Below are 72089 nucleotides of genomic sequence, written 5' to 3' on the forward strand. Positions count from 1 at the left end.
AGGTGGCAGCCCAGGGGAGAGGTCAGGCCCTGCAGCCCCTGACAGCACCCAACCGCTCTACACAGAACTGGGTAGATGACATTTTCTCTTCTCCCTCTTCAGCAGACAGGGTGGGGAGGAATGCGCCAGGCTCAAGCCTTGGCCCACCACAAAGTGACTGGGACTCTGGGCAAATCTCTTCACTTCTCCAAGATGCTGTTTGCCCACCTGTGAGATGCGGTTAAACACTTGCTGACTTCACAGGGTTGTCTGAGGCCGATCATCATAGAGGCACATAAGTTACAAGGGGCTTCTGTATGTTACTCGAGGTCGCGCTCACATAAGTGCCCTGTAAAGGTCATCAATATGCTGGCTGTGGCTCAGGTAAACAAATGTGTGAGCAAATTGTCCCATGGCTCAGAGAGAAGGTATACTGTGACCCTAGCCAGGAAAGGGGCAGGGATTGTTGCAAGCTCCTCTCCCCTAGCTCAGCCCCTGAAGCTCTGGGAAGGTGGGGGTGGGAGAGTGAGTGTGTGTGTGTGTGTGTGTGTGTGTGTGTGTGTGTGTGTGTGTGTGTGAGTGTGTGAGTGTGTGTGTGTGCGTGTGTGTGCGTGTGAGTGTGTGTGTGTGTGTGAGTGTGTGAGTGTGTGTGTGTGCGTGTGCGTGTATGTGTGTGCGTGTGAGTGTGTGTGTGTGTGTGTGTGTGTGTCCACTGGCAGCGACCCCTCGGGTGCCCTTCATTTTTCTCTATGACATACTCTGGGCTTCAGGGGTAGACTCTGAGGGGATGGCAGAGTTCTGTCCATCTGTCCATCTTAATCCTGTCGAGTGCTGTCAGCTATTTATACCTTCTCACCATTTCTCTGCCCACCCCATCCCCCAACCTCATCTCTCCCATTGTGCCCTGTCCAGACCCTCAGGGATTCCTGCCCAGATTACAACCATAGCCTCCTGGTCACCACCCTGCCCAGGCCTGAGCTGCATGTCACTGCAGAGGAATCCTGCTCCCAATTGCAACTTTCCATATCTTGCTCCACTGCTAAAGACCTACAGTCCTTCCCCATAACCAAAGGAGCCAGGTCCAGGCTCCCCCGTGATCTGCCACCCACCCACACACACACTCTGTGCCCCTGGCTCCTCTCCCTGTCCCCTGCTCTACCACCACTTAGACCCCAGGAGTTTTACCTCTTCTAGTAGACATATTTTTTAAAGGTATAAAGAAATAAGTGAATTAAATTCAATAATATTTTTATTTAACCCAATATTCCAAAGTATTACCATTTTAAAATGTAATGTCAAAATTATTAGTAAGATTATTTACATTCCTTTTTAATTTCAAATCTTTGAAATTCAGTGTATCTGCAGCACATCTCAATTCATACTAGCCATGTTTTGAGTAATCAATAACCAACATGGTTAGTGGCTACCTTATTGGCAGCACAGCTCTAGAATCTTCTGTGGCTGTTCCAACCCCTGCCAGCTTCTCCCTTCCCCCTGCACATGCTCTCTGCAGAGGGTGCTCTCTTCTGTTTCCATGTTTCTAATGTCCATGAGGGTGATTCAGCTGAGGTGCAGAATTCCACCCTGTCTGAAGACCTGGATGGGGCCTGGCAAAGTCTTTGGGGACTACATGGTAAGTTTTTTATAAAGCTACATGTATTCAATTTTAAAGATTGTTCCATATTCTGAGATTAGTTACTTTCCATTATTGGGTATGAAAATCCACAGCCCCCTTTTTTGTTTTGACATGATGGTGAGAGAGAATAGTGGTTGTTTTTTATGGGCAATATAAAAAGGTAGCAACCCTGCAAATCCAAGATGTTAAAAAAGCAAAGCAAAAACCAAATACTGGTACATGAAACCAGAAGCTGGAAACCCTTGGGCCCCACCAGCTGCCATGGGGATTTTTCTAAAATGAAAATCCAGGGCTGTTGCTCCCCAGGGGCCCCACTGTTGGCTCAGGAGAGTCCAAAGTCAAAGCGACTCAAGCCTCAAGACCTAGAGGGCCCTTATCACATACGTTATTCTCCAGTTAGAACAAACTGCCTTGCCCTCCCCAAGCTCCCTCCCCACAGCCAAGCTGCCTCCTCTGGCCTCTCTGGCAAGCCCTCCTCATCCCTGTCCCAGCTTCACTGGAATGTCGCCTGTTCCAGGGAGCTTCTCTGGCCTCTGATCAGGGCTGATCCTTCCTCAGAGTTCTGTGGTCCAAGGATAACTCTGTTTCACCCAGTCATAATTGACTGCAGCGGGCGCTGCCACCCCCAGCAGAGTGTGAGCCCCTCAAGAAGGACCCTGTCCCCAGTGCCTGCCCAGGGCTTGGCATCCAGGAACAGCTCAGTGGGGTTGGGGTGAAGGAAGCAGCAGTCCTCGGGAACCCTGCCAGGAGGGCATCTGCCGGGCAGCCCCAGCTGTCCTTGTCATCTGTGGGAGCTGTGGCCAGAGGTGCCTCTCCTGGTGGAGGTGTCTCTGGATTCATTCATTTGCACCAGAGTGAATGCCCGTGGGTGCTGGGTTTCCCCAGAAGGCACTGAAGGGACCCCCATGTGACCTTTAGGCAGGGACTGGGACCCAGCAACAGCAGAGCTGGGGGCTGCCACCCCCCTCACTGCCACCCCCGCGCCGAGATTTTCAATCAGCTATATTGAAGTATCATTCACATACATAAATAGAATTTACCTATTTAACACAGTTTGAGAAGTTATGACAAAGTGTAACCACCACCCTACAAAAATACAGAGCATTTCCATCCCAGAAAGATCCCTCAGGACCCTTTGCAGCTGATTCCTCCCTCTCCCCACTGCCGTGGTTTCTATCTTTCTGTCACTGTAGTTTTGCCTTTTCCAGAATATCATAGAAATGGAATCACACAGTATGTGGCTTTTGAGACTGGCTTCTTTCACTGAGCATAATGCTTTGAGATGCTTCGATGTCATTGCAAGTGTTGGTACTTTACTCCTTTTTATTGCCGGGCAGAATCCTATTTAAGGAATGCTGTGGTTAGTTTATCCATTGGCCAGTGGAGGGACCAGCGCTTCATTTTTAAGGAAGAATAATCGAAGGTCCTAAAGAACTGTGTGCATAATGTGGGAAAAAGAGCGTGGCAGGAGCCCCTTCCAGAGGGGACAGTCAGGACGGTCCCCCCTGAAGGCCTCTCTAACTGGGTCATTGTCTCCACTTCCCAGCTGGGCTGTGGAAATGATATTTTTCCTGGCTGCATGCCCAGGTCTGATCAGGAGCCTTCCCTACCGAAAGTCTTTTGAGCAGTGCGTCTGCTTGATTTTCCCTGTGTGGATGTTCTTTTTCTCAAAGGGCAGGTATGAGAGGTTACTAAAAAGCCACATTCACTCTTCCGAATTATGCCTGCCCCTCCTGAGCCAGGCAGAGAGAGCCGGGTGTCAACTGAGCCACCAGCCAGTTGCAGTGAGGGCTTCTGCTTGTCCGGGCAGCAGGCAGCTACAAGGGTCTCGCCTTTGCCTTGTGGGAGTTGGGTCCATGCAGATGAGACAGAGGAATGCCATGGGAGGAGCAACGAGCTCTGGCTCTGGCCAGCTGTGCCCTCAACAAGAGCCTCAGTTCCTGCGGCCTGAGAGGGGCTTTCACAGATCTTGAAGAGTTATGGGCAAAGCTGGTACCCTGAAGACCTGAGTTTAAGTCCCAGCTCTGGACTAGCTATGGGGCCCTGGCCAAATTGTTTAGCTCTTCTGGGCTCAGTTTCCTCATTTGTAAAGTGTGGAGTCACCTGGATGTCTGTGAGCAGAAAAACTGGGGAGACACCCCTGCCCTTGTCCCTTACTCCTCTTTTCTGAACATTATTAAAAGTCATGATATGCACCCCACACTCACATTGGTTGAATGTCCCCAACCCGTATCCTTCCAGGGATTAGGAAACCTGTACCCTTAAGTCAAATCTTTAGATTAATGCTTTAATAACAAGAATGCCCCCTCTACTGATTCTTCTTGCCTGCATCTCAGCTCCCCAACCCTGCACGTATGGCCTTGCACAAGCTCCTTAACCTCGCTATGCTTCAGTTTTCTCACCTGCAAAAGAGGCATGATAACAGCACCAACCCCACAGGATTGTTGTCAGGATTCAACAAGACGTACATGAAAGATGGAGAGCACTTCGGACATTGCCTAGTGCAAGGCGAGTGCTCGATGTCAGCTTGCTGCCCGGATGCGGATGAGGATGGGTTTGTCCTTCTGCAACCTGACCAGATCCGAGACAGGGCCTGCCCCATCATGCAGCCACCTGCACCTGGGCTACTGAGCGCTGCTGGGGGATGTCCACCACCCACCGGGCAACTACACCTGCCCCTGTCGCAGCCTCTGAGCGTGCCTCTTCACACAGTGCCAGGCTCTGTCTCCACCGGGAACGGTAGGACTGGATGGTGACATCAGCCCCTCCAAAAGGAAAAGAACTCCATCATGTATTCTTGAAGTTAAAAACTCAACTAACAAAACACATCCTGAATGTTTTAGTCCCTCAGTGTCTGGCTCCATTTTGTTCTGGGTCAACACTGTGACTTTCGTTCTTTTCAAATGCATATCGGAATTTCCTTTCAAATACATTTTTTTTTATTACACTGTGTTTACTGTTACTCCGCTGCTTTCAAAATATATATTCAATGTGCTTTTCAAATGTTTACATTTGTTTGCTATTGAGTAAAGTCCTCCCTCCCCTGGGGAACCCAGAACAATTTCTGGAAAGCTGCTGAGGATGGATGCTGAGCTGGATTCGTGAATAAAAGACACCCTGTTAAATCGATGAGTTGAGGACTGAGCTGGGACAGTCCCTGCACCCAGCAGATGCCTTATTTTTTCTGCATGCAGTGACACACTTGCAGGATCCATGTCTGTCCTCTCAAGATCCCCAGCTGCTGGGCAATACCTGGCAAGCAGAATACCTGGGAGGTGTGAGGAGTAACCATTTTCTCCGTGTTACCATCAATGGAGGCTCTATTTTGTCGTGAGCACCTCACACATATTACCTCTTACCCTGCAACAGCCCTGAGTCTGTTACTATCCTCATTTCACAGTCGACAGGCCCAAATCTAGAACACAAGTCACCCAGTTACACCGCTGGGAAGTGTGGACAGAGACAGGGTAAGAATTCGAGAGATCCTGGACTCCAGAATCCTCAGTCGTTAACTAGATCGTGTGGGAACCAGAGGTGGGAGTGGTCACCATATCTCCCCATCTGCCACCTGGCTTTCCATTTTATGTCTCGACCCCTTCTGCAAAATCTTATACACATTTCTCATTCTGTAAGAAATTAATAGATTTCTTAATGTGGAAACTTCTTGGATCTTTTTTGCATGCAATTTGGTGTTTTGACACGTGCATACCCTCTGTGACTCCATCACCACCATCGAGAGAGAGAACATATCCATCATCCCCAAAAGTTTCCTCCTGCCCCTGTGTAATCGCTTCCCCCGGCTCCTCTTTGAAACCCCCATCCTCTGGGCAACCACTACTCTGCTTTATGTCAGTATAGATTAGTTTGCACCGTCTAGAGTTTTATACGTGCCTTTTTTTTGTCTGGCTTCTTTCACTCTGATTTTGGTATGTGTGTGGCTGAAGCAAGCACACTGACTGGCTTCTCTTATGCAGAATAAGAGGGCATTTTGAGATTCATCCATGGTGTTGTGTGTATCAATGTTCATTTCTTGGCCTTTTCCTTAAATTCCCGTGATAAACCCTGCTTGATCATGGCCTATTATTCTTTCAATACACGGCTAGATTTGGTTTGCTAATAGTTTATACAGGACTTATGCATCTATATTCCTTAGTGAGAGTGATAAACCAAAAACTGGACCCAGAATAGGCCAACCAAATAGGAGAGAGCAGCCTAGAGAAACCTGGTGGGGGTTCCTGTTAGAGAGGGACCGGCGACTGAATCATCCTCGTGGCACAGAGTGGGCGGACTTGTGCTGAATTAACCGATTAACCCACCCGTCTCAGCTGAGGCCTTACTTAGAAGGAGAGGAAACAACCATGTTTTTTTTTTTTTTTTTTTAACTTTATTCATTCCAGAGAGTTAGAATTCAAAAGGGTGAAAAACTAAATAAAATGCTTGAAAAAAGCAGACCCAATCCATGACAAGCTGGGAAAGAAGCCATGCTGTGGTCACTGGAGCAAGGTTGAGACTCAGGATTTTCGTAGCTGAGAAACAGTCTTCCTGGTCATCAAATCTGAGAAAAAACAGTGTCCTCTGGGCAGGTACCTAAGTCAGGAGGGGGAGGAAGGAGAGGGGACAGGAGGAGAATGGGGAGGGAGAGGGGGAGAGAGGCAGACAGAGAGGCAGAAATGGGGGACAAGAGAGGAAGTAGGAGAAAAGAGAGAGAGGGAGGGAAAGGGAGCGGGGAAAGAGAAGGACGTTAGTCATCTTAAAAGCGTCAAACAAGGGGAAGCCAGTTAGCACGCTTTCTGAATGCTTAAGCAAATGATGCCTCAGCGGCTCTGAGGACAGGAGGGCAGGGGTGTGAGGAGAGGGGGTCTCCCCAAAAGAAGTCCTAATCCCCGGTACCTGTGGGCCTGACCTTATTTGGAAATAGGGTCTTTGCGAATGTAATCAAGTGAGGCCATACTGGAACAGGGTGGGCTTTATCTATTTATTTTATTTATTGAAACATAATTGATTGTACAGATCTGTGGGGTACAGTGTTGAATATCGATGCCCGTGTGCAACACGTGATGCGCAAATCAGGATAATTAGTATATTCAGCTTTACACAATGTTCGCATTTTTAGGGTGGGCCTTCTGATAAGAGGGAAGTTTAGACATAGACACACACAGAGGAAAACACTGTGGAGATACAGGCACACGGATGTGGGGAGAACACCATCTGATGACAGGGACAGAGATGGGAGTGACGCGTCCACCAGCTAACGACGCCGAGGGTTGCCAGCAACCAGCCCAAGCAGGAAGAGGTGGGAAAGGAGCGTCTCTGGCCCTGCCAGCACCTTGATTTCAGACTTCTAGCCTCCAGACCTGAGAAAATCCATTTCTGTTGCTTAAAGCCTCCTAGTTTGTGGGGATTTGTTATCGCAGCCCTATGAAACAAACACAAGGTCCCTATCAAAATAAAGATCTGCAGCCTCCCTGTTATGAGATGAATTGTGTCCTCCAAAATTTATATGTTGAAGTCCTAACTCCCAATACCTCAGAATAAGACTGTATTCAGAGATAGGGCCTTTAAAGAGATAACTTAGTTAAAATGAGGTCATCAGCGTGGGCCTTTATCCAATACGACTGGTGTCCTTGTAAAAAGAAATTTGGACACACATACACATAGAGGGGTGACCATGTGAAGACACAGGGAGAAAAGGGCCATCTACAAGCCCAAGAGAGAGGCCTCAAGGAAAACCAAACCTGCTGGTATCTTGATCTTGGACTTCTAGCTCCCAGAATTGTGAGAAAATACATTTCTGTTGTTCAAGCCACCCAGTCTTTGGGTTTTTGTTATGGCAGCCCTAGCAAACTAACATAGCCCCCAAGCACCAATGTTGTCTGGCCCCACTGGCTGGAAGGCTGAGGAAACTTTCCTATTTGCTTCAGTGGCTGCCTCGAGCTGGCACAAGGATGGGTGGAGGGAAGTCAGCAGCTCGGGCTGTGGGCCCCACCTGGCACCCGCCCAGCCCTTCCAGGAGCACAGAGTCCTCAGCCAGCACCCCATGTGACACAGCCTAGGGGACACTTCTGAATGTCCTGTTTCCCCAGGCCACCCCTGTGCCAGGCTCCCCGGCTTGGGCACTTCCTCCTGGGGCTTGGAGATTTCTATGTGTGGCTTTGCACATGCCCGGCCACCAGTACAACATGAGGACTGGAGCTGGGGCTTCCTGAAGGGCAAGGTGATAATGGCAACAAATTGGGGCTTCCACACCCAGATAAATGGTCTTTATGCTTTAATTCTGCCCTGACCCTTCATTTTCTGCCAGGTCTGGGAGTTCATCCTTCAGAGCTGCCTGCCACTGCATGGAGCTTTATCCCTGAGAAATTTGTCAGAGTAGAAAGATTCAGTCTTCTTGTGTTTTTCATTTTTGTTTTGTTTTTAACCAGTGAGGAAACTAAAGCCCAGAGAGGGTAAGAGACTTGCCCCAGGTCACACAGCTATTTGGGGGTCAAATTGAATCTAAAACACCAGGCTCCTGAACCCCGGCAAACCCTCAGCACGCTCAGCACAAGTACCTCGTGAGTTCTCACACAATTCAGTTAGGTCACTCTTTTTTCTGCCACAGTGATATTAACATTTGTGGTGGGCTACAGAGTTTTTTTAAATTTTAAAAGTGCTTCAGCATCTTATTTATTACAGCAAAATCTAGTTCACATCACTGTTAATAAAATTGTGATTTAACAAAAAGCTTTTGTTACAAAAATAAATTTCAGTAATAATTGCTCAACCAGACACTTTGCAATTAAAAATAAAACTGCGCAGTAAAGAGAAATGCAATTCACAATAAACTACGTTGTTCCCTCTCCCCGCCCTCCACCTGCCTGGCCTCCACATATTGATACTGAATTTCAAGCCATTTGCTGGCATTGGTCTGTTTAGTACTGTTCTATTCTCCAAATAATTGGACAATTTCATATTAGTAGCTCAGGATTGATTCCCCAGTAGTTGGTCACATGTTCTTTCAGTCCTTAACAATCAGATCTACCAAGAAAATAGGGAGATGGCAACACCTGCCCTCACCAGCCTGTCAAAGGCAGTAACCCCTCTGCCTACATGAGGAGTTAAGACAGAGCCCCTCCAATGTCTCTTTGCTTAATGTAATCCCAAATTTTGGTCTCGTCACTAAAGCTCAGAGTGCATGCACCCCATTGTATTACTGAGATGGGGCTATCATAAAAATATAATATAGACTGGGTGGCTTAAACAGCAGACATTTATTTTCTTATCATAAAAATATAATATAGACTGGGTGGCTTAAACAGCAGACATTATTTTCAAGAGCCTGGAAGTCCAAGATCAGGGTGCCAGCACGGCTGGATGCTGGTGAGGGCCCTCATCTTGATTGCAGACAGCCACCTTCTCACTGTGTCCTCACTGGCAAGGAGCGAGCAAGCTATCTAGTGTCTTCTTATTAGGGCACTAATCCCACCATGAGGGCCCCACCCTCATGACCTCATCTAAACCTAATCACCTCCCAAAGGCCCCATCTCCAAATACCATCACACTGGGGGTTAGGGCTTCAACATATAAATTTGGGGGGTGGGAGGGAGAGACACAGTTCAGTTGATAACAAATATCTGCCTGGTTACTTGCACGGTGCTTGTAACTTGCACTTAGGTCATATTAGTGGAAATAGTTTTTCTTCTTGCATGTCTCCCATGCAAAAACTTTTTTCCTTCCAAGCAATGTCACCTTTGGTATGCTGGTGAGGACAATTGAAACAAACAAAAAGAACTGTATTGAAATCTCATTAGTTAAAAGTAAATGGAAGGGTTAATTGCTTTTCATAGCTCTGAAACTGCTGTTTTCAGCTGCAGAGCATCTGAACTACTTCTAGCAGGAGACCCCAGGGATCTCTGATAATTTTCCCCTGATTATTGCTGTATTAATTCCTCATTTCTTTAACCTTTCTGCAGTTTGTGAGTAACATAGCTCTTAAAGAAGTGAAGAAATTAGGCAAATGCTTTCACTCATAAGTGCAGATAATACACATCCCACAGATTCCCTTTTGTGGGATTTTTCTATACATATTGACACAGCTAATCTTTGCTTCTGCAGCGTGCACATAAATATTACTCAAGATGACTGGCATATGGTACTGTTATGTGTCTTTTAAGAAAATCTCCAACCGAATCCAATATTTCCCATGTGGCACCTGATTCACTGGGGGTGTGGGATATTTATAGAGCAGTAATAATGATATTCGAAAACACTGTAATATCTAAAGGCTCCATTTCACTGCAAATTTCATCTAGAAGGCTGCATTTTGCAGACATAAGCTCTTGTCAGCCATTCATGGTGATTGCTGGGATGCTGAGCATTGTTGGGATTCACGAAATGGCTGTGTTAAACATTACTGCCTTGGAATCTTTGAGAAGGAAAGTCACCTTCTCATGTGGGTGGAGATATTTGTAGGTAAGGACTTGTGGCTAACTTGGCCTTCTAATGCTGGTCTTTTGTCCTCCCACAGAATTAGGTTTTCAATGCATTTCTCCTTAATAATCTCGGAAGAGCCTCCAGCTATATGTGGTAGTTCATGAAATTGTAAAGTCAAAGAATCTTATAATCAGAGGGTCAGTGAGCTGTGAGTGAACCTAGAAACCATTTTAACCAAACACTCTCCCTTTTCCTAAACCAGTGAGTACATTGGTTTGGTGACAGAGGCAGAACTGGGGTCTTATCCCAGTGCTCACCCCATCACCCCTGGTTTGTATCTATAGCTCATGTAATACTTCGTTTTATTAAATTCAATCCTATTGCATTTAACTTAATACGTGTTACTAAAACGCCCGCTGGGCTAAAAGTCACACTTTTAAGTGTTTGCTATGTGCAAGTCCTCTACCAGGTCCACTGCCATCACCTTTCCTTATCATGTAATAACTGCCCATTAACTTCATTAAATTTTTTTTTTAATTTTTATTTTGTCGATATACAATGTGATTGATTATTGTGGCTCATCACCGAAACCTCCCTCCCTCCTCCCTCCCCTCCCTCCCACCCAACAATGTCCTTTCTGTTTGCTTGTAGTATCAACTTCAAGTAATTGTGGTTGTTATATCTTCTTCCCCACCCCCGTTTTTTTTTTTTTTTGGTGTGTGTGTGTGTGTGTGTGTGTGTGTGTGTGTGTGAATTATATATTAATTTTTAGCTCCCACCAATAAGTGAGAACATGTGGTATTTCTCTTTCTGTGCCTGACTTGTTTCACTTAATATAATTCTCTCAAGGTCCATCCATGTTGTTGCAAATGGCAGTATTTCATTCGTTTTTATAGCTGAGTAGTATTCCATTGTGTAGATGTACCACATTTTCCGTATCCACTCATCTGATGATGGACATTTGGGCTGGTTCCACCTCTTGGCTATTGTAAAGAGTGCTGCGACGAACATTGAGGAACAGGTATACCTTCGACTTGATGATTTCCATTCCTCTGGGTATATTCCCAACAGTGGGATAGCTGGGTCATATGGTAGATCTATCTGCAATTGTTTGAGGAACTTCCACACCATTTTCCATAGAGGCTGCACCATTTTGCAGTCCCACCAACAATGTATGAGAGTTCCTTTTTCTCCGCAACCTCGCCAGCATTTATCGTTCAGAGTCTTTTGGATTTTAGCCATCCTAACTGGGGTTAGATGGTATCTCAGTGTGGTTTTGATTTGCATTTCCCGGATGCTGAGTGATGTTGAGCATTATTTCACATGTCTGTTGGCCATTTGTATCTTCCTTAGAGAAATGCCTACTTAGCTCTTTTGCCCATTTTTTAATTGGGTTGCTTGTTTTTTTCTTATAAAGTTGTTTGAGTTCCTTATATATTCTGGATATTAATCCTTTGACAGATGTATATTTTGCAAATATTTTCTCCCACTCTGTTGGTTGTCTTTTAACTCTGTTAATTGTTTCTTTTGCTGTGCAGAAGCTTTTTAGTTTGATATAATCCCATTTGTTTATTTTTCCTTTGGTTGCCCGTGCTTTGGGGGTCGTATTCATGAAGTCTGTGCCCAGTCCTATTTCCTGAAGTGTTTCTCCTATGTTTTCTTTAAGAAGTTTTATTGTTTCAGGGTGTATATTTAAATCCTTAATCCATTTTGAGTTGATTTTAGTATATGGTGAGAGGTATGGATCTAGTTTCATTCTCCTGCATATGGATAACCAGTTATCCCAGCACCATTTGCTGAAGAGGCAGTCCCTTCCCCAGTGAATAGGCTTGGTGCCTTTGTCAAAAATCAGATGGCAGTAAGTATGTGGGTTGATTTCTGGATTCTCTATTCTATTCCATTGATCAGTGTGTCTCTTTTTATGCCAGTACCATACTGTTTTTGTTATTATAGCTTTGTAGTATAGCTTAAAGTCAGGTAGTGTTATGCCTCCAGCTTTATTTTTTTTGCTCAGCATTGCTTTGGCTATGCGTGGTCTTTTATTGTTCCATATAAATGTCTGGATATTTTTTTCCATTTCTGAGAAAAATGTCAGTAGAATATTGATGGGGATTGCATTGAATTTGTATATCACTTTGGGTAGTATGGACATTTTCACTATGTTGATTCTTCCAATCCAAGAGCATGGGATATCTTTCCATCTTCTTGTATCCTCTCTAATTTCTCTCAGCAGTGGTTTGTAGTTCTCATTATAGAGATTTTTCACCTCCTTGGTTAACTCAATTCCTAAGTATTTTATTTTTTTGGTGGCTATTGTAAATGGGCAGGCTTTCTTGTTTTCTCGTTCTGCATGTTCACTATTGGAGAAAAGAAATGCTACTGATTTTTGTGTGTTGATTTTGTATCCTGCTACTGTGCTGAAGTCATTTATCAATTCCAAGAGTTTTTTTGTAGAGGTTTTAGGCTGTTCGATATATAGGATCATGTCATCTGCAAACAGGGACAGTTTGACTTCATCTTTTCCAATCTGGATGCCCTTTATTTCCTTCTCTTCTCTGATTGCTCTGGCTAGTACTTCCAACACTATGTTGAATAGGAGTGGTGAGAGTGGGCATCCTTGTCTCATTCCTGTTCTTAAAGGAAAAGCTTTCAGCTTTTGTCCAATCAGGATGATATTGGCAGTGGGTTTGGCATATATGGCTTTAATTATGTTGAGATACTTTCCCTCTATACCTAACTTATAGAGGGTCTTTGTCATGAATGAGTGCTGAACTTTATCAAATGCTTTTTCAGCATCTATAGAGATGATCATATGGTCCTTGTGTTTGACTTTATTAATATGGTGTATCACATTTATTGATTTGCGTATGTTGAACCAACCTTGCATCCCTGGGATGAATCCCACTTGATCGTGGTGAATAATTTTACATATGTGTTGCTGTATTCTGTTTGCTAGTATTTTAGTGAGGATTTCTGCATCTATATTCATCAAGGATATTGGCCTGTAGTTTTCTTTTTTGGTTATATCTTTACCTGGTTTTGGTATCAGGATGATGTTTGCTTCATAGAATGAGTTTGGGAGATTTGTGTCTGTTTCAATCTTTTGGAATAGTTTGTAAAGAATCGGTGTCAATTCCTCTTTGAATGTTTGGTAAAATTCTGCTGTGAATCCATCTGGTCCTGGGCTTTTCTTTGTTGGGAGCCTTCTGATAACAGCTTCAATCTCCTTTATTGTTATTGGTCTGTTCAAATTTTCTACGTCTTCATGGTTCAGTTTTGGGAGCCTGTGTGTGTCCAGAAATTTATCCATTTCCTCCAGATTTTCAAATTTGTTGGCGTATAGTTGTTTATAGTAGTCTCGAATGATTCCTTGTATTTCAGATGAATCAGTTGTAATATCGCCTTTTTCATTTCTAATTTTTGTTATTTGAGTCTTCTCTCTTCTTTTTTTTGTTAGCCATGCTAAATAATGGTTTGTCAATTTTATTTATCTTTTCAAAAAACCAACTTTTTGATTCATTGATCTTTTGTATTGTTTTTTGGGTTTCAATTTCTTTCAGTTCTGCTCTGATCTTAATGATTTCTTTCCATCTGCTAACTTTAGGTTTGGATTGTTCTTGTTTTTCTAGTTCTTTAAGGTGATGTGTTAGGTTGTTCACTTGCCATCTTTCCATTCTTCTGAGGTGAGCATTTAATGCAATAAATTTCCCCCTTAATACTGCTTTTGCAGTATCCCACAGGTTTTGGTATGATGTATCATTATTTTCATTAGTTTCAATAAATTTTTTGATTTCCTGCTTGATTTCTTCTTGGACCCATATGTCATTAAGTAGAATGTTGTTTAATTTCCATGTGTTTGTATAGTTTCCAGAGTTTCATTTGTTATTGATTTCTAGTTTTAATCCATTGTGGTCTGAGAAAATACATGGGATAATTCCAGTTTTTTTGAATTTGTTGAGACTTGATTTGTGACCTATTATGTGATCTATCCTGGAGAATGATCCATGTGCTGATGAGAAGAATGAATATTCTGAGGTTGTTGGATGGAATGTTCTGTAGATATCTGCCAAGTCCAATTGGTCTAGGGTATTGTTTAGATCTTGTGTTTCTCTGCTGATTCTTTGCCTAGATGATCTGTCCCATATCGACAGTGGGGTGTTCAGGTCCCCTGCTATTATGGTATTAGTGTCTATTTCCTTCTTTAAGTCTAATAGAGTTTGTTTTATAAATTTGGCTGCTCTGACATTGGGTGCATACATATTTATGATTGTTATGTCTTCTTGATGGATCAGTCCTTTTATCATTATGTAGTGTCCCTCATTGTCTCTTTTTATGGTTTTTAGTTTAAAGTCTATTTTGCCAGATATAAGAATAGGTACTCCAGCTCGTTTTTCTTTTCTGCTTGCATGGTAAATCTTTTTCCATCCTTTCACTCTTAGTCTATGTGAATCTTTATGGGTGAGGTGGGTCTCTTGAAGGCAGCATATAGTTGGGTCCTCGTTTTTAATCCAGTCAGCCAGTCTGTGTCTTTTGATTGGGGAATTTAAACCTTTTACATTAAGAGTTGTTATTGGAAGGTGTTGATTTATTTCTAGCATTTTATTGGTTGTTTGGTTGTCTTAGATGTCTTTTGTTCCTTGCTCTCTGATTTACTGTTTGTTTTTTGTGTTTGTTGGTTCCTTAGGTTGTAGATAGCGTTTTTGTTTGTTTGATTTCTCTTCATGAATGCCATTTTTAATATACTAGTGGGTTTTGATTTTTCTTGGGTTTTTATGGCAGTGCTAGTTATTTTTCGGGAAACAAACCCAGTACTCGAGAATTTCTTGTAAGGGTGGGCGTGTGGTGGTGAACTCCCGCAGTTTTTGTTTGTCTGAGAAATATACTATTTGCCCTTCATTTTGGAAGGATAGCCTTGCAGGGTAGAGTATTCTTGGCTGGCAATCTTTGTCTTTTAGTATTCTGAATATATCATCCCATTCCTTTCTAGCTTTTAGGGTTTGTGATGAAAAGTCTGATGTTAGCCTGATTGGGGCTCCCTTATAGGTGATTTGACGCTTCTCTCTTGCAGCTTTTAAGATTCTCTCTTTGTCTTTGAGTTTTGCCAATTTGACTATAACATGTCTTGGAGAAGACTTTTTTGGGTTGAATACGTTTGGTGATCGTTGAGCTTCCTGGATCTGAAGATCTGTGATTTTTCCTATACCTGGGAAGTTTTCTGCCACTATTTTGTCGAATGTGTTTTCAATGCAATCTCCTTTTTCCTCCCCTTCTGGAATACCCATGACTCGGATATTTGAGCGCTTAAGGTTGTCTGATATCTCTCTCAGATTTTCTTCAATGTCTTTGATTCTTTTTTCTTTTTTTTTTTGTCTGCTTGTGTTATTTCAAACAGCCCATCTTCAAGTTCAGAGGTTCTCTCTTCAACTTCCGTAAGCCTGCTGGTTAAACTCTCCATTGTGTTTTTTATTTCGCTGAATAACTTCTTCAGTTCAGCAAGTTCTGCTACATATTTTTTCAGGACATTGATTTCCTTGTACATTTCCTCTTTCAGGTCCTGTATACTTTTCCTCATTTCATCATGATGTCTAGCTGAGTTTTCTTGTATATCATTCAGTTTCCTTAGAATTATCACTCGAAATTCCTTGCCAGTCATATCAAGGGCTTCTTGTTCTATAGGATCTAGAGTTTGAGATTTATTAACTTTTGGTGGTGTACTTTCTTGATTTTTTGTATTTCTGGTATCTTTTTTTTGATGTTTATTCATTCTGGAAGGGGGTTTCACAGTCCACAGGTTTGACACTATTGACTGACTAAGGTGTTGCTGTGGTTGCCTATTTGGTATGGCTACCTCCGTGACAGCTCAGTTGGCCTCTAGTGTCTTGTGTGTGTGGTTGCCTCGGGTCTTGGGCCTCTCCAGGGAGCCACCTCTCTAGTCAGCTTGAACTCTGCTGGGCTGCTGGATCACGGGGCAGTACCGCAGGGTGTGTGGTCTCTGCTGAGCTTGTGCTTCTTGTGCCCAACTTCTCCCTGTTCCTTGAGCTGTGGCCCAGGCTGCTGGGATGCACCGAGGCGCCACAGAGCGTGTGGGCTCTGGAGAGCTTCCCCTTCCCCTACAGGATGTCTCCCTGCTCTGTGAGTGCTAGGCCAGGCTTGGGATGGAGCCGGGTGGCAGAAGTGAAGCCTTTCTGCTGGATCACGCCGTGGCAGCCCTATAGGGTGGGTGTTTTCTACCGAGTCTCTGCCTCCCTAGCCAGACGTCTCCCAGCTCTGTGCACACTGGGCGGGGCTGCTGCCTCATGGGCCCAGCCATTTCTCCATGGAGGCATAGAGGGGATGTTGTCTCACGGTGTTTAAAAAAATTCAAAGTCTTGAATGCTACCCCAAACCTCTGCAACTGTTCGTCTCTGCGGTACTTCCAATCAAGTTCCTTTCCTGACCAGCACTACAGGAAACTCTTAATTTAATTTTTACCAGAACCTTGGAAGGTAGACATTATCTTCCCCATTTTACACAAAGGAAAGCTTATGCTCAGAAAAGTTAAGTGTCTTGCTCAAAGGTCCATAACTAGTAAGTAGTCAAGTCAGGTTTTGAACCTGGGACTGTCTGACCTTGCAGTCCATGCTCCTGCCGTCAGAGTTGGAGAGGAGTAGAAGATGAAGTTGAAGATATGTCCTTTCACAGGAGCAGGAAACCTTATTCTACTGGCCATGCCAGAGGTGTGGACATTGGATATGCACATTCCAGCCTGAGTTTCATCACAAGTTAGCAACTGACCATCCACCATGTGCAGCTTGGGGGACCCAGAAGAAAACGAACCATGGCCCCAGCCTTGGACGAACACTCTGGCTGTGTGGGAGACAGATGTGCAAACAGATGACAGCAGCACCTTGTGATCCAGGCTAGACAGATGGACTATCAGGGGCTATAACCTTAACCCTTCAGGTTGAGGATAGTCTTGGAAGAGGTGATGCAGGAGCTGGGTCTGGGAGGATGGAGAGGAGGTGGCCAGCTGACAAGGGGGGGTGGGAGGGAGGGTGGGGCTTCCAGGCAGAGGAACCTGCATGTTTCAGGGCATGGAAGTGAGGGAGGGTCAGGAAGCCAGAGGAGCTAGAATGGGGAGGACCTCAGCTAGAGCGGTTGCAGAGACCAGATCACAGAGGGCTATGGGGGTATTGCTAAGGTCCAGGGTGGACCCTGCCCAGGAGGCTAGGGGAGTCCTGAGGGTCATGGGTGGGAAGGGACATCTGACCTTGGACAGATAACCAATTTAGAGGAAGGAATGGGGGAGGAAGTCAGGCTGGGGGCAGGGTGCCCATGGATGCTAGTGTACGACTCCAGACAAAGGTGATTGCAGCCTGAAGCAGGCTGATAGTGACTGTGGGATCAGAGAGAAGGCAGCCTATTCAGAAGAGAGAATCAGCAGCCTGTGGGGAGGGAGAAGGGGATCAAGGATGACTCCCAGGTTTCAAACCAGAACAGGAGGGTGTGGTGGGGCCAACAGCTCAGTCCAGGAACACAGAGGTGGGAAGGGCTGAGCAGTGGTTGAGATTTCCCAGGGAGAGCTGAAGCCAGGAGATGGGAGAGGATGAGGATGGGAGACAGAGCCTCCTGAGGCTGGGTCTCAACATGCCTGGGAGGGAAGGAGATAAAGGTGGTATGTGCAGTAAGCTGGGAGAGGTGTGTTGGGAGGTGGCGTGTATCCTCTGTAGTCTCTGTGAAGTCAGGGTCAAAGTCATTTGCTGAGGGGAGTGGGCGGGGGTTGGGGGAGAGGAGCGAGAGATTGAATGGAGGTTGGATGGAACAGGCAGATGACAGTTCTGAACAGCCTGGTAGTGCTGAGGACCCAGCAGCACTAAGCAGCCTGGGGAGGGATGGAAGAGGTGGAGCCATTGGCCTGTCCCTGGGCTGGGCCTGCCAGCTGAGTGAGGGGAAGGGCTGAGGCACAAGTGTGGGGTGGTCTGGGCATGATGAAGAAAGGAGGGGCGGCCAGGATGGGATTATAGGATATAAACTTTGCAGAATCTGAAGAAAGGCACAGATAAGACTCATGTCCTTTAAAAGTCCCCAGACTGTAATGGTTGGTGCCAAGATGACTCAACCTTCTGAGGGGCTCCCTGTCCAACAGGGGCCAGCCCCCAAAACAGCTGCTTCAAGCACAGGCCCTGCACAGGTTCCTTCCACGCAGGAGGCTGTGGAACAGTGGGCTCACGAGGCCATGTACCCGGACTGCGGCTGCCCACCTTCCTTCCTGAGCACAGCTGATGTGCTGCTGGAGGTAGGGGCAGCACATCTGAGCAGACGGCTTCTCTGGGACAGCCACACATGAAGACACACATGCCCAGGACAGCAGCATGGCAGAACAGCAAGAGCACTGGATCAGGAGTCCAGGGATATCACCCACAGATCTGCAGGGCCCTCGGTCACCCTATCTGCAGCCAGCTGATCACTATGGTCCATTCAGGCTTTTTGAAGTTGCTAACCATGAAAGGAGCACCCAGAAAGGAGGGAGATTTAAAGAGAAGCAGCTTTGAGGATAGGTTGCAAGCTCTCTCACAGGACAAGCTAAGTAACCCCACAAGGGAGCTTAGGCCACAGAGCCAGGGTCTAGCTGGGAGCCCTGTTGGAGAGCTCGTTGAAAAGAGAAATCCCTGTGCACTTGGGAGTCAGGGAAGGCCTCTTTTCCTGATAGATTATCTCTGTTTCTGATCTCAGTAGTCTCTTAAATGCCACATGGGTGGCCTTTTTAAAGATCGTGACAATAAAGAGATGCCAGTAAACAGGACACCTAGAGTGTGCCGGGTGCACACTAGGTGCTGACCACATGCCACTTCTGCACCACACACCAGCCTTTAAGGGAGCACTACCATCCCCACTTCACCTATGAGGAAATCGAGGCTGGGACCTCTCCAGTGGCTGTGCTAGAATCTGAACCCACAATTGTCTGGCCCTAGATCTATGTTTGTCAAACAGGGAAGCCCAGGGATCTCAGGAGACTCTCATAAGTCCTGTCCAAGCAGAAAAACATTGCTGCTGTTGGGCCACAGAGGTTTCAACAGATGCACTAAATGCTTAGCTCGGCCCTGATGTACAAGGTGCTAGGCTGGGTGGTTTTGAGGCCAGGACATGGTCACTACTCTCAAGGGACTTACAGCATGAGAAGCAACCTTAGAGAAGTTTTCAGGAAACTGCTTATAAGAGGTTTAGACCCTCAGGAGAGGTGAGTCCCCTAAAGATCCGGCACAGGGCCAGCCTTTCAGCTGCTGATGGAATGCCACCCTTGTCCAGAAACAATCCCCAGGCAGCCGCCCCATGTTGTGGCAGCATCTCTGCCATCTGACCATGCACACATCTGCCCACTTCTCTGCTGCGGACAGCGGGACGTGACAGATCCACACTGGAGTGGGGAGAGGTGGCACTGGCTGTGGGGCTGCCTCCTTTCCCCGCCGGCCCCTGCGCTGGAGTGTGCAGACTTCCATCTGTGTGGGCATCACTCCTTTCTAAGACAGCCTGGCAGGTGCTTTTGCCGAAGGGGAGAGGGATGAACATCTGGATGTGATACGGAGTCATTGTTGTGACAGGAGATTGACAAGCTGTTCCAGGGTGGCTGGATGCACTCTGGCCAGCTGCCTTCAGGAAAGAATCAAGCTGGTGGAAACTAATTCAATCACTCTGAGTTAAGAAAAGGTGTCTTGAGGCCTTTCTCTTCCTTTTTGCATCACTCCTGGAGTATTAAATCCTAAACTACTTTTCACTCAAAACAAATTTATTTCTAAAGGATTGGCCCATTGTCATTTTAAAAACTGTACTCAGAGTGGAGTTGAAGGAGTTTGCCAGGTACCTTCTAGCCACAGCTTTGGACTGCAGAGGATCTAGTGCATGGCATACTGCTGTTTTTTCATTTTTAGAAGGACAAGTTCAACGGTCAGACTTTACGTGACTGCCACGCCCACTACAATTATGGATAACTATTATTTCTTGCTGGGAAATCACAGCGGGACATAGGCTATGCAGAAGATGACAATCTGACAAACACAGTTCCCACCTGGTAGATCGAGAATCTAAATGGTAGTATTTAGATTTCACTAATGGTGTGGAACATGAAGTCTCATGCTGTGCATGTGTGTGTGTGCACGCACGTACATGGGGAGGCAGAGGGGTGTCACTAAAATTAATTCTAAAGAAAAAAGCCCTTTTCCAATGCTACAAGTGGAGGTAATCAGTAATCTAAAAGGAGGTAAGAAAAGGGGAAATAAATAAAGGAGTAAAATAAACTGAAAATGAGGCTTTGTTTGTAACATGCTCACAAAAAGAATGTCATTCTTTCAATAAATGCTGCAGTCACCAGAACGACAGGCCTCTGGTTCTCATCTTTTAACGCAGAAAATATTGATCAAGTGTCCATTATGTGCCAGATTCCAAGCATGCCAATCTTTTAAATAATTACAAACCCCTTAATGTCAAATTCTATTGCTGTACATGTTAGAATTTCTGATTGATAAGACACTTTTTTTTTTATTAGAAGCATTACATTTGTGAAGGTTAGTATGCTTTTTTAGTTAGTGATTCAGATCCTGGAACAGACCCTGATAAGGACAAGCAGTTTTTAAAATATAGTGGAAGAAATTATCACGCAGAATGAATCATGGCATTTGGCATCCTGTGCATTTCTGACATGGGCCACATACTCTGAGGACCAGGTTTAAATAAGAGAGGGGCCCTGTACAGACCGACGGGGTTAGAGGCGATGGACAGGAGCAGGCAAAGGCCTGGAATCAAACCAAAACAGGGCAGGCAAGAAGTGGAGGAGGTCAGATGTGGAAACATGATGAGCTAGCCAGAAATAAGACAGGCTCGATAAGATAATAGGCAACAGCCTGACATCTGTTCAAAACCCCACAGTGAAGCTCGACTCAGTTCTGTCGCTTCCTACCTGTGTGACCTTGGGCATGTTACTCACTTTCTCTGTGCCTCAGTTTTTCATCTGTAAAATGGAGCCCTTTCTTACAGGCTTGTTGTGAGGACTCAATGAGTTAAGCCTTTTAAAGTGCATGGCACAGCACTCAGCAAATATTAGCTATTGTTACTCAGAGGAGTGAGGTGGGTATTTTTCATCTTGTACCTACCCAACATCCAAATCTTATGCAGGTCCCTGGTGGAAGGAAGAGCTTACCCTGCACAAAGGAGGCAGAAGGTGGACCTGGGGGCAGCCTGGGATTTTAATCCTGAGGTAGGGAGTCAAAGGTGCCAGGACCATTCCTAGAGATGATTCACAGAGCTGGTGGCCAAGTGGGGAAGGGTAGCTAGGCCAGTATGTGTGTGTGTTGTGGGGGTGAGGGGGTGGGGGTGGGGCAGCCAGACTGTCCCTATGCTAACTTGGCATAACCTTGGCTGCCTAACTTCCCTGGCTCCCACCCACTGCTTTTCCAATAAATTTCTTTTCTGTCGCATTAGCCAGAGTCTATCCTGAGCTATGCAACCAAGAACTCCAAGTAGAGCCATGCTCAATGCTGTTGTCCACTGCCTCCTAGAGACCTGGAGTGTGGGAGGGGGGTACTGCCATCTGAAATCCCCTCAGACTAGGGAGAGGGGGTCAGCTCAGAAGACAGTCCTAAAATCTGCCATAGAATTGAAAATGACCTCAGAGCCGCCTAGCAAGACCCTAAGGCAGAAATCCCACATAGGGAGATCACCACAGACTACCCAGAACAGCCAGAAGCATCTGACAGATCCTTAGGAGGTCCAGACCAGGAGAAACCACCCACTATACATCTGAACTTGGAGACGATGAGGGGTGGGGGGCTGGGAGGCCAGGGCACAGGGAGATGAGCAAATATTTACCCAAAACCCTGAACCGTAGGCTTTTCGGTTTCTAATCCTCTATTACTGTTTTTCTGCCAACTGCGTTCCGTGCAGGGAGCATGAGATCTTTCTTCAAGTGGGGCAAGGATGTGTTTATCAGCTTGTTGCAAATTACATGGTAAACACTGGTCCCCCTGGTTGAGGCGATTACTGAGTCTCTTTGTTAGATTAATAAGATTACAACAATCTGGGCATACTTTCAAGTGTTTATTTTCAAAACCTTACTTCAGAGAGTGGGAATAACACAGGACCAGGCCTGAATGCATTTCGGGTATTTGGATAGAGCTCGTTTCTGTTCCAAGCATGTACTTCTCCACACTCAAGAAGAGAAAAGGTCATTAATCCTCACTCTGACAATTTATAGTCACACACCCTATAACCCATTTTCTAATCAACAAGTTCATGTTTATTTTAACACCTACTTGGTGCTGGCCTTGTCCCACAGACTTTGAACAGCTTTGGAAGGATAACCTTTGCAGTGACTCATTCCTGCACGCTTCAAAAGCATTTTGGCAGACTGTCTTTCAGTTTCAGTAACTATATGCATTTCAGCAAAATTTACTGAAAGTGAAGTTCTGTGACACAAATCCTATTTTCCTGTTGTCATGTATTATCACATTATGGATGGTGCAGCTCCTTGGCACAAACAGGTCACCTCCGCACCATGGAGGCACAGCCTGGGGTGGCAGCCGGGAGCGGCTCTCCTTGCTGATCTTTAGAACTTCCCATCACGTGTCACTGGCCTGCACTGTGGCATGAGTGCTGCGATTGCGTGGCAATAAAAACTCAAAACACCTGTGCCTTCAAAGGCTTCTGCTTGCAGCCTAGCTGGAGCCATAAAATCCTGTGCACCTCCTAAACACACAGGACTTCAGAACCTTCACTCTGGGGCTCAGTCTACCTTTCCAACCTCTGCCCAATCTCCCCATGTGCCTCCCACCCCACCACCGCAGGTGCACCACAACCCACACCCACGCTCCTTCCCTCTAACCCACAGCCTCAGACGTTTGACTCCTTGGTCTGATATTGCACGTCCCTGACACCCTCCAGCAGTCTCATGCCCCTGGCCCTTAATAACCAACCCAGTTCCCTTGACCTGTCTTACCCTTCCCTGCCTCATCACATCCTTCCAGACCCAAGGACAGGACTACTCTTCTGGAACTCATCCCCAAGCCCTGGGTCCTCCCACATTCCACAGCACCCAACTCAATCACAAGGTTCCCCACCTGGTTTTAGCCTTGACTGTCCCCATTTGATTCTCCCATGAGGCTATGAGCTCTTTGGGAGCATTTCAAATTCATCTTCATATCATCTGCGCTGATCTTAGAATGTACCAAATATTGGAAATTTAGTAAATGTTAAATGAGTGAACGGATAAATTTTTAAAAAATCAATGAATATGTTAATAGAGATACGAATAATTATTAGCTTTATCTAAAGGGCTTTTCAATTTACAAGCGTTTCATGCCTATCAGTTTATATGATCCTCATGCCAAGTTAGAAAGGTAATTACCATTGCCTGAATTTCACAAAGAGGTTAAATTTTAACAGTAATAATAGCTCTAGTGTCCAGAGATTGACTGTGCATCAGGCACTTAATAAACATGCTCTGTTAATCCTGGAACAACTGTGTGAGGTAGGCGGTCATCTTTCACAGCTGGGAAAACAGCTTTGGAAACTTTTCTAAAGCCTGAGCCAGGATTGGAACCCACATCTTGGGACTCCAAAAATCTTTGTTTAGTTCTTGACACAATGCTGGCAGCCAGGAGGATGGAGCCAGTTCCAGCCAGAAAAAGGAGGCCAGAGCTGCCTTTGAGGACTGACGTGACAATCAAGTGAGGGGCAGACAGCCTGGACAGTGAGACTGGCATGGGCAAAAGAGGGGAGGTGGATGCAGGTGGGCCAGGATGGGGGCTGGGACCTGAGGGACAGTGTGAGGTGTGGGCAGTGAGCAGGAAATGTCCCGTGCCAATGCCAGGATGTCATAGCAGGCCTCAGATGCTCTGGGGTAAGGCACTTTATTTGGTCCACAGTGGTTCCAAAGTGGGTGGGGATGAATGTTGCAGGGGCCTTTGAAGTATTTTAGATCAGTGGAGGAAGAAGCTGGAGGAAAGACCACTTACATGCTGGGGCAATAATTTGGACAAGCCATAAGGTGATCTAACATGTGTAGTGGAGTAGAAATTTAAAAAGGGAAATAGATACATGAAATGTTGAAAATATTTCCCTCTCCCCAGTCCCTGTTCTTAGGCCAAAGAAATTTCTCCACTGAAAAAACTCCCCATGCTTTGCTGGTTCAGATCTCTGTGCCGTTCAGATCTCATTTCCTCTGCCTCCAGGTCGCTTCTCCCCACTGCCCCCACCCATCTGGAAAACACCTGTTCATCCTTCAAAGCCTTGCTCAGATGCAACTCCTCCAAAAAGTCTTCCTGACTACAAGTGTGATGGAGTTAACGATCCCACCTTTGTACGTCTTTATACCTGGTGTGTACGTCTGCTGGAGTGTCAATGCCAATGTCATTTGTTTACACATCTGCCTCTCCTGGCAGAGATTGAACTCCTCAGTGGTTGGACCATTTTCATCTTTGTGTTCCTGTACCTAGGGCAACGCCTGACACAGAGTAAGCAGGATGTGGAATGAATGAATGAATGGAGTAAATGAATAAATGCGTGCATGGAGACATTCTCCTCCCTCTCTTCCAGCTATCGGTGATGTCTAATAAGAGTAGGTTACACTTGTCATTCTCTCTCAGACAATATACTTTGTTTTGAAAAATGCCTACAAATTAAACTTCGTTTTGTAAAATTAACGAGTGTCTCATTTGGCAAGTTTAAAATACCTCAAACAAGCAAAAAACGCTTGGGTGGAAGGGAAAGGAAAGAAGAGGAGAGAGAACAAGTGCAGTCCAGGGCCACTAACCTATAGGTGCTGTTTTTCTTGAGCACGATTGAGGAAAATAAAAAACCCGGGTCTGGGAGTCAAGAGGCCCTCCATGACAAGTGACCTCAGACAAAGTTTTATTTCACCTCTATCCATTAGCTCACAAATGGAGCAAATGGGAAAAGGCTTTGAAAATGGTAAGGAACACCATGAAAGAGATGTATTATTATTCTGCCTGGATGGCAAAATATTGCCTTGTGAATTAAGTCCCAGCTTCCCATGCTCATCAAAAGAAAAGAATGATTTTAATATGAAATGTATTCTTGTCACTTACTAGGACAGACATTAATTAGTGAGAAAACATTTTCCAAAATATAAAACTAAATCTCTTAATAGCACAAGTCTTTACAGAAAGTAGGAAGAACGTGGAGACTAGCAGCCTAATCTTGGATGTGAAACTATCTGCGATTTTAGAGCAAGCATTTTTACTAACTTGAGCTGGCATGCTGTTGGGAAATGCTAAATTAAATACCACTACACATTATTATGGCTTCACAAAGTATTTACAGCCTTCAATAAGCACACTTTTATCACAAGAACATACAATCTAAAGCCAAAATAGTTGAGTTTAATGTGCCAAAAATCTGCTCCCGCCATACATTGTTAGAAAGAGCAGTAGGAAAAGAAATCTAAAATTTGCTGCTATTTCATTTGATGGCAGCCAACATCTCCTATCTTCCTTGGCAAGAAGGCCATTTTTCTATGCAGTATTTTGCACACAGAAATCTGCGTGGAATGATTTGCATACCAAAAACACATTTGTAAAAGAAACTGCACAGAAGCCAGGGGGAGGTAGTGCTGCCACTGCTGGCTTCTGTACACACAACACCCCCAGGCTACTTGCTTTTTATTTTCATACATGCTGAATTTCTCACAAAGGGTTATGTACTTTATGATGCATTAAAAATTAAAGCAACAATATCCTGTAAATATCCAAGAACAATCATAACAACAATAACAACAGAGACTAAATCTTTCCATGCTAACAACCTGTCAACTTTTGATTAGGAGTCTGGTAATAATAATTAAAAGTGTTATGATATATTGACCTTTTATTTATATACCATGTGTTTTATATAAATTATGGCTTTTTTCCATAATCAGTCCTCAAGGTAGGTGTTGTGGTTCCCCATTTCCCATATGAAGAAACTGAGGTTTGGCAAGGTAAGGTAACTTGCCAAAGCTATGCAAGCCAGGAGTGGTGAAGCCAGGTTTGGAAGCCTGGTGTGACTGCTCAGCCCTTTCTTGCCACCTCCCACCCCCCATTTGCCTCTCTCTTTCTCCAGTTTTGCAGCCTACCATGGTTCCCCCTTCCCCAGGGCCAGCTCTACCAGTTTAGGGGCAGGGAGGAATCATGCTGGGAGATGTGTACCATGTTTGTTTCTCTGGCATTTTTTCTGAACAGAGCCTGGAAGCAGGACAGCCACAGTCTCAAGGCTCACTGAAAGTGCCCAATAAACCAGCTCAGTGACAGACACGGGGTGAATGGGCAATGGCCTGTGATTCAGAGGGTGTCAGAAAGAGAGAGGAACGTCACTGCACAAAGACTGTGCACGGTAGTTGAGATGCAGTGGAACCCTCGCTCGGTGCCCGTGCGCTATCACCAATTCAGTGCCAGCCCAGCTGTATTCTTGGAAACACAGAATGGTTTTGTGTGTGCTTAATTATAATGCTACTTACAGAGAATTTATCAGCAGCAAATCAGATACTTGATGCTTTTCTTAAGAAAGAAAAAATTGGTAGTGGCTCTTTGAAATGTGTTCATCTGATGAATCCTTTGGATTTTTCCAGGATACAGAATTTGAAAGAAATTGGCAATTTCTAGAAAGTCAAGGAAGGAAAAGTGCAGAATTAAAAGACTGCAGATGTCCGTAAAAAAGGATTATAAATGTTTACTTTCTCTTAAGATGTTTCTTTGTGTTTTTTCTCACCTAGTTTCCTGTTATCCATGAATTCGTCATTGTCCAAAGACTCCTGGCTTTGAGACCTCATTGTTAGTATTAGTCACTGTTAGAAAACAGTTTTTCTGACATTTTCAGTAATAAATCCCTTTTGATATGATCTACAGTAGCTCTGCCTCATAGCAAGTTTCAGGCTAAAACAAGTAACGTGACAGGAAACTGCTTTGGCAGCAGACAGATCTGGTTTGAATCTTGGTTTTGTCACTACAGTTTGACCTTACTTAATCTCTCTAAGCCTCAGTTTCCTCATCTGTAAAATAGGGAAAATAACACAAGGCAGATTCTGGTTGTCTACGTACCAGCCATTCCCTCTTCTTCCTTGTTAACATGTAAACAACGACAACAAATCCCAATTTTGCTCAGGTCATAGTGTGCTTAATCCCAGCAGATGAGTTGCATTGATCTAAGTACTCCATTCCTATATGCCAGTGATTGGCCTACAGGGTCTACAGGAAGGCATGTGACATACTTCCGCCCAATGAGACTGAAGGGGAAATCTGCTTCTAAGATTTTTCTCTCTGATAAGAGAGACACATGCCCGCTTGCTTCCCGCCCTAGATGGTGTTGCTGAGACATGATGTCTGGTGGAGTGGCAGCCTTCTTTTATGAACAAGAGGGGAAACATCACTGACACACTAATGATGGCAGAACAGAAGGACCCAGGACCTGAGTTCTTGGGGACAACATTGATCTATTGAACCAACGCTAGTCCACCTATCTCCAGATTTCCTGTTAACAATGAATGTCTTTATGGTTTAAACTATTGTGTATTGGGTTTTGTATTGCTTGCAGCCAAAAACAAAAAGAAGAAAAAAAATCCTAACTTATACAAATACCAACCTCACATGATGGTTGTAATAAATAATACATTGTATGTAAATACTTAGCACAATTCCTGGCACAGTAAATGGCTGCTATAAATATTAGCAACATTTATCAGACATAGGTAATGATTTAAAAGAAAAAAATTTCAAAACACAACACAGATAAACAAGATGAATCATACTGATTTACCATGACAAAAAAAAACTATATTCTTGGTGAAAGGGTGTGGGGAGACATTGAGATATAAAACAACGATTAGAGTGACAAAATCCTCATATCTGGTAGTAAGACATAACTACAGCCAGAACATGAACATTATTAGAGATGAAAGGACAGTGGTTCTTTGCCAGGTTTCCATCCACCCTCTCCCAAACGGACAATTGCCCTGTCAGCAGCTCCGATTCATGTCTGAAGCCTAACAATTATGTGTATGTGAATTACCAGCCTTGCAACAAGGCAGAGTTCTTTCAACCCATAGAAATCTCTTTCCAGAATACCAAATTTTACTAGTATTCTCTAAAAACATCCTTTATTTCTTTATGGCAGGACAGATAGATGCCCTGATACATAAGAATATAATTTAGAAATATAATTTCCTTAAATATAGCCTACCATTTTGGATCACTGTGGTAACTCACAGGACAACATATAATTTACACATGAAATCATCAATATTTCAAATACAGCCTACTAGAACACAAAGTAAGAACACAGCAAGATAACATGTGAAAGTACCTAGCATAAGAGGTAATACCATACAGTAGATATCAATAAATAATCTTAAAGTAAATCAGATTTTTTTCCTTCACTCTATGTTTTAGCAGAGACAAATGACAAGATTACAAACTAACACTGGGGATTAAACACATGCACATACAACCATATCCTCTTATGTCTCGGGACATCCATCCAAAAGTCCTACGCCTTCTATGAATATGGTGCTATACAATAAACATTGATTTTTATAACTTATGTCCATAAGGCTTTACAAATCCCTGAACTAGTCATCATATTCAGCATAACTATTATAAAAGAGAAGTAATCAGACATATAGACAAAAAATTCATCAACAATTGAAAGCAAAAGGGTATTTCTGGTTGCCCTGCAGTTAAATAAAACCACCAATTCCTGAACATTTTTGTTGACTGAGATTTTCTTGTATGCTAAACACACACACATACTTTTCTCCAAACCCATCTGCTCTTCTTTCCTCCTTTACAATAAAGGTCAAAATTGGTGGAAGCTCAACTCACATTGTAAAGTGATTCACCAAAATTAATGATCTCTGCATTGCTAGAGACTAAGATATCATTCATTCCTTAGAGGCAATTTCCACTCTTTACAACATGGAGAATTTTTTTCCTATTCGTTTAAATGGAACTTAGTGTGACTGTGTCACTGCCAGCAGTTTACTTTTGCAGCTGTGGTCTTAACTTGATTGAAGAAGATAGAGGTAAGGGCCGCACTTTAGGGAAAAAATAGATATTTAAGGTGTATTTTACAGTTTAATGATACTTTATAAAGTTTTTTTTTGAGATATAATTTACATATCATGAAATTCACTTTTTAAAAGTGTATGATTTAGTGGGTTTTTGTATATTCACAAAATCGTGCACCATTAATTCGAGAATATCCTCATAACCCCAAAAGAAACCCTGTGCCCATCAGCAGTCACTCCCCACTCCTCCCTCCCACCTCCACCTATCACTCCAGCCCCTGGCACTAATGTGATCTCTGTTTCTGTGGGTTTGCCTAATCCAAACATGTCATAGAAATGGAATCATACAATATGTGCCTTTGTGTTTGACTTCTTTCACTTGGCATAATGATTTCAAGGTTTATCCTTGTTGTAGAATGTATTTCATTTCTTTTTATGGCAAATTGTATTTTGTTCCTTTTTATGGTGAAAATATTTCATTGTATGGATATACAACATTTTTGTCCATTCATTAGTTGATGGACATTTGGGTTGTTTCCACTTAGGGGCTACTATGAATAGTGTCTCTTTTTTTTTTATTGAGGTGAAGTTCATATAACACAAATTAACCATTTTAAAGTGTACAATTAAGTGGCATTTAGTGTATTCACAATGCTGTTTAACCACCACATCTCTCTACTTTCAAAACTCTTTTTATCATCCTGGAAAAATACCCATATCCATTAAATAATCACTTCCCTTATCCCCCATACCCTCGTAACCATCTGCTTTCTGTCTGTATGGATTTGCCTGTTGTGGATATATAAAAGAAATCACACAATAGGTGACCTTCTGTGTCTGGCTTCTTATTGAGTATAATGTTTTTGAGGTTCATCCAAGTTGTAGCATGTATCAGTACTTCATTCCTTTTTATGGTTAAATAATATCCTATTGCATGTAAATGCCTCAATTTGTTTATCAATTCATCTGTTAATAGACGTGTGTGTTGTTTCCACCTTTTGACTTCTCATGGTATCTTAATATCTCTATTGTCACCATCCTAGTCCAGGTTACCATTCTCTTCCACCTGGGTTACAACAACGTTTTAACTGACCTCTTTCTCCTCTACTCTATTTCTCTCCATACAACAACTTGAAGATATGATTAAAGCTACTCAGGGATTTTCCGATGGCTCTAAGAATACTCTAAAAAGTTGGAATCGTTAACATGGACTACAAAGCCTGGAGTAACCCTCCTCCTGTTTGCCTGTCCTTCATTTCACATCACCCTCTCAACAACCAAATGGCTCCAGCCAAAGTGAACTTCTCTCAGTTTCTCAAATTGTCAGGCTTTCTTTTTCCTCAGGGCAGGTGCACATGCTGTGCCACAGCCACTTATCTTCTCTTTGCCAGTCTAGTTCCTTAAGCTTTAGGTCTCACATTAAACATCACTGAGATCTAGTCTTACAATTTCCACTATGGTCATGCTTAACGATGAGGATACACTCTGAGAAATGTGTCATTAGGAGATTTCATCTTTGTGCGAACATCATAAAGTGTACTTACATAAACCTAGGTGTAGCCTTCTTCACACCTAGGCTATGCGGTATAGCTTATTGCTTCCAGGCTAAAAACCTGTACAGCATGTTACTGTACTGAATATTGAGGCAGCAGTAACACAATGGTAAGTATTTGTGTATATAAACATACTTAAACATGAAAAAGGTACAGTAAAAATACAGTATGAAAGATCTTAAAATCGTATGCCAGTATAGGGTAATTACCATGAATGGAGCTTGCAGGAATGGAAGTTGCTCTGGGTGAGTCAGTGGTGAACAAATGTGAAGGCCTAGGACATTACCAATACACTACTGCAGACTTTATAAACACTGTACACTTAGGCTGCACTAAATCTGTATTTTAAAAAATTATGCTACAATGTTACGATGGCTACAATGTCAGTAGGTGATAGGAATTTTTCAGCCCCATTATAATCTTATGGGACCATGCGTCTATGGTTGACCTCAATGTTGATGATTGTACTTCTTTGCAGCATTTTTTACAACTGTAATTCATCTTTCCTACTAGACTGTAAGCTTCACATGGGCAGGTTCCATGTACTGTGTTCATCACAAAAACCCTTCTGCCTAGCTCAGTGCTTGGGACATTAGGTAGATACTGATCAGTAGAGTTATAGACTGAGGCATGGGCAGAATTACCAAAATGTCCCTAAACTTTGGATACTCTAGTTCTCAAAATGTGCTAACTAGAACAGACACACACAAACACACAAACCTAGTTATAAACACATTGTTAATACTCTCTCTCCTTACCACCCACCCACAGATGCTCCTCAACTTAGGATGGGATTACATCCCAATAAACCTATTATAAGTTGAAAATACTGTAAGTTGAAAGTATTATGTTAAAAATGTATTTAATACCTCTACCTTACCTTACCCATAACTCAGATCACTGGCATTAACCTATAGTTGGGCAGAATCACTTAACACAGTCTGTTTTATAATAAAGTGTTGAATATCTCATGTAATAAATAGCATACTGAAAGTGAAAAACAGAGTGGTTGTATGGGTACTTGCAGTAGTTTCTACTTAATGTGTATTTTTTTCACATCATAAAGTTGAAAAATCATAAGTTGAACCATTGTAAGTTGAGGACCATCTGCTGCAGAATTCAGGAAAACAAGAGAATGCCTTCTAAATGATATTGAAATTTAAATTTTCTTTCAAACATGATTTTAAAAATAATTGATCCTTAAGACCACAGAAACAAGCATACTGTAATTGAATGGCTACCTATCAAAATGTGGTCTTCTGACTTCAGTGATTATTCTTGCCTTTGAAAGGCTCAAAAGAAATACTTTCTGAAGACACACTTGTGCAACAAGGAAAAATACTCATAACATTAATACCTGATTCTTTCCAATCTTTACCATGTGGTATTACCACGTAATATGGCCTTTAAGATTTTACCTACTCTCTTTATTCACATCTTAAAGGACAGATAAATGGGTGAGACTATAGTTCTCTATCACAAAATTAATTTCATATACTTGAGAAAGCTTCTTTAATCACCAGCTGGGGGAAAAGATAAATAGCCTACATCAGTTTCCTTAGCTGCAGGAACTAAAGATTAGAGGGATGAAACAGAAAATGTGATAGAATAATGCCTTTTGTTGAAACTGCATTACCACACACACACACACACTTAAAAGCAATGTGTTTATGATCAGTCCCTTCAATTTAGGACTGAGGCACCGACCTGGTGTGGGAAATGACTTAAATATTAAACATTAGGTATTTTTCAGTTTGATTACTTCTAAGCAACTATGACATAAGTTACCCACAATTGAGACACATTATGGCAGCCAAGCTTCAGTCAATGACAGGTGGCCAACTGTTCAAACCATCTTCAAGTAAAACAAATGGCAAGCTGTAACCAATCAAGTTGTTTTTGTACCTTACTTCCGTTTTCTGTAAGCCATTTCCCTTTTTCTTTCCATAAACGTTGTCCAGCCATGTTGCAGCCTCAGAGTCCATTGAACCTGTTATGGATCTGAGGACTGCCCAATTTGCAACTCGTTCACTGCTCAATAAATGAATAAAACTCTGCTAAATTTGTCTAAAGTTTTTCTTTTAACAACAGTAAACTTTTAGAGGAAATTTAGGAAAAGGACTGTCTCTAGGGGAAGCAATTTGGGGTAAGGCGAATACCTAGTTAGTTGATAAAGCTTGTTAACATAGATTCCTGCAGTATCACCTCCATGCCTTTAACAGTCTGAAGTTGTCTTCAGTGGTTAACCTTTCTTCTCTCTCGTGGAGTGGGGGGTATACCTTTTATCTTTGCAAATCTGTGTCCTGCTTTTAGGCAAACAGGGGGAAGGCACAGATCTTTCCTGCATGTGCTGCTTAATAGTCTTCCATTCAACAATCCTTCACATATTGGGGTGGCATATTCTGGTTTCCCATATAAGCAAGGTAAAACACTAAATAGAAATTTAAATTGTTCCAAAGGAATGGTAATTAGGAAAAAACCTTAACAATTCTGAACTCATGTTATCTTTACTTAAATTACCTTTTATTCTTTACTGTCAGCTATCCAGGCCCCTATTTATTCAGACAGACATTTGTAAGCCACCGATTTTTTAAAAAGGTAAATAGAAATACAGGAACTAATATGAAAACTGCTGACCCAAACTAAGCAAACTCATCTTTTTGATCATATTCATGACAGCCAGAGTCATACACATTATGTTTAGAGAAATATTCATGACAGCCAGTCATGCCATACATGACTGTTTTATAAGTCTTAACAGTTATAAGTCTTTATGTCATAAGTCTTTTAAGACTTTCTCCTTATACAGTATTTCTCTAAACATAAAATGTATGTTACAAAATTATCTGGTGTTATCAAGAGAACAATCACGAAATACCACAGACCAGAATAAGTGGTCTCTTACTCTATTGAAATCCATAGATGTTGCAGCAATTTCCTAAATTATATTACTGAAAGTACTATAACAAATTGTTGACCAAAGAAACTTCCTACAAACATTTTACAACACTAGACAAAAATGTATTTGTTTTAAAATTCTGCAAAAATAAATTTGCACAATTAAGTTCCACTATATTTGTTTATCATTCTCTTTTACCAAGAACTTTTCTTTTCAACAAACTTGAACACTCATCTACTAAGGAAAGTGAAGTGTATTAACAATAGATAGTGATTCTTACCAATAAGCAAAACAGAAGCACTGAATATAAAAAAGTTCATTTAATCTCATTCACCAGTTCTTTTTCCTCCAAGCTCTTTATTATCCAGTCAAGACAGTTCAGACATACTTAAATCTAGAAACCTTTTAACTTGTTAGCCACTAAACAGTTTACTATTACAAATATCAACATATTCTAAGTTTGTAGTCTAATTTAATACAAGTTATTAAGGCAATCACCTAACACTTTGGTAAGTTATATCAAATATCATATTAAAGTTTATTTCCTATTCACATTGTACAAACATCTCTAATTCACAGAATTTCACTGATTTTATAATTTCCCCCAACCAGAGATGTGAAAGCTACAGAGAATCAAAATGTGCCTTACAACCAATAAGTTTTATGAAGCTGAACCATTGTAAAGATCACTGAAACATCTACCAAACTAAGTGAATAGTATTCATTACATTTAATGTTAGATTTTCCTTCCAAAGTCACCAAAACCATTCTTTAATATTCCACAAAAAAATTGTTGGAATTTGCAGGGTTTTTTTTTTTTTTTTTTTTTTAATGTCAGGATGATATAGTCCTCTTCGGATGTATGTCTGTTGAAAGCTGAGTTTTATAAAAGAAATCTCTGGACTCTTGGTTGATAGCCAAAAGAATCCTATCTTATTTGGTCTCCAGAATCCTTTGAATGGAAAGTGACCCATGAGAAATTGAACGATGAAAAAATATGAAAACCCTGGATTCTGGATATTTTGGGGGCAGAGCCTTCAGTACTGTCTTTTGTCTACCAACAAACCTGACTTCTTGTTAAAATTTGAGTAACTTATCTCCTTCAAAAAAATAATTTATTTAAATCAAAAAAAAAAAAAGAAATCTCTGGAAAACTGAGGGTTTTCTTTATATTTATTCCCAGAGCCTGCCTTTCACCTCATTTTGGCTTTCTACATTGATCCAACTGTAGCACTTCCTGTAGAGAGCTATGTTCTAGTCAGCAACATCAAGAAGAGAAGGGACAAAGTAAAATGAGAAAATGCGGATCTTCTCTTTGAAGACGGTGAATACTTTCTAAGCTATCAGGCAATATAAGTCACAATTCAACTTCTAGTAATTTTTACCTGTAATCGACATGAACAGGAAATGTGCAACGAGTCCTTCATCTATTCAATAAGTGCACAATTTCCATTGAGATGAACACCCTGTACCAGAATTTCATTTTGTTCCCCATCCCACATAGTTGTGCTGACCTTAAAACCTCATTTGTAGGCTATTCGGTAGTTATACTTTTTTTTTTTTTTTTTTGTCTTTTTTTCGTGACCGGCACTCAGCCAGTGAGTGCACCGGCCATTCCTGTATAGGATCCGAACCCGCGGCGGGAGCGTCGCTGCGCTCCCAGCGCCGCACTCTCCCGAGTGCGCCACGGGCTCGGCCCTCGGTAGTTATACTTAAGTAATCTCCACAGAAATGGTGAATCAAAGGAGATGCAATTTAGACACTAAATTACCTAACATTACTTCCTGTTAAGACTTTTCCCCTTATAATTGTTGAAACGGTATCGAGTTAAAGCAACCACGCCAATTCCCCAAAGAAAATGGTTCGGACTCCCAAATGAAACGTTTGCAGTCCTCTTGGATTGCCAAAAAGAAGGAATCAGTCATTTAAAGAGAACTCGGACTGCATATGAAGTCACCTCTCCCGAACAAGTTAGCACTTTAAACAATTCTCCACTTAATGGAAATCAGGACCCCTTGTGGCCACAGTAGTTCACGAACCCACACCTACTTCTGCCTGTTTAGAGACTTGGCTCTTGAGCGGCGGGAGGGCGAGGCAGGTTGAAGTACACCTTGACTGAGTCGTGGATGAACCACTGCAGGGCCGTCAGGGTGCCGATCATGATGATGCGAGCGAACAGGCCCTTCCACACGCCCGCAAAGCCCAGTCTTCGGAGGACGCCCAGGGCCGTGCTGCCCTTCTCCTGGTTCAACACGGAGCCCACGGAGTCGGCGGGATGGGACACGACGGCGCAGAAGCCGCCGGCGATGTGGCCGGCCACGAAGGTGACGCCCAGCTGCTCGGCCTTGGCGCGCAGACTCTTGTAGAGAGCCTCCACCGTGCGCTCGAAGCAGGCGATTTCATCATGGTGCCGGGGATCTGCCGCATCCACAGCGGCGCCACGCCCTTGTAGAAGGCCCGCAGGCCCTCCTCGCCGTACGTCCTGGGGATGGCGGCGCGCAGGGTGCGGGCGGAGCCGGGCTGCGTCTGTCCGGGGACTTTGACGGCCTCCGTGGGCGCCAGGGCCACGTCGGCGAAGAACTCGGCGCTGGCCCAGGCGGCCAGGTACAGGCCGGTTCTCCACACGCAGGCCTTCTCCTAGCCCAGGGGCTGCGCACGGCAAATCTTAAAGACCTCGGAGAGGCCGAACTTGAAGAAGCCTTGCAGGGAGTAGCCCAGGAAGGTCGGGGCCCAGCCGCGGGCCAGGCGCGCGTCGTCACGCACCGCCACGCCGAAGCCGCTCAGGATGCCCTTGTACTTGCCAGGTCCCCCTGCATGCAGCACTTGACCAGGTCCAGGGCCACGATGGCCGTGTGCGTCAGCCCGCAGCTCAGCATCCCGCCCAGGCCTCACAGCAGCAGGTACCTGGCCGAGCCATACTCGAAGCTCTCTTCCGCCGCCGTCACCCAGGGCCTGTCCCCGCGAGGGCCCGCGCGTCTCGCCTCCACGGCTCGGTAGCCGTCGGCGTCACACATGGCCACGCTGTGCAGGCACACACTGGCTCCAGGAAGGCCTCTTTCCGTCCAGGTGCATTCCTCGGGGGACACAGGCCATCGCGAGGCCGCCCAGCCAACTGTCCAAGGAGGGGAAGTCCCCACAGGGCCCTCAGGGCGCCACCCAGGAACACTCAACTCGCGCCTGCGCAGCCCGCGGGGGGGGGGGGTCCGCGCGCCAGAGTTTAAATAGGCAGCATCGCCCCGCCTCTTCCCCTGCAGACCCGCCCTCCGCTTGGTCGCACCGCCCCTCACCCCTCCTCGGCCAATGGTCAGTCGTCCAGGATCTCACCTTGGGCTGGGGGTAGGGCTTTCCCTCCCCAAGTGGCTTTTGCCCAGCTCGGCTGCCTAGTCCTCTACAGCGATGATAAAAAAGTAAATTAACAAGTACAAACACGAGTAAACGCAGGAATAGGCGAGTAAGTAGATGAGGAAGTGGGCGAAGGGATGAAGAGTCGCCATACACCACTGCCTTCCTGAGAAGCCTTTCTGGAGTCCTCACCCAACTGTGCGCGCTTAGGGTAATGGTCATCTCCATAGCAACAGTGTTCTGCTGTTGAGAACAGTATGGCAGAGAGAGCAGGAACCTGGCGTTGGAGGCCCAGTTTTTATCTGGCAGATAGGGTGACATCTTGCCCCAACACTCACACTCCACTCCTGTCTATAACAATTGTAGTGAAGGCCTAGGAAGCATGGAAGTACACACTAAATTGTGGATGGGAGGTGGGGATGCTGATTATTTTCACTCAAATGATTTATTAAGTGCCTATTGTGTGCCAGGCACATTTTGAGTTAATATATCAAAGCAGAGCTAATACCCCACATTGTCCCCAAACAGAATTTTTATAATTCCCAAAACATAATCATAAAGTGCTCAAATAAAATAGCAAACACTGAGTACCTACTCTTTGTCGGTTGATTTAAACATCTCTAACCCTACAACTGTACTAGATATTCTTCCCATTTCATAGATATGGAGTGGCAGACACTGTTGTTGTCTACTCAAAAGCAATTGCCCATTCCCCTTTGCTAACAGAACCCCTATTTGTTCAGGTATCTGGTAGATATTCTTCGATCTCTGCATCATATTGGCTCACTTCCTTCTCATGACATTTTAATTTACATGGACGGTGTTTGATTTTCAGCCATAAATACTTAGGCCCATCTATGGTTTCTCCATTCCAATTATACAAATATATATCAGTGCAAGATGTCCTTTTCCCTATGTCCGTGACTTTGCATATGCCCTTCCACTTTCCTCTTCCAATTCCTGTCATCTTACAGAATCAGGTGCAAGGCATGCCTACTAGAAACCTTTATTAGCTCACCTCCCTTGTGTTTTTCTGGTAGCTATAGTGTTTAAGTAGTTTCCCAGACATTCATTTGTATTTAATCTGGACTGGTAAATTGCCTTTTTAAAAAACTGTAGAGGTAATACTTCTGACGAGACTGTAAGAACAGTACTTACTTTGTTTATGTATCATCTCATGATACAGCGTTCTCTATCCAATACTCAGTGAGTATTGGCCAATTCACTGATCAGTGAGAATGAATTGGAGTACTTGCCTGACTTATTTTCTCAGCTTTAATATATAGGGTGAACTTAAGCAGATAACTTCATTCCCCATTGCAAATTTCTATATTCATCATAAGAGCTTGGAGAATACTGTTTTTGGTATGTTATTGTATTTTAAATTATATGAAGGACACTGAAATTAATAGATTTAAGTTCTTAGGAACTAATGAAAAGGAGAACTCAATATTTATTAAACACGACTATATGTCAGTACTATGATCTTTTCTATTCACAACACTTCTGACAGCAAACGTATGGGTTTTCTCCACACCAACAACCAATTCTCCAACTCTCCGGACCCTAACTGTGCATCCAACAATTCAATTCAATTTTGACACTGACTTCTCAGAGCCCACAGGTTAAGGGCTCAGTCCCCTAAGACTGACCCTACTTCAGACACCAATCTCAAGTCCAGAGGATTCCCATACTTCAGACCTACTGGCTATAAATTGGGGATTCCCACAATCCCCTCCTCATATTCAATAATTTGTAAGAACAGTTCACAGAACTCAGGAAAACACTTTATTTACATTTATTGGTTTGTTATAAAGGATACAACTCAGAAACAACCAAATGGAAGAGAAGCATAGGACAAAGTATGAGGTAAAGGGGAATGGAGATTCAGCCTTCTTGGGGTGCTTCGCTCTCCAGCACATCAGTGTTTACTAACTTGGAAGTTCTCAGAACTCTATAGTTTAGGGGTTTTCATGGAGGTTTTATTACTTAGATATGATCAAGTAAATCCTTGGCCATTGGTGATTAATTCAATCTCCAGCTCTTCTATCCTCCCTGGAGGTGGGAGTGGGGGCTGAAAGTTCCAACTCTCTAATCATGCCTTGGTCTTTCTGGTGACCATCCCACATCCTGAAGCTACCTAGGGGACCTGGCCAGCAGTCATCTCATCAGCATACAAAAAAGACACTTTTATCACTCCAAAGATTCCAAGAAACTGGGGAGAAGGCCAAATATTATAACAAAAGATACTATCATCCCTACCACTCAGGAAATCACAAGGGTTTTAGGGACTCTAGATATATGACTCTTATTATATCACAATATCATAGTCAGACTCTATAATATAGTGGAAAAAGTCACACAGCTCTCTGGGCAGAAATAAATTCGGAGTTCCAACTTTTTTTTCTAGCTGTGTGATGTTAGGCAAGTTGTTTAGCCTCTTTCTGAGCTTATTAATTTTTTTCTTTTTTAAATCTGCAAGTTGGATTACTTATAAGGAGAGATAATGTGCACTAATGGGTGGATAATGTGCAGAAAGTAGCTAGTTCAGTACCCTGTACATGAATAAGCATTCCGTGAATGTCAGTTCTGTTACTCACCCCCTTTTCTGGCCCTCCTTAATTCTCACAGAACTCATGTTTCTGTGATGCCACAGACTGCTCTTTCCCCTCCACTCAAGCAGATGATTCAGTTAACTAAATTCTTATAGATTTTGATGACTTGGGACAGAAACTGAAGAAATTATAACTGGCAGAGATGTGAACTCTTTTGACAATGTCCCAGATGTGTCAAGGCATAAAATAAGCAGGACAGAGATTGCTCACCTGTAGCACAGCAGCCTGGGCCACAGAGAGGGACAGGACAGACAATCGGGCAGCCTTTCTCCTTTTCTAATTGGACCCTTCCAGCCTGGTGCTTTAGTCAGTTGAATTCTGGCTACCACAACCAACTCATCCTGGTTTGCCCTAGACATTCCTGGTTTTAGCACTCAAAGTCCAATGTCCCTGAAACTCTCTCAGTCCCAGGCAAATCAGGACAGTTGGTCACCATACTTCTAGTAGTCCTCTTTACGCCCATGGCCTCCAGGCACTGGCAGTGAGGTGCAGTATAAGAAGCACAGGCTTTGGAGCCAGGCATACCTGAATCCAAATCCTGCATTATTCCACTTCTGGCTATGAAATTTGTAAAGTTTATCTACCTTTCTTAAACCGTAGTTTCTTCATCTATAAAATATATCATATTCTTTCTCAAATTTGTAATGAACTTAATATCATTAATTTAAAAGATAGCATAATGCTTGCAATGTTGTAATCCCTCAATGAATGTTAGTTCTTTCCTTCCTGACTTCCCTATACTTAAAAACTTCATTATCTCTTAGGGTACCATGTCTCTAAAAATCCCTGAAACTTTAGGGAAGTGGCCATTGGGCAACAGGGAGCACTACTGCCACTATTCCATTCTTTCCACCCACTCCTTGCAGCCCCCTATCCTTACACCAAAGAAATAAAGCTTTAGTAAGCCACTGATGAAAGATGGCCAAACTCTAAACCCACACTTGGTTTTAACTTATCTAGATGTGTCCCACATGCTCGCAATAAAGTTAAGAGTGTATTTGGACCATTTTACATCTTGTATATTTAATTTATAATCCTTCTCACTCCAGGAGGTTTAAGAGGTGCCAGAAGGTCGAATGTTTATTCTTAGAATTATTCAGCCCCAATCAACTAACTATTCTGATGAATTGTATACTTTTTCTTTTTTCTTGACCAGATTGGAAACAATGACAGGCATTCAACTGAGATTTATTTGTAAAACTCTGACAGATTGGGAATTACGGAGTTCCTTAGACTGTCTTTTAAAATAAATCTTTCTGATTTATCTGGCAAGTTAAAGAGGAAAAAGCAACAATCCTCAAACTGATTAAACTGAGTAAGTTTAACCACGTTTAAAGAAACTGTTGAGGGAGGTAACAATCTCTATATGCAAAGAAGAAAACTGTTCATAACAAATCTTCATGCCTTTTTTTTGTTTAAGAAATTATTTGTGCAAAGCAACATCAGTGCTTCTGGTGGTAGTAACTGTTTACTTGGGGTGGTTCTGGGGGAGAAGAGGGCATGAATCAAATATTTTTAAAATTATATTTCCAGAGTTCTTAACAATATTAAATGTCCAAGGGACTTCATTTATTAAGCAGCATGTACATAACTGACCCATGCCCACTGATTGGGCTCTTAGGCAAAACTGATGGATTATGTATGACAGGCATGCTGTAACTTTAGTATATAATGACACCCTTTCTCTCTTTTCTAGTATTTTACTGGTAATTTACACCTAATAAGATAAATATGAAAATATTCCTATAAAAATAAAATCAATAAATCTGAAGATTCAAAATGCAAACTGGAGTTTTATTAGACTCTTCTAGTTGACATATTCTAATAGTCAGATAAATATCTCCAATTCTAAAGCATGAGACGGTGTTTTGATTCCATTAGAAAGGCCCTAAATGGCAAAGAGTAGAGATTCATGCTAGGGAAGTTTATCTACCCAACATGACAAAGGGATGTATAAAAGTGGTGTACTCCATACAAAGCTAAAATCTGAGTTGCTGTTGAAAACCTGGTCTTTGAAAGTGGAAGGAGAACCGAGCAAATTTCTCGTGCACTGCTGCCCAAGAGAAATATGATGCAAGACATATATGTAATTTTAAATTTTCTAGTAGCCACATTAAAAAAGTAAAAAAACACATTAAAATGTTATTTAACTCAATATAGCCAAAATATTATTTCAATATGTAATCTGTTCAGATATTTTGCATTCTTTTTTTCATACTATGGCTTTGAAGTCTGGTGTATTTTTATACTTTCAGCACATCTCAATTTGGACTGGCCACACTTCAAGTGCTCAATGGCCACAAAGGCTACACAGCATTGGACAGCTTGGTTTTAGTCTATGCTTGGAAAGCCTGATGCTACCTGGAAAGGCTCTGCACCTGAATCAAATCTTGTGATTGGAGATGTCCTTGGTTAAGTCAGAGGTACTACTTCTTCCTCCTCATCTTCCTTTCCCTTGCCCTTCTTCCTGCTTACCAGATGCTGTGCTAGGCATTCCAAATACATTATGTCATCAATCCTGTGAGAATCAGAGATCTCACTTTATAATTAAAGCAACTGAAATAACTAGATGGCAATATAGCATAGTGGTTAAGAGTACAGACTTGAAGGTTATTCATACGTGCTTTTTCTTTTTGGGGCAGCTGGCCAGTATGTGGATCTGAACCCTTGACCTTGGTGTTATTACATCGTGCTCTAACCAACTGAGCCAGCCCCATATGTGCATCTGTCAATTCCTATATACGTTGGGTAAAACGTTTTTTAACTCTAAGCTTCAGTGTTACCATTTGTCAAATGGACACTGTAAAAGCACCTCCCTTATAGATGTTCTATGGTTTAAATGAGACCATGCCTACAAAGCTGTAAGTATTCATTAAATATTAATATCACTGAATGGGATAAATGTGGGACACTTTGGAATTTACAACACATCATACAAACATTACTACTACAACTGAGGCTGAGAGAAGTTAAGTGTTTTAGCCAAGGTAACACAGTTGATAACTAATAATCAGGTTCTCACCCATTTTTCCTGTCTTTAGAGTAGTATTTCTTGCCATCTGTTCTCAGTTATGACATGGACTGAATTTGTACTGACTCTGTGACATAAAATGAAAAGGTCTTTTCAAAGATAAATTCCTGATAACTGCTTTCCATTCTCATAGAAGCAGAATTCAGGGAAAAAATTTCCATTTTTTTTTTAAAGATAGATAGGAACTTACTGTTCTAAGAAACTAAACAAGGAACATACACAGAAAAAGTAAGATTAAATTTAATTTTCTTTGCTTCTTTGCTCTTTTTTTACTCTGATTTTATTAGGGAACTGTGCCCTGTATACACTAGGCACTCGATTTATGCCTGTTTTGTTAAACCAAATTTGCATTTTACCAAAGTACAGAGATATTAAAGGTTATATTACTCCCTATTAGCAATGTATTTATAGGGACATATGCCTCTCATCTTTCCAGAAAAAAAATTTCTTGATATTTATAGAAATTTGATGGTACTATCAAAAATACATACAATCAGCTATTGTTTCAGTCCTTACCTACATAGCCTCTCCCACAGCTTTCAGCCTGTTTGATTGCATCTCGCTCTTTTCTCTCACTCCTTTCTCTTCCATCACTGCTTTGTACCTCACCTCTTTAGGATTCCTAGGAGAGGTCAGATGAATCAGTCAACAGTATTCCAGGGTTAGGAGAAACAACCTTGCCTAGCATAGGGTCCATGGCTAGTTTTGAATTTGTGCCCCACCTGGAACAACCACCCCAAGGAAAACCCCACTCAACTCCATTTTAATCTTGCAATACCTATGGTGAGTCCTAATTACTCATTGTTCCACTTTCTGAAAGAATAACCAAGGTTATAGTTTGGCCTGGCCAGCCATGTCATTTCCTCTCTTTGGTCCTAGACAGTGATTCCCACGATTTCCCCCAAGGACTCCTTCCACAACCTGGCTGTTACTTACATCTCCACCTCATCTCTTGCCAGTCTCCCAATCTCGCTGTACCACAGCCGCTCCGCAGGCCTTTCAAATGTGCAGACGTACCTCTCCTGCTTTGTACCTGCCTACTCACCCTTTAGGCAGCAGCTTAGAAATCAACCCCTCAGGGAATTCTTCCTTGGTTTCTCAAGCCAGGTTAAGATCTCATATCATCTTTTCTATGGTTTGAATGTCCCCTCTAAAATTCATGTTGAAATTTAATTGTCAACTCTGTTAGTCTGTTTCTGTTGCTTATAAAAGAATACTTGAAACTGGGTAATTTATAAAGACAGGAAATTCATTTCTTATGCTTTTGGAGGCTGTGAAGTCCATGATCCAGGGGTGCAGGTGGTGAGGGCCTTCTTCTTAGTGGGGGGCTCTGTATAGGGTCCTGTGGCAACCAGGGTATCACATGGCGAGAATGGCATGAGCAAGAGATAGTGTGAAACTAATCTTCTCACTTGCCCTCCTTATAAAGCCATCAGAACCATGCCCATTACTCCATGAATAGATCAATCCATTTGCGAGGGCACAGTCCTCACAATCTAATTACCTCTTAAAGACCCCACCTTTCAAATACCATAATTGGATTTCCCACTCTCTTAGCTCTGTTACAATGGGGGTTAAGCTTCAATGAGTTTTGTGGGACACTCAATCCACAGCAGAAATGTAATGGCATTTATAGGTGGGATCTTTAAGAGGTGATGAGGTCATGAGGGTTCTGCTCTCTTGAATGGATTAATGCTGTTATCACAGGAGTGGGTTAGTTATTATGGGAGTGGGCTCCTGATAAAAGAATGAAGTTTGGCCCCATTTATCTCTCTCTGTCTTGTGTGTTCATTTGCCCTTCTGCCATGTTATGATGCAGCACAAAGGTCCTTACCAGATGCTGGCACCATGCTCTTGGACTTCCTAGCCTCCAGAACCATGATCAAAATAAAACTTCTATTGTCTGTAATTACCCAGTCTGTGGTATTCTGTTCTACCAGGAGGAAATGAACTAAGACAGCCTCTTCCCGACTTTCATCACACCGGAATTGTTCGTTTACTGTCTGGATTGCTAGCTAGAATGTATGCCTAAAAGGTAAGGATTCTGTCTTATTTACTCCTGTGTACCTTAAGCTTAGCATATAGTTGACTGTGGGTAGAGAAAAACAGCTAAGCAGGGCATAGTTTCCCCAGGTTGTTACCACCTTCACCCCCTTTTGCCCCAACTGTAATGGAGTACATAATAGGACAAACATTTCTATTCATCACCAAAGCTTTCCTGGGGAGAGCACTGTTTTGTTTAGAAGAAATATTTGGGTTAGCAAATACGTGGTTAAGAACATAGACTTTGAGGATAGATTTCTTAGTTTTGAGTCATGGCTCTGCCACCTAATGGCTGTGAAAATTTGAGTTCTTAACTTGTCTACGCCTCAATTTCTTCATATGTAAAATGGGGGTAATATTAATAGGACCTACTTACGAGGGTTGTTGTGAGGATTATGTGAACTAATATGTGTAAAGGACTTGAGAGTACCTGGCACATATAAACGCTCAGTAAGGGCTAGCTGTTATTATTACTATTAATTAAACCATTAGTGGTGTGGGGGTGACTTCAAGGAAGCAAAGTTGATCCCCTAATTCTGCTTGTCAGAAGAGTAGTCCTGATCACTATGGGCTTTCTGTTTTGGTGAGCACTTGTATGATGTTTGAGGAAAGTTGCTGAAGCCAAATTGATTTACTATGCCAATTAGGGAGGAGGTAACTTTCACACTGGCAGGAGAGGGAGGCAGGATTCATTTGTGTATTCAACATGTATTTACTGAATGTCTAAATAAGATAGCCACAGCCTTTACAGAGGCTGACAAAAAATCAAGAAAGGAGAGAGAAGCTAGAGAGCTAGACAGTCTAGGTGAAGGAGAAGGACAGACCAATTTATCTCCAGTGTGTGTGGCACAGCAGAGGTGGATATAGAGAGAACAGAAATGCTAAGGCAGGATCTTAAAGCATCTGCTCTAGGATGTGTCATGTAAATCCTTTCCTCCACCTCCTCTGTGAAATTTCCAATAAAGTTTTCATTGCTCACTGGAGAGAGCCTGAAGAAGGGGAAGACAGCAGATATCTAGGTTATAGCTGCTGGGGGACAGATGCTATACACAAAAAAGCCCTTCCTTACTATTGTGTGCTATCAGTAAGGAAACATTCTACTGCATGGAATATTTAATGATTATAAATGACATCTCTGTGCACTGCTAATGCAAGTGTCTTTAAAATGATTATGAGTTAAACAGTACCAATAACAATCACATTAACTGAAGAGAAGAGGCATTAGGGAACTTGGGACCCTTAGAGAAAAGGGGCCATATCTGAAGTTCGGAGTCAGATATGACCACCAAGCAGTCCCTTTGTATTAGTCAAAATGGTGATTCCTCAGCAACTACAACTTGTTACTTTATAAACTATTGCCTTCAATGATGCAGACTTTCTTAAACATAAATGTCCTAAGGTTTAGGTGTGGGGAAGGAAGCGGTGCTCTCTATACTTACTTTCCCCATCCTTTTACGATTTCTAATTTTTCACTTTTATATCTTGTCAGCATCTTTTAAAATAACCATTAAAGAAATGTATATGTATTTTTCAAATAGCAGCAGCCTAAGAAGTAATCAGTCGTCAACCTAAATAAAACAATCAATTTGTCTGGATTTCCAAGAGTGAAGTAAATAAAACTGTTGAAATTCACCTACACAAATTGAGACTTTGGGGGGAAAAGAGAAATAAACTAGTTTTCTTCTTTCTTCTTAGATTTGTTTACTGTATAAACTCTGGGGTTTCTGCATCTTGTAATGTGACTTCTGATTAAAAAGATATATGCTTATTACTCTTCTCAAAGCACTATGCAAATTCACATCACCTTGGGTGTATTTTGCCCCTACAGCTACAAAGTAAATATGGAAGCATTTTGTAGTTAAGGAGGTTAAAATATGTTAACTCAAATACCTTGCTCTGAATAGGATTTTCCTTTAAATTATTAATGAGAAAATGAAGACAGCTTGGGTGGTCAAGCATGAAATGTAAGTGAGAGTCGTTTTCTTTTTTAGGCCTTATTATCCTATGCCACCTGATGTTGAAATTTATATTTGATAATGTAGAAAATGACCTTACAATTTGCAGTATATGAAACAATGCAGCTTATGTCTCAGATTTTTTGGCAGCAGTATTGAAACTATGATTTTTAAGCACTATTTTCAAATGACAAGGTCAGTGAAAAAACTAGATATTTTGAATCGGGTGGAGTAAGAAAAAGAGCTTGCCTGTCCTTTATCTAAGGGACCATATTTTTAAAATAAAAAATTAAAATAGAGGGTGTTAGAGCAAAGTAGCGAAAACCTAGACCTCTTTAAATGGCTGTAAGCTACTGCTGAAGTTCTTGAAGGGCCAAATTATACAGGAAGATAATACAGGAAGCATATAATTTTCCCCTCTTATTAAAATAAGGAATTTTTTTTCAAGAGCAGAAAAAGACTTTACAAACCTCTTTTCAGCTTCTTAGTGTCTAATGGGCCTCAGAATGGCAACCATCTCCTATTGCCAGGCAGCTGGTGAGAAATGCAAAGAAGAGCTGCCATCAGAGACTCAGGAAAATCAAGGTGGACATCAGGCCCTGGCTTCTACCATTCTTCCATCAGACAGAGAAAAATTCAAAGAAATGGCAAAGAAAAATGCACACATTTTAGCCAGGTATTAACCGTACTAGCTTCTTAAATATGTCTGATCCTACAATTACAAGCTTTTCAGCTTAGGTGTTAGTGGCTCATTACTTTCTTTTTTTGGACCTGAAGGGAAAAAATAAAAGACCTTACGGTATCACAAATTTCTACAAAAACAGAATATGATTTCATTTATTGTCCTTCGGTAAAATATGAACTTTGTGCCAGCTTTTGAGGTGTCCCAAGATTTGGGATAACTAAGTTCATGGCAAAGTTAAACAATGATTCAAGCTAGTGCTTGAATATCTTAAGTCTATTTTACTTTAAAACATTCTAAGTATACTTTCCTTTAGAAGACAGCGGCAACAGCAATGCACCACCATCCAGAACTGTGCATTCTTAAACCAACAAGACTCTCACGACATGGGAATAATTCTAAGGACACACCCTTGAGCAACCATTACATGCACTGTGCTCTTGAGAATATTCTGGAAGCATTGCTATGAACAGCTGCTTCTCCGTAGTGGAGAGAAATGAAATTCAGCAGAAGCAGCAGCTTTAGGGAAGAGAAACTCGGTTTGCTTCTTACAGTGCTTTTGCTGGGATGGGTTTACTCGGACCTACATTCGTCTGGAGCTTTAAATCTGTGGAACTTTGAATATCACCCCGCCTCTTTTGAGGTTACGAAATACCTTCTGTCTATGCGGCGGCGGGAATGGGAAGTTTGTAAAATTAAATGCCTCAGACCTCAGGTAACCCAGATGACATACATGCATTATCACTACATGAAGAATTTATTCAACCCAAACCTTTGCACCTAATTACCCAGGGCACAGAAATGCTCCAAATTTTGCACCCCACAAAAGGAGGGAAAATGCAAGGGTCTTGCAGCAGTTCCTGGGATGTACAGACAGATGTTTTGTTACAAGTGTATCCAATGTCCCCAGCACCAGGGACTTGTGGGGCGCCGCTCATCCCTGCTCCACTCACTCTGCAGCTCCCAGTGGTGGCGGCTGTGCTATAATGGCAGACCCCGCCAAGCTGGCCGACAAGATGCTGCGCACCCCCAAGTGCTCGAGGTGCCGGAACCATGGCTTCCTGGTACCCGTCAAGGGCCATGCGGGTAGGTGCCGCTGGAAGCAGTGTGACTGCGAGAAGTGCTACCTGATCACCGAGCGCCAGAAGATCATGGCTGCGCAGAAGGTGCTCAAGAAGCAGGCCTCCGACGAGGAGCAGGAGGTGGCCCTGTGCGTGCCGGGGCCCGAGGTGGCCTCCGGGGCGGCCTCCGCGGCGGCCTCCGCGGCGGTAGCCAGCGCCCCAGGCTCGAGCCTCAGCGCGCTGCCTCCGCTGGCCGCTTCAGGAGTCGCCGAGCCAGGGCCTCAGGGCCGCGCGGCTGTCTGCTTTCCTGAGAGGCCCCCACCAGGCCCGAGCCCCGGGCCGAGCGCCTTCCAGCCAGTTTTGGGCGGCTGCGGCCCCCTGGGGCCGAGCCGTCGAGCAACCGGGGCGATGCCCAGTATTGTGGGGCCCCAGCTCGGGGCGGAGGCCGCAGGCAGGGGGTGCCCTGGCCATCTGGAGCCGCGCAGGCCGCTGCGGCCCGTGCCCAGCCTGCCATTCGCCGACCATGGTAAGATTATCAGGCCCTGCCGTCGGATCCCGTCCGGGCTGCAGCCTTCCTTCTCCCTAAGCTGGCGGCCCAGGCCAGCCCGGATGGGCCGCTGGGGTGGGGGGTTGGGACACGGAAAGTACTTTCCAGAGGCAACCTTGCTTTGAGAAACCCTTCTCTAAACGAGGATTTGAGTTGGGTGCCTTTCTGCAGAAAGGAAAAAAGAGAAATAGGGAGGAATGGGTGATCCAGAGGGCTTATAACATTTAGCTGCAGTCTTTGCTCTTTGGTCTTGCAAAAAGAAAATGGCCCCCAGTCGGTTTAGCAGGCACTTCTCCTCCGGGACGGCCCTACAAATCAGTCCTACTGCGCTTGCGCACCTCTTCCCGCCCTTTTCGTGGGCTGGAGGCTCCTCCCCAGAATTTCCGGGGGGGGGGGGGCTACTCGACTGTGACTGCGCCTGCGTACTCTCCCTCTTCCGCGGTATGGAGACTCCTCCCCTCAGCAGTGTCCTGGCCCAGTGCGCATGTGCACGCCTGCCCACCGTCTCCCTCAGTGTAGGTGGCGACTAGGGAGCAGTTGGTCTGTTACCGAGCTGTTACTTCCTTTTCCTCCCTCACCTTTTGCATAAATTACGTGGTTCCCTATGTCTTGCTGCTTTAAATGTTAAAGTACAATTTCAAGTCACACGAGGCTTTTGAAAAACGGCTCTTTTTGGGGGCAGACGTGTTTCCTTGGTATTTCCTCATAAAAATGCAGTGGGATAGAAAGGGCACAGGTCTGAGGCTGGGGGCTGCTCACCCTGTAAGTTTGGGCAAGCTCCTTCCTTCTGTGGCAGTCTCTTCCGTCTGTATGCTAAGGGAATTGGTCTGGATGCTCTCTGAAGGTCATTTTTGCCTTCTGGGACGTTCTAGGACAATCTAGGTTCCCAGGGAACTATCTGTGTGATGGAGAAAACAGCAATCCGAGGGGAAGGCTACCTTTCCAAGGACGTAGGGTGCCTTTCTTCGTTCCCTCTCTCAGCAGAGACTGAGCACTTACAATGTACCCGACACTGGTGTGGAGGGGGAGTCCCATGGCTTGCCCTCAAGGATCTTGTCCTTGTGGGAGGTTCAGTGCTGACCAAAGAATCACACAAATCAATGTATAGAGCTCATTGGATGATTTAGCTGGTCTGAAGGAAGAGGAGGAGCTGAGGTCTGAGGACTTAAAGAGACAAAGTGGGGTGAGGGAAGAAAGCCTTCTAAGCCAAGGGAACAGCATCTGCAAAGGCCTTAAGGTGTATGAGAAGCAAGAACTTGCTAGGTTACAGAACATGATGAGGTCGGAGTGGAGCTTCATGGGGCTTCATGGCTGGGCTAAGGACATTCTCTAAGAGCTGTGGGCCGTGTTATAATGGTTCTTTGTAAATGGATATGAGTACTTATCATCCTGCTACCCTTGGACAGTGATGTGATGCTCTTTTTCCCAGCTCTGGGTTTCTATTAACTTCCCTCATTGCTTGCCTTCTTCAGGGCTTCCTCTGAGCATCAACTCGGATTGTGTGGCACGGTCTGAGTACCTGGAGAGAGAGCCTTCCAAGCTGTACCCCAGCTGCTCCAGCATGCACTCCTACCGCCCATTCCCACTGGGCTACCAGGATGCATCCCCAACCCCGGGGATCCCTCTGCAGCAGGGCTTTCGGCATGTCTCCTGCAGCCACTACCATGGAGGAGGCTTGGTGAGTCCGATCCCTGACTGCTTTCCAGTTTCCCCTTCCTCCCAGCTGCCTTTACTGCCTTTAAGGATCCTCAGTCCCAGGAAGCAAGGTGTAATAAATGGTGTGCCCACTCTGTTCTGAGCACTGGTAGGAGGGATACAGTACGACCATGGATAGTGCGTGCCTCTGGGAATGCACAGTGTGGACAAGTCTGCACCACTTGGCCTGGCCTGTGGTATGTATTTCTCAGAGCTGTGGGCTGACAGGCTCTGGGGTCTGCCTTGACTCATGGAATGCTCATGCTAGAAGAGCCCTTCATTTTGCTGGGAACCAGAGAGGGCAGAGCCAGGACCAGATGTAGGTTCCCTGCTCACAGGTATAGCCCACTTGAGACTGCAGAGGCCTTTGAAAAGGAGGTGGCATTTGAGCTGCATCATGAAAAATGGAAATCTTGCCCCAACACCTGTCACCTTAGGAAATATTTGCTGAAATCCCTTTATAAGAGTAATGGTCAGTTATTAACTGGTGCTCTCTTTGAGCCTGGAATTTTGAATATCCAATGTGTAAAAAGTCAAGTCACCCCTGTTGTGTGGAGTACGAGGCAGGAGTGACCAAGTTTTGTGGTCTTGGTTACCAACTCCTTCCAGACAAGGATGGCTTAAAAACCCTCTCCCGTTTGGCAACCTCTGAGGGCTGTCAGGACTGCAGGACAGTGAGAGGCCAGGTGGCCAGTCCTGACTTTGGCCCCATAGGCTGGACCTGTGGGGCAGGTTGGCTCAGCTGCAGAGCAAGTTCATGGAACCTGGGACCACCGTTACCTTTACTTCCTCCCTCAGAGCTAAACGCCTAACCGTGGATTTCTACAGAGATGTTTTCTGAGGGTGGGGAGGAGTGAGGAGACAGCAGCCTTCTTTGTTCAACATGGAAAACGATTAGGAAGAAAAACGAAAGCTTCATATTTACGTAATGAAAGTCATTAGCCACAGAGTGTGGAGCCAGTCCCACGGGGCCCCAGCTGTGTCCAGGCAGTCGGGTACACAGCACACTGGGTCCTCACTCCTGTCTCAGCCCCAGCAGCGTCTCTTCTGTCTGTTTTAGATACTGTGAAGTTTTACTTACAAATCATTTTCCGTTGATTCAAGGGGAAAAAAAATTGAAAACAATTGGTCTTGATAATTTCCAGGGTGCCCACTGATCCGTATATGAATCTTCAAGGTAGGTGTTATTAACTTATAGTAGAATCAGAGACATTAAGTTTTTGTCCAAGGTCACAGAATTGGTGATTGAGCAACTGGGATTCAAACTACGCAGCTGGTTAGTGGCAGAGCCAGGACGTGCACGTCGGTTGCCCTGACTCTGGAGCCTAGGTGCTTCCTGCTGCCCCAGGTGTCTCTCTCTTGTAGAGGTAGAGCAAACGTGGTCCTTGACTGTCACATGACACCACCGCTGCCCTGCCTGAAATCTGTGGGCACTGCCTTTGGCCTCCCCGTCACAGCCCAGAGAGAGCAAGTCGTCTCCAGCCTCCACACAAAGAGAGGGGCTCTGGCCAAGTGGAGCTCGCACCGTCTGCTCACACAGAAGCCTGGAGCCTGGCGTCCAGGGCCGGGATGTGATTGACAGGCCTGCCAGACAGCCTTTGTTAAGAGTGTGATCTTAGTCGGTTTATCTGGGCCCGAGCTGCCACCACAGGCCTCAGGCAGAAGCTGTGATCCAGGGTGAGACTTGGCTGAGCAGCTTGGAACTAAAGCACTAATAATCCCCCCTTCCACCCCCTTCACGTCTGGAGAGAGGATCAGGCATTTATTTGTGAGGCTGTTTCAAACCCAAGAGTCTATGAATTACTCTTATCCTTGTCCTGCTGCCCCCTGCCCAGGCTTCGAGATACCCCAGAGACATCTTCCTTCTTCCTGTTCCTGTTCCTGCTCCACCTCTATTCTCCTTTTCACACAAGAGCACAGGCCCTGGAGTTGGACAGACCTAGGGTCCAATCCTACCTCTGTCATTTACTAGCCATATGCAGGGAGTTACCTGAGCTCTATGGACCTCACTCAGGTTCATAGTCTGAAGAAGGGTGGTAGCCCTGTCTTATAGGGCTGCTGAATAGATAAAGTAAGGTGTGATGTATGTAAAATGCCCAGCACAGGGTCTGGCACATAGCAGGTACTTAAAAGTGGGATTTCTTCCCTTCCTTGTGGTCAAATAAAGTTAGGAAGTGCTGGATTCTTCTAAGGAGATTTTCGTACACCACCCAGAGCCTTTAATATGCTATGTGACCCACCAATGTGGGGAGCGGTATGTGGGGTTTTTCAAACTCACCCAACTAAGAACACTTTTAAAAGCACATCAAAGTACCTTGGACAGTAGGGTTCCCTGAAACACAGCTTGGGAAGGGCTGCTCTGAAGTATCTGGGTAGAGAAGTAAATAATAGGAACCAAATTCAAAATTTATCACTGTTTCTTAGTATGTTCCTGTCTTTCCAGTTAAGCTCTGAGCTCTGCGCCATGCCCTCTCCCAGGTCCTTCCATTGGGCTTGTGGTGCTGTGGCGTGGGGTTAGCTTCCATCTACTGAGAAAGGAACAGAAACATAGAAGGGTTGGATGGCAGGGCCACTTGTGGGCTGTCGCCTGGCTTCCCTTGCCTCAATAATAGCTGCGCTACACTTGGTTGCTGACTTCTCCCCACAAAGGCTCCTAGCACTTGAGTTTAAATCATTAATGTGCCAGACAGTGGGGCCCTAGGAGTTGGGATGCATTCGGACCCTTCCCTGGAGCAGAGCAGTGCCGCACAGTGGTCAGCTGAGTGGGCTGTGGAGTCACACAGATGTGAGATCTAGTTCTGCCTTTCCACTTATCAACTCTGTGGCCCTGGGCCTGAGCTTCATCCCACTGAATCTGTTTTTCATCACTGCAGGGAAGTTGGTAATAGAACCTTCCTCCTAGGTTTGTAAGGATCTAAGCATAATACTTCTGGTGAATACAGAAAGGCTCAGTCCGTGTGACTGTCCGGCTGTTCCCCAGGCTTCTCTGAGATGTGCCTGTATTTCTTTCTTGTCTTCAATCATTTGTTTGGCAGGTGTTTGCTAAACACCCCCTTCTAAGTGCCTTGCACCCAGATGTTTTGGGCCACAGAGGTGAATCTACCCATAGGGAGCCCTCCACTCAGGGGAAAAAGAGACGTGTTTGATCCGCCTGTCTGGCTAACCATCTCTCCTCTGCTTCTCTGCTGTGTGTGCCATGCAGGTGTCGGAGCCAGTGGGAGACTTGCAACCCAGCTACTACCCACCGCCTCTGCCGCCGCAGCCCCAGGTCCTGCCGCCAGGCTTCCTCTCTGCGCTCCACTTCCTCCCACCGCCGCCGCCGCCGCCATCGCCACCATCTTTCTCGCTGACCGTCCTGTCTGATACGGACAAGGAGAATGCTGGTAAGTAAGCACCAAACCTCCAGCTTCTGGAAGAGCCAGGAAGACTTTCTAGAGGAAGAGGGGCCTAATCCGAAGTGAGTGTGGAGAGACGGGACTTGGAGCACAGAATGTAAAATGTGCTGGGTCCTAGGATAAGCTCTTACACCCCTCCCCCAAATTCCATAAGCAAGCATCTAAGGGAGGTGGCAATGGGATACTCAGGTGAGGAAACTGAGGCCCTGAGAAGTTCTTGTAGGTGTAAATGGAAGAGCTGAGATTTGAACAGAGTTCTCTGGCACCAAGTCCATTGCTAATTTCTGTACCTTATCAGAGCCATGGGCAAAGGTGTGGAGGGTGGCATGCATGTGGTGTGTTCAGAAGATGAGAGGTGGCAGGCCTCTCTGCTTAGGGAATCAGCAGAGGCTGAGCATAGAGCAGCATCTCCAGGAGACAGTTTGGGGCTCATGGGGCTGGTGTGGCTGCTTTCTCTGCCCCAAGCCACTCTGGGAGAGACAACCAGACCAGAAACCAGAGAACCTGTCCTTTACAGCTCTGCCACTGGTACACTGAGTGTTCTTGGGCACTCATGCCTCAGTCTTCTCATCTGTAACATGGGCCTCCTCATAGGGTTACTGGTAGGGTCGACTGGATGTGAATTTTGGACGTAAAAATGCTTTTGGGTTTTCTTTCAAGGGCTCTTGCAGCTTTAAAGGTTCTGGAATTTTTTTTGCTTTCAGTCCTCCCCTGAGGCTCCTGTGATTTGGAAAGGGCTGGCAAACTCAACAAGGTCTTTAAGATGACTGTCAGAACAATCTTATGAGCTAGCTAAATGTGGTGATACCATCTCCATTGTACTGAAGCAGAAATTGAGGCCGCTTGCACATTTGCTGTGTATGCGATGCCTAGACCCATTAGCTGGACAGGTGGTATAGTGTGACAAGCACACTGGCCCTTGTGCTGAGTGGCCTGGGAATGAGTCCTGGCCCAGCACTTACCAGCAGTGTAACCTTGGGCAAGCTGATCCACTCCTTGGTACCTCAGTTTCAACGTCTGCAAAACCGACTAATAATGGATTAATAATGATCCCTACCTCAAGAGGTTATTGTCAGGATGAAACAGAACCTGAAGAAGGCATTAGTGAGAGTTGGCTGTCACGTGTTGTTTTGCCTAGTCCCTGCACTGCCATTGCAAGGTAGGTGTCATCTCATTTTACAGAAGGGGAAGCTGAGGTTCTGAGCTGTGGAGTATCTTCCTTAATGGCACGCAGCTTGTGGGGAGCAGAGCTGAAGTTGGAACTTGAGTCTGCATCATGTGGCAGGGCTAGAATTCCAGTCTCCTGAAGGCTAGCAAATTCAAGGCAAATTCATTATCCCTAGGGGCTGGGAATGAAGAAGAAGACTGGTAGAAAATCTGCATCCGAAAACAGGTAATCTGTCCTCTTTCTAAATCCAGCCACCTTCTTTGTCATTCACAGATGACCAGGAGGCAGAGGTGCTGCGTGAGCCCAGCCAGCCATCTTCTCAGGAGCAGTCCAACTAAGCCCCAGGCCCACCCCCTAGGCCAGCAGAGTGAGGCTTTGGGGTGTGATAGCAACGATTTTCTTATCTGTGTTCAGTGTAGGGAGGAAGGATATTGATAGGCGTAAAGTAGCAGCTAATTGTCATTTCAAGATAGAAGAGAGGAGGGTGATTTCAAGGTTCTCAGTCCTGAGCTGTGGGATTGAAGAGGATCATGGAGGAAGATATTACCAGGGGAGGGCCAGGGCTCTGAGGAGGGAGGGCTGGTGGAAGCTCACGTTTAGGAATGAATTTAACTCTCCCTGGGTTGTGCCACCATTTATCCAACTAACCCCTAGAGGCGGTCTTTGATTTCCTCAGGCCCCGCTCCAGGACAGGAGGCACCATCTATTTCAGCCTTCTGCTGCCTTGCCTGGTCTCCAGGGGGATGGGAGCCACAGACATCAAGCCTCCAGCCCATCCAGGAGGCTGGTGTGAGCAGCCAGGACCAGGGCGCTGACAGCAGGTTCTGCAGCGCCCTGCCTCACAGCTCTCTCTCCCACCGGCTTCCTGGCCACTGCCCCACGCCCCTTCTCCAGGGGGTATTACTAGTAAGCATCCTGACCACAGAGGCTACTTCTCTTCCCCTCCATAAAGTTCAAGCCATTATAGGCATCATTTCTGTTTTAAAGAATCTATTAAAGTTTGATCATTTGATGTTTTTATGGTGATTGCCAACTTTAAAAAGTAGGCTGTTCATAAGCACTGATGCTTATGTGCTATTCCCAGAGAACAGAATGGTGTTTCCAAATCACCTGTGACATCAGCAGTTTCTTCTCTGGGGACAGTTGACTTGAAATAAAATGAGCAATGCAAATCCTTGTGGAAGTTTTTTTTTCTCTTTAATCCTTGTGGAAGGCAACACTGGGCAGGAGCCTGGGTAGGGGAGTTAGGCCTGGGTTGGTGGCCTGTCGCCAGTCTCTACTCCCACCTTCCTTTACCTTAGTTGTCAAGTGGGAAGGCTGGGCCAGGCTAATAGATTTTCCTTTATTACTACTATTTTTATTTTAACCAGTGAAGACCTTCTAAGGAACACCGAGGCAGACACAAAAACTATAAAGATTTCTTTTAGTTTCCCTTCTTTGGCTCCTTTCATGGTTTCTGCAGAGAGACACGGTTTTAAAAAACAGAACTTGATCTCATTCTGCTGTTTTAGGGTTATGGGCCTCTCCTTGATTTCGTGCTCCTTCATTTAAAAAACAGTGTCTCAACTGGATTCAGAACCTGGCAATCCCCAGCTCTGCCCATGAGGAGCTAGGAATGTAGTGGGAGAAACAAATAGTCCAGTGGGATTGGTACTAGAACAGAGAGGTTAGAGGGGCTTTGGGGGTGGTTGGAGAAAGCCTTCTGGAGGAGTCGGTCCTCAGCCTTGTCTTAAAGGGCAGAAGTGAGTTAGGTGCTCCCAGCAGGGATGTAGAAGAGGGTAGAGGACCTGGTGTGATGGATTCCAGGGTGAGGGGCGGCGTCCTATTCTCTGTCCAGGGAAGGGCTGGCACCCAGAAGAACAGTCTGACCTACTTCCTGTCTCACCTGTGGGCAGGGGTGTCCAAGCATCCTCCTAGGTCCTAAGACAGGTGACAGGAGAATCATTGAGAAATGATATCCTGAGTATACTCTCAACATCAGTGGGATGGCTGAGGGTCCAAGGCCTGGACTCACTGTGTTGGGAGGCACTGGAACAGGCACCATCACAGGAATTTTTCAGTTATTGCTTTATAGATGCAAAGTGCTTTCAGCAGTGCAGTCAGGCATGTGAGGCCCAAGGCCTGCAGGTCAGCACTGGCTTCAGCCTGGACCGGATGATGCAGTGATTTTGGATTAGTCTGGCTTGGAGGTGGAATCTATCAGTTACCCCAGCACTGGTCCTGTCCTTGGGTCCACAGTTCACAGGAAAGACCTACCTTCTGGTTTTACTTGGCCTCAGTCACCCTGAGGCTTTGTCTTAAAGGGCAGAAGTGAGTTAGGTATTAGGGTTAGGGTTAACCCTAACTGGACCCTGACCAGTCAGTATAGCAAGGGGGTGCTGGATCAGTAACACACACTCTAAGTTTTAATCACACTCTAAATTTTATCTTTGACTCCACGTTTTGGAAGATTTTTTAGCCAAGATGTATTAAACAATAAAACTTCTCATTTCTCATCAGCATACACAGAAAAGTATTAGACAGTCTTGTGACCACATGGACACTACATTATTTCGGACCAATGCAAGGAAACAGGTTGTTCAGTTAGCCTGTGGGGTTTGAGATGGGGCACCTTTGACCTTCTGAGAAGAGCTATGTCCTGTTGTCCTGTTGTAGGGATCCACACCCACGGGACTCCAGCAAGGGGAGGGTTTGTCAGTTCTCCCACAGGACCACGATCTGGTGAAAGATGTTTTAGCACCTTTCCTGGGGCCTTGGGTGTGCCTTCTGGGGTGAAAAGACCAACTGTGGGGTGGGGGCCTGTTCCAACGCTGCCCCCTGGCCTACTGGTTTTCAGTGTTGGAGGCCTTCCGCCTTTTCTTCCCCCTGGTGTGAACCCCAAATTGTGAGAGCCCCCAGCCTGTCCTTTCCTGTTCCTGTGGGTTCTCACCATGCTTACCCCGGTGGGTCAGTAGACGCCTGATGTCTGTGGCCTTTGCAGTCTGTCCAATCCATTTTTTTTAATGCCCCGCTCCTTCAGTTTGTCAGTCCTCCAGCATTAACAGCATAAACACTGAAAAAACATATCTGCTCATATCGTTGCCCTGTTCACAAGCCTTCTGTGGCTCCCTACTGCTCTTAGAATAAGGAATAACCTCTAACTGGCACACCTCTCCTGCCTCCATCTCACTCGCTGGCCCAACCCAGGTCCTGGAGGCGGTGGGGTCAGCCAGGTCCAGGCAGAAAAGGATGGAAAGCGGAGAGACTGGAGGTCAGGTGCAACACTGGCTCATCACAAACAGCTGTTTGGCATGGAGAATGTTCTGGAAGGCAGCCGGCCATCATTCCCTGACGCCGGATGCACCGGCAGGGCGCCGCCAGGAGGGGGCGCGCGGACAGCAGCTGCAGGCAGGGCGGGTGAAGGCGGGGCCGCCGCGGGAGCGGAGCCTGTTGCCTAGCGACCGGCCTCCACCGAAGAGCCCGCAGGCAGATCCCTGGGTCTAGGCCCTGTTGCCGCATCTGGGCCAGCCAGGCTGCAAGAATAGATTTCCGCAGCGCCGCGCTTGAAGCGCCCCATGGAGATTTGGGATTTCCCTGGGAAATCAAAATTATGAGCCTCTAGGATAGGCTATGTGATGCCAGCCTCTCAGCAAATCATTTTTACGCAGCCCAGCTTGTGAAATCGATGCCCTCCCAGCTTCCTCTTCAGGTACCATCCCCAGTCCCAGCCTCTGTGTCCCGAAGCGTAATCCCCTGCTTGCTTTCCCTCCTGCACTTTTGCACATGGGGAATCCTCTGTCTAGCCTCCTCCCAGTTTCAACTAGTCATCTATGATCCTTTCAGACTTGGTTCCAGCGCCCGCTTCTCCAGGAAAAGATCCCTGAAGTCCTCAGCCTGAATTAGAAGGCTTTGAATGGCTGACCCAACCTTCTGCAGCCCTATATCATGCTGGTGATCGCACTGAGTAGATGTTGTCAATCTCGCAAGTCTGTGAGCTTCCTGGAGGCAGGGACAAGGTCTCATTTGTCTCGTCAACTCACCTCCCAGTGTGGGGCATGGCATTGGTTAGCTCAGTAGTTACCAGTGCCTGTGACAAAGTGAATGGATGAATTTCCAGGCACCTGGTGGACTTTGGGGTGGAGAGTTGAGCTGTTCTGCCCTTGGCCGCCCACTGCAGCATCTTTTGCCTTACATTTTTGCTCTGTCTGCTGAGACCTTGCACAGAAGTCAGAGGAAAAGAGAATCAGCCTTCATTGAAACTATACTGTGTGCCCAACCCTGTGCTCCTCCCTCATTTAATCCTCACCACAACCCATGCAAGAGGTCCTTATCATCCCTATTTCATAAAAGAAAGGCATAGAGAGGGATGGTGATTTTGCCAAAGTCACATAGTTTGTCGGTGACAGAGTGCCAGGTAGAAGTGTGGCCTTGGGTGTGTAGAGGGCAACATACACCCCTGGGTGCCAGTTGCAGAATTTTTAATATCGGTTCTGCCTTGAGTTACCATCCTGAGATTTTTTTTGAACACAGAACTCATGAATGCACCTGGTTTCTGAGAAAATTCTAGCACAGCATGGGGAAAGCAGCCCAAGGACATTTGCCTCCTGGCACACTGCTCACTGCACTGCCCACAGCATGCAAGGCCTCCTGCAAGGATCCTAAAGTTGGAATCGTGATGAATCAGTGGGAAGAGCCCTTAGGGTCTCAGGTATAACCTCCCGCTAAGCCAGAAGGTGGTCCGGTTGCCTGAGCTTCCCCTGTGGCCTGGGGTTCTTCATGAGCCAGAGTGGATGAGCTAAGAATGATTGGCAGAGTGCTTGTATTTGTAACCAGGATGGAGCAGAGTGGTGGTGGGTATCTTTTAAGGCTGCACCTCTGGATTTTGGTCCCCTAAACCCCACTGGAGAGAAGCCCTCCCACCACGAGGTTCCCAGTTCTTCTGGAGAGTGGGGTGGGGATAATCTGCACCCTCTTGGAGAAAAAAATGCACCCATCTGGGCCTAGAGCAGGGGATAAGGTCCTCTCCCTGCAGCCCTGGGGATTCTCACAGCTCCTTCTGCTCCTGGGCACTATGATCCTGCGGGGCCTAAGCCTAGGCCCCTCTTACTGGGGAGCTGCTCAGAGACCTTAGAATGAGCCAAAGCCTCCTCTCCTCAGCCAAGGCGCAGAGTCCTTAGACCCCACTCTTTCTCCTTGCTTCTTCCTAGCTGTGTGCTCTTGGGCACACGAAACCTCTGCGAGCCTCCCTTTGCCCCCTTGGTTCAGGAGTGTCCTGAGGATGCAGGAGCTCTTGTATGAAATACCTCCTCTGATGCCACCTCTTTGTGCATAGTATATGCACCTGTGTCGTTAGGTGATTGAAGGCTGTGTCCTTTTTAAGACTATGTCAGGAGGCTAGGACTCACAAAGGCCACCACCTGTGGTTCCCCACATTCAAGGCACTGTGCTGACCGGTTTCCACAAATTCTCTGGGAATCCTCACAGTGACCCCTCAAGACAGGCACTAAAGTACCTCATCTTACAGATGGGAAAACTGAGGCCTACAGAGGTTAGGTTCCTGTCCTTGGTCACACTGTCAATAAGTGGCAGAGCTGGGAATAAATTCAAGCCCCCCCACCACCCCCCACCCAAGTCCAGAGCTAAGTTCCTAACCACACTGTGCTCTCCTGCCTCTCAGAGAGAGGGAGTTGTGAGTCTTGGGGAAGTGGGACCCCCCCAGGACTTGCTGCCCAACTGCATTCAATGGTGTGGACAGGCTGAGTACAAAGAACACCCAGCTCAGGTCTTACACAAGAAATGAAATCATTTTTTCAAAAATTTTCAAATGCTTTAATTTTATTTTGAGAACAGTGAACAAAGAAAGCGTGACGTTGAGTTTTTAAAAACATGAATATTAATAGTATATTAAAACTTAAGATTTAACCCTCTCACAAGGTAGGTGGGAAGTTTTTCAGTATTAGTGCTTTACTCATGGTCATTTCTTCATCTTTCTCCATGCTTTCTGTTTGTTTTTGTTTAAAATTAATTAATTCTGAATATAAATAATGCATAAAATGGTAAACAATTTAAAAGTGTAAGCCAGGAATGGATTTTTTTCCCAGCTCTGTTACCCTTCCTCATTTCTCTCCCTCAGAGACATCCCCTCTTTTTTGTGTCTCCTTCCAGAGATTTGTACATGTACAAACTTTTTTTAAAATTAAAATTTAATTTTGAAATAATTATAGATGTATATTCAGTTGTAAGAAATAACACAGAGAAATCATATGTATCATTTACCCAGTTTCCCCCGATGATAATACTGTACAGAACAGTAGTACAATATCACAACCAGAATATTGGCCTTGGTACGATCCACCCAATTTATTTAGATTCAATTTTACATTTCAGTTAATTTTTATCAAGATGTGAGGTGTAAGCTGAGGTTTATTGTTTTGCCTATGGACGTCCAATTGCTCCAGCACCATATATACCTCCACTGAATTGTTTTCGCACCTTTGTCAAAAACCAATTACATATATTCATGGGGATCCGCTTCTAGGTTCTCTATTCTATTCCGTGGATCTGTTTTTTAAACACATAAACAGTAGCGTATGATCCACACTGTTCTTTCTGCCTGTTACTCTGTTCATTAACACCAGATCAGGGTTTCTGGGCCTTTTTATTTTTTGTGGCGTGGACCCCTTTGTCTGGGGAAGCCTACGAGCAATTCTCAGAGTAGTGCTGTAAGTGGATAAAATAAAACCCATGAGGTTAGAGAGAAAAGCAATTAGGTTTAATACACTTGTCAAAATAAGGAAATACACTTGTGGTTTATAGTACACGTACTTCTTGACTAGCACGTTAGACAACAAGATCCAGCAATGGGTCTAATCGTTACTAATCGTTTCAAAGTACTGATGTAATTGACCTTGTAAGATACCTGCAACAACTGTAAAGTAATATGAGAATATCTGTGATTTCTATCAGTGACCAAGTCACAGCTAATTCTACTGGAGTGTGTGGCCTACAATCATAATTGAAGGAAATACTGAATCATAGTTAGAGGTTAGTGAAAATCGAGATGTGACTTTTTGCCCATCCAAGTTCACAGAGCCCTTAATTTGCTCCAGGACCCCAGTTATGAACTTTTGTAGTAGAGCTTGGAGATCCTCATGTCTTAATTCTTGTTAGCAGCTGTGTGGTATTTCATTGACTTGATGCACCTTAATTTTCTCAACCCTACTAAAAGATATTTAGATTGTTTCCAATCTTTTGCTATGACAATTTTCACTCAGTATCCACGCGGGATTCGTTCCTGTACCTCCTTGGGATACCCAAATCCCCAGATGCTCAAGTCCCTTTTATAAAATGGCATGGTATTTGCATATAACTTACACACATCCTCCCATATACTTTAAATCATGTCTAGACATAACACCCATTACAATTGTATTAGTCAGGGTTCTCCAGAGAGACAGAATCAATAGGATATGTTATAAATATATGAGAGGGGATTTATTAGGGGAATTAGCTCACACAGTTGTGAAGAAAAGTCCCACAATAGGCTGTCTGCAAACTGGATGCTGATAGCGTGGCTCAGTCCAAGTCCGAAGGCCTCAGAACCAGAGAAGCCGATGGTGTCTTGGTGTAAGTCCTAGAACCCAAAGCTGAAGAGTCTCAAGCTCTGATGTCCACGTACAGGAGAGAAGAGTGTGTCCCAGCTCCAGCGGATCGAGCGAGAGAGAGCTTCACCTCTTTCCTGTCTTTTGTTCTCTCCGGACCCCAGCGGACTGGTTCGCACCCACACCGAGGGTGGGTCTTTCCCACCCAGGCCCCTCAGACTCTCATACTAATCTCTGCTGGAAACACCCTCACTGACGCACCTGAAAAGATTGCTTTACCAGGTTTCTCGGCATTCCTTCATCTAACCAAGTTGACACCTAGAATTAACCTTCACAACAATGTAAATGCTACATAAATAGTTTTTTACTGTATTGTTTCTTATTTGTATTCTTTTCTTTTTTTTTTTTTTTTTTTTTTCCAAATATTTTCAATCCGTAGTTGATTGGATCTGTGGATGTGGGACCTGTGAATATGGAAGGCAGACTGTGCTGCTAACTTTATTTCTTAAAGGTTTCTCCTGCTACGATTTTCTTCTCAAGCAGGGCCACCACGCTGCGTCCTCTGCATTCAGAGAGACCCTTGGCTGGTGGTACATACATGGCTGGCCCGTCTGCAGGGGGTGTCCTGGCAAGCAGGCTCCAGCCTCACCTCTCCCTCCTTCTGGACCCTCCACGCAGTGACATCCTTTGCCTCTCCCCCAAGCCCAGGACTGGGGATTCCACACCAGCTCTCGTGACCTAGAGATGGGGTAGGCAGGGTGGGGAGGTTCCCCGAGCTGTACAGCATCCTGTGAGCAGATGTAAAACTGCTCTGTGTCTTTGTGCTACATTTTATTAACAGCAGATCGCAAGATGCTAACGTTTTATCATGTCAGCTCTTGCATTTGAGCAGGCGCAGGCACTGTCCTGTGAGTAATTAGCTGCTGGGTGGTGTCTTTTCTTCGTGTTTTTTCTTTTTTTAATTGGAATCAGAAAAATCTGTTCTCTCTCTCTCTCTCTCTCTCTCTCTCTCTCTCTCTCTCTCTCTCTCTCGTCTCTGTCTCTGTCTCTATCTCTATCTTTCTTCTTGGTAGTACATGCAGCCCATGGAACACTATGTGTGGACTTGGCTGTTTTTCCACAATGATGGACGACTAATTACCAGCTATAGTCCAGTTGCCCAGCAAACACTGAGTCGCCTCCCAACATTGTCATCCATTTGCTGGAACAACTGCCCCCAGCCCCTCCCTCCCAAGGGTTAAAAAAGAGATCATAACACCTCTTTCTGATGTGTGAAACATACCTGGTTTTGAAATCCTGGCCATTTCAATTGTCAGTCTTTACTGAAGTCAGTGTTTTTCTACATCTGGCTCTTAGATTTTTTTTTTTTTTCAATTTGGAGTAAATTTGTTACTACCATGGCATATTCACATCAGTCATGGAGCGATGTGAGCCACCCTCTGCAACATCAGAAACAGCCCATGTTCCAGCCACAGAGTCAATAGCATTTACTAGGCGCCTACAATGTGTCAGGCCTCGTGCTGCGCTCTCAGGATGAGGTGATGGATATTCTCCTCACACATTCCGGTGTGAGTCTGAATACCCAGATCTGAGCACTCCCCCACATCAACCCTTTCCCTGGCTCCCCACTACTCTGGGACAAAGTCCCAGGACCCCAGGCTCTCATGCCTCCAAGTCCAGCTGACTGTTCCAGGGTCTTCTAGGCCATTTTGTCTCCATTGCTTAGAATTTCCCAAACTGCCTCCAGGCCTTGCTTATGCAGCATCTTCTGCCTGGGTCCCCCATCTCCCTCGAGCCTCATCATTCCTCCACAGGGCCTGTCCTGAGCCTTCCTGGAAGCCCAGCCTTGCTCTCCTTGGCAGCCAGGCGAGCCCTGCACTTCCCTTCCAAGACACCACTGCACTTGCCTCTTCTGTGGGTTCCCACAGGTAAGGATCACATCTGACTCACCCATTGAGATCACCAGCGATGACCTCATGGACAAATCAGTTCTCTGTCCTCTGCTCCCTCGACCTCCCAACATGTTTTGCGTGCATTTCTCTAGACTGCCAGGACAGTGCTGTCACCTGATTCCTACCTCATGGCCACTCCTTCTTCCTCCATTGCTGCTCTTCCTCTTTGCCTGCCCTCTGGGTGCTAGAGCTCCCAGGTGGGTCCTGGAGCCTCCTTTCTTCTTGCTGATGCTCTTTCTCTGGAGCTGTGCATGCAGATCCATATCCTTATGCTCCTAGTATGCAGCGAGGGCTAGCCTCAGCTCTGGACTTGTGTCACCTTTGTTGATTCAACCTCTCTAACTGCATGTCCAGAAGGTGTCCTGGTGTGGGGGTTCTGGTAGGGAAAAGAAGCCACTCTGAAGGTCCAAGAGATTTTAATGAGGAGCCTAATCTCGGAGTTGTGGGCAGAATTAAGGGAACCAACAAGTGATACTGAGGCACTCAGAGACTAGCAGGAGTTGGAATCTATGACCACCCCTAGGGCTGAAGGGACAAGGGGAGAAAAGAGTGTTCCCAAAGCCCAGAGCAAGCTGGAGCCTGTGGAGGAGGGCCTGCCCTGTGGGGTCTGTGATCATGAAGAGATATAACTGTAGCCAAAAAAATTAGCCCAGAGCACAGAAGGACCTAGGCAGAAACAGCCCTACCTTGCTATCCTCTCACCGGCTGATCTCCTGCTAGTGGCTTCCATTGGCCAAACCCAGCTGGAAACCAGAGGGCAAAGGAGCCCAGGTGATGCAGTTCACAGTGTCCGAGCTCAGCCTCTTGTGGTAAAGAACAGGGTGGAATAGTTGGGGAGGGTCAGGCAGACAGTAACTATCACAGTCCACCCCTTTGCCACGCAACCTCTCTTCTTGCCCTTCTCTCAGAGCAAGAAACTCTCATCTCCAGAATGGGGGAGAGACACAAAGCCCATCAGCCACTGTATCATCATGGAGTGAAGTCAGTTCCATCACACACTCACCCAGAGCCTGAACTAGCTAGATGGCAAGAGATGGGGAAAGAAATCAGTCGATCAGAAACACAAGTCACATCTGTAGCTGGTCGAGGCATTGCTTCTTTCTTCTAGCATCCATCCCACGTTCCTCTCACACTCCCTGAGCACCTCGGCTGGTGGTAGTTCTGTGCCTGGTAGGTGACCCAATTCTTCATTCCTACCAGGCTGCGTCCTTGGTCATCCTGCCTTTGCTGCTTGCTGCAGTGTCACACTGACTGCTGCTGGAGGATGTGGGAGCACCTCTTCCTGACCCCTGTGAATGCCCAGGTTCCAGGCATGGGTCTCCTTTCCCCACTGTGCAGCAGAGCCCAATTGCTGCTTGGCAATCAAGATCACTCACCCAGCCCACCATGGCAACTCTGCCTATGAGTTCAGTAGCACAAGGAGCTCAGAGTGGCCAAGAGGTAGCCCCAGGTTCTTTTGTTTGGTTGGTTTTTTTGTGGGGGGAAACCATCTTTTATTATTATTATTACTACTAAAACCACTTCTGTGACTGTCATGAAGCCCAGGCTGGGTTAACAGTGACAAGTTCTGGAAGTAACTACATCACACTCTGAATTTTCCGGTTACAATCCCTGCCTTCTCTCTTGACCCAGTTTCTAACTGAGTGGAATCATGGCTCTGTCTCCTGGTGCAAACGTTTGAGAAATAAGAACTCCAAACCGACTGAGCCCAAGGATTCTTAGTTTGTATTCCTCAAAAGCAAACCCCCAAATGATGAGGTTTCAGGTACAGGTGACTTATGAAGGAAGTGCTCCCAGGGGAGACCAGTGAGGGAGAGGAGGAAGCAGGACAGGGACAGGGAAGAAGCCAAGGACGGATGCAAGTTCAGGCAAGTCTCAGCCTCGGCCCAAGCCCACAAGGCGCTTCGGAGTGTAAGCCACGCCTTGGGGTTATGTGGACCGGAGGCAAGAGAACTGGGCTTCCAGACCCCTTTCCCCTCAGTCACTGGTTAAGGGCTGCCCCAGGGGTGAAGATAATTCCCAGGCACTTTTAGGTGCCTGAGCCTGTGGCCCAAGCAGGCTCTGGGAGCCCAAGAGATGACTCTGAAAAAGAGCCTCAAATGTGGCTGTTGGAAGCAAAAACACACCCAAACCAGGAGAGGCCCCTGGAAAAAAGGAATGGAAGAAAGGAATCTGAGGAAATCTGGGCAGAGCTCCAACAGTATTTGTTATGTTGCAAGGATGGGAAAAGAAAATGCCCTGAGTAGGTTATTAAGGTATAAGAATGAGTAGGCTGTGGTGAGGTTGCACAACTCTGTGAATATGCTAAAACCACCCAACTGAACACTTTAAATAGGCGAATTATACAGCATGTGAATTATATCTCAATAAGGCTGTTTTTTTTTAAAAAGAGTGGGTGGGCACACTCCTGGTGGGAGACAGCACCGTATACTGGTCTGGTTAAGGCCCACACCCTGTCCTAATCATATGGTCCCCCCCTCATGGGGGCTTTCTCCCTGCCGGTGTTGTGACAGAACCTTCAGCAGGCCATTCCGCCACCCCTCAGGCTAGCTGCTAGGTGCAAGCCCATTGCCTTACTAACAGTGAGAGAACTCACTGTTAATGGAGTTCCTGGGTTAGAGGCGATACAGTGTGGCCACGGATAAGGCCTTCCATATGGCCACAGATGGTGGTACTGGCAGAAGCATCCAGAAGAGAAAGCAAATCCATATCCAGATTCCATGAGGAATTGCTACACCCCTCATGATGGAAAACGTCCAGTGTAACCAACTTGCCATCACTGTAGTTTCTTGAGGAATGGTGTCATTTGGGCACCACTGGGCAGCAGTGGTCTGTTACTGGAAGGCTGAGCACTTGGTAGCAGTAGCTAGATCAGCTTCAGTGAGAAGAAGTTTGTGTTGTTGAGCCTATGAAAAGCCTCTATCCCTGTGGTTATGGACTAAATATTTGTGTCCCCCCCAATTCATATGTTGAAGCCCTAGTCCCAGTGGCTGTATATGGAGATCACTCTAAGAGAGTAATTAAAGTTAAGAGGTCATAGGAGTGGGGCCTAGGATTTGTGTCCTAAGAAAAGACACCTGAGCTCCTCTTCCCTAACCCCCCAACCCATGTGCACAAAGAAGTCATGTGAGCACACAGCAAGGTGGCCGCCACCTACAAGCCAAGAGAAGAGGCCTCAGAATAAAATATATCTTGCCAGAAACTTAATCTTGAACTTCCCAGCCTCCAGAACTGTGAGTAATAAATTCTATTGTTTAAGCCACTTGGCTTGTGGTATTTTGTTATGGCAGCCCAAGCAGAGTAAGACACCTGCTGTCGTGATCATTTAGTTCATTAAGGTGTTGAGCAAGGACAGGACCAACTGGGGAAGGAGTTTAACAGATATTCATAGAAATCTTGTTCACTTAATTTTCGAGAGCATCCTCTGCAGAGGTTGCCCTCTGGAGGACATTTACATGGGACATGAGGATCTTCACACAATGTGCCTATTTTTAGAGGTCTGGCCACATACCTACCTCCTTGTCACCAGATTTTCAATCCCATTCATTCTTTTTTTTTTTTTTCTGATGGCTGGCCGGTATGCAGATTTGAACCCTTGATCTTGGTGTTACAACACTGAGTTCTAACCAGCTGAGCTAACTAGCCAGCCCCCAATCTCATTCTTTCCAAGTCCCTGAGCACCCATAAACAACTTCCCATAAACAGATGTAAATCCACACCTCAGGCTATCTCTCCTTCCACTGAAGTGGGCAATCAGAAAGGTACCAGTTGACGTTCTGCCCACAGGAGGATCTCCTTTCACTACTGTCTTTCAAGGCAGCCCCTGAGTGGAGCTGCAATGCAGCCTCCATGCACTTCTGGCTGGTGCTGGCATGCCATGCACACCCGCTTGCAATAGGTTTCTAGTGATTTCTCTTCTGTTAACTGGTCACAGGGACTTCCCCCAAACAGATGGCAGCAGGAGCAGTTTCCTTTGGAGCCTAGGCCAAGTGCTCATATAATTTACCTGTGACTTGTGGACCTGTTCCAGCCCACTTTTGTGCATGCATTTCCACTGAATGCTGGACACTCTGCATGCTGAGTGCAATGTTGAGTGATGCTGCTCAAACCCAGCTTTATGATTTGGAAGAGCAGATAAAACCCAGTGTGTTAATTTTGGATTGCTGTATAACAAATTACTGTGAACTTAATGGCTTAAGACAACACCATGTATTATCTCACAGTTTCCATAGGTGAGAAACTGCATAACAGGGTCCTCTGCCTGGTCTCACCACGCTGAAATCAAGATGTCAGACTAGACAACAATCTCATCTGAGGCTTGACATCCTCTTCCAGGAACACTCAAATTGCTGGCAGACTTTAGTTCTTTGCATTTGTAGGACTGAAGTCCCCATGTTCTTGCTGGCTATTAGTTGGGAATCACTGTCAGCTCCTAGAGGCCACCCTGTAGTCCTAGTCACGTGGCCTTCTCCATACAGCAGCTCTTCTTCAAAGCCAGCAAATGTCACTCCTGTCTGCTATGATAGAGTCTTATATAACATAACCACAGAAGTGACTATTCCATCATATTTAGACTCAAGGGGAGGAGATTATATAGACCATGCACAACAGGGGGCAGGACTCTCAGGACCATTTTAGAAGCCTGCACACTTAGTTTGTAATGGGCAATTGTATTTTCATTCAGGGTCCCAGCAGGAAATGGATAGCATACTCAGGTTAAGATACTTTAAGGGGTCTTAGTAAAGGAACGAATAAAAATATTTGGTAGGAAGGAGGAAGCCACACGGGAGAGTGCAGTACCTAGAGACTCCATTAGCATCCTTGGGCTGCAGTTAGTGGACCCTGGAAGGGGAGAGTCATGCAGAGAAGTTGCCTAAGAGAGAGGTGACCTTCCCTCAAGGGAAATCCTTCAGGAAGGGACCTGGGAGAATTGCTCTCTCCTCCCACCTCCTAGTCTTCTGTGGGGGCTCCTCAACGCTGAGCCCAATCCGAAGTCAGAGGGCCAAGGAGCCCCTTGATATAGTCCACACAGGTGAGCCTCCTGGGGCACAGAGCTGGGGTTGGGTGAGCAACAGGAAGACATCGGCCAGCAGCTTAGGTCACACAGCCATTTGGTGTCCCATGGCCATGGGGCTCAGTCTCTACCAGAACCCAGTAGACAGACTGAGGTGCTTTACCAATGCCGAAGAGATGCTGGTAGAAGAGGGCGTGCTGACGTGTAAAGGTCTGTGCCAAGGACCCTACCCCCACCCCAATCTTCCCCAGACACTGCAAGCTCCATAGGATCTATTGGGTCATCAGGCCCGTATGACAGGACAGCTCTCACCATAGCCTGGACCCAGTGCAGAGCCCTCTCTTATTCTGGGCCCATCCAAAACTGGATGCCTTACCTGTTCCCCAGTAAATGGGTCAGAGCTGCCCCCCCAGGTGTGGTGAATGCAGTTTCCAAAGTCTGTAGAGGTCCCTTTAGCACCATGCCTCTTATTTAGTGGTAGTTGGTACAGGGTGTAGTGGCACATCTTCCAAATTCTATCTCCTCCTGCCCTCTGGTCTCCTGCTGGAAGCCAGAGAGCAAAGGAGCCCTGGAGACACTGTCTGTGGGGACCAGACCTCTGGTCACGGAGCACGGTGGAGAATGGATCCATGTGTGTGAGATGCAAGGGGAGAACTACCAGCTCCACATCTCAAATCTGCACGGCAAAACACCTTCTCAGATGCCTGTCCTGACCCACCTGGCTCTGCAGCCCTCCCCTCCCAGAAGCTGTCCCCATGAACCCACAGTTCTCTTGGGGGGCTCAAAGAGGGCCTGCTGCAGGTGTGGCTGGAGCACAGGGCAAGGGGGTGTAGTGACTGATGGGCCAGAGAAGCAGTCTGACAGTAGACATGGGAAGGCCACGAATGCCATGCCAAGGAGGCCCATGCATGGCCCCGTCCTTCAAACTGTGTAGGAACACTGCAACAAAGGAGGCCTCCTGCAACCAGGGTGCTCCTCCAGGCCTCTGAGAAGGGGTACTTACCATATATGCTTGAATATAAAGTAAGTGGTTTCCCCAAATTTATCCCTCAGAAAAGAGGAGGTTGCCTCATATTTGAGTCTTCATGTAGTTTCACATTTTACACTTGTTACTTTATTTTGAAAAACAAAGTTCTGGTTGAGGAAACATGTTAGACTAAAACAACCTCTGTTGTTTTGGACACTTCTGAGGGTTACCTGTAAAACTGTAGAAAAAAAGGACGTAAAAAACTTTATCACCAACAGGGCCGCCATTCAGAGGGTGTGACATGACAAGTATCAGGGTGCCTGGGGTCACACAGGCAGGCCTGCTCTTTCCTCGGGAGCATGAAGGCTGCAGAGCCCTGGGCCCGCCCCTCTTGTTCCTCAGAAGGGAAACTGAGGCCTGGGGAGGAGAGAGACTTGCTTCCTAGTGCTTCAGGCTTTTTCAGGACAGTGTAAGTGGAGGACAACATGCCAGGCGCAAGGGACACAAAACTTTTCCGCTTTCTTGGCATTGAAGGCTTAGGTGATGTTGTGTGGGAAGTATCAGATTTGGAGCCAGAAGACCTGAGTTCTCACTCCCAGCTTCTCCACTAACCAGCCATGTGACTTTGGGCAAGTTGCCTCCCCTCCAAACCTCAGTTTTCTTCTCTGCTGAGTGGACATAATAGCAGCGCCCTTTCCTAGGATGCTGTAAGGCTCCAGCTTCTACAGAGTGGGGGAGTCATCCCGTGAGTGTGGGGGCCAGGGATGTGAAGGGGATGCTGGAGTGGGGTCAGGGAGCCACAGAGAAGCAGCTGTGGCCTCTCTCCTCGGTGGTCCGCAGGCAGCCAGGATGTGAGCCTGCTTGAGGGCATCTGCAGCACACAGACGGGCAGGGGCAGGAGCAGGCCTGGGTGGCCCTCCAGTTGCACTGACAGCACCTCTGCCCAGCAGGTCTGATGACTCTCACCATGGGAACATGTGTTTGCCACCACAGGCCTTGAGTGTCTTGTAAAACTCACAATTTGTTCAAAAGAATAAACAGCATGAAAGGGGATGCACAGCCTTCATCCAGCGCTGGCAGGGTGGGGAACAGCTCCGAGGCTGGTTCCCATTTAAACCAGATTTGCAGGCGTCTGTTCTCATGGAGCTCAGGGTCAGGGCAGCCCTGCAAGGCACAGACCATGGACTTGGCTCTGGACTTGGGTAGAGGACACAGGCTCTCACTTCCCCATCTGTAAAGCAGGGATAACAGTGGGACTATTACATGCACTACAGGATGTGCAAAGTGCTTAGAGTAGTGCCTGCCAGAGCAAGCGCTAGCAGTGACTAGGCGTGTCCTTACAGGAGACAGACATGAGTGCAGACTGTGACGACAGAGGGCCAGTTCTGGGACAGAGGGAGCCTGGGCCCTGGGGGACCCAGGAGGCCTCTGGCCAGCCTGAGGAGGCAGGGATGTTTTCCTGGATAAAAATTGAGGACAGGGTGGACAGAGATGGGTTCTGGCATAAAAAGCAGCATGTGTAAAGGCTCTGGGGTGGGA

The 72089-nt window shown here is 45.2% G+C and overlaps 1 protein-coding gene and 1 pseudogene across 1 annotated transcript; one reads left to right on the plus strand and one right to left on the minus strand.

Annotated features, from left to right (window-relative positions):
- Positions 1-35562: 35562 nt before the first annotated feature.
- Positions 35563-36517, minus strand: LOC134384136 (solute carrier family 25 member 3-like; annotated as a pseudogene).
- An 11664-nt stretch (positions 36518-48181) lies between these two features.
- DMRTB1 (DMRT like family B with proline rich C-terminal 1) lies at positions 48182-55375 on the plus strand. The gene is made up of 5 exons (XM_063103773.1): positions 48182-48779; positions 49229-49257; positions 50320-50457; positions 53677-53857; positions 55311-55375. Exons 1-5 carry the CDS (start codon positions 48188-48190, stop codon positions 55373-55375), a joined length of 1005 nt encoding a protein of 334 aa, XP_062959843.1. The 5' UTR covers positions 48182-48187.
- Positions 55376-72089: the final 16714 nt, after the last annotated feature.

This window comes from Cynocephalus volans, chromosome 8, assembly GCF_027409185.1.
Source record: "Cynocephalus volans isolate mCynVol1 chromosome 8, mCynVol1.pri, whole genome shotgun sequence".
Classification (NCBI taxonomy): domain Eukaryota; kingdom Metazoa; phylum Chordata; class Mammalia; order Dermoptera; family Cynocephalidae; genus Cynocephalus; species Cynocephalus volans.

Bases quoted from the DNA above. Each gene is read 5' to 3' on its own strand.
- DMRTB1 (XM_063103773.1), top strand. From the start codon at position 48,188: ATGCTGCGCACCCCCAAGTGCTCGAGGTGCCGGAACCATGGCTTCCTG. The intron at 50,458-53,676 runs GTGAGTCCGATC...TGTGCCATGCAG, and splicing joins ACTACCATGGAGGAGGCTTG to GTGTCGGAGCCAGTGGGAGA. The intron at 53,858-55,310 runs GTAAGTAAGCAC...TGTCATTCACAG, and splicing joins TACGGACAAGGAGAATGCTG to ATGACCAGGAGGCAGAGGTG.